Here is a 69,459-nt window from a genome sequence, read left to right as displayed (position 1 = left end):
GAGCACTTGTCTTGTGTCCTTTTCATTAAAACCTCTTTAGCTGTACTTTCACCTCGTGCTTAATAATCTCATTACATGCACATGTGTGCTTTGCAAAGTGAGTCCAACTTTTGATTCTGTGGATGAAATCCTATGGTGTGACCCTTCAGATGAAACCTCGTCAGCAGTTAACTTTCGTGTGCTACTATTGATTTAGTTTGTAGCTCTAATTTTTGATTATGCGGAGGAAATTCTGTAGTGTAACCAAGACACTTCATTGACCTCATTTGGGTCCATGACTGAAGTCTACAAGTTAAACGTTGGTTACTTAATAGGCTTAAATTACTCATTACAATTGTGTCTTTCTTATAGAACTGCAACTATACAGGAACGTGGAGTTGGATATGGCATTGCACTGCCCTGGCAAAAGTGATTATTCCTGTCCTCATTGGGATCATCTTGTACGTTTAACAGTGTGTTGTGATAAGGAAAATCCACTTTGTGGTGAGGAGTTGGGACGATGGATAACACCATACAGAAGGTCAGTAGACAGGACTTACAAGACAGACTAAAGGGGCCTTACCATCCGACAACGGCGACGTCCATTAAAAGGTCGCTGAAAAATAGACTCCGCATCCCATTCTTTGAAACCATTTCGTGATTATCCCAAGTCGCCCAGTTACTAAAAAGAAGGAAATTTATTTTGGAGCTGAAGAGAGGGGCCTGCGCCCGAGTTCAGACAGAGATGGTAGAATTTATCGCCTTGCGGTTTCCGTCCTCAAAAAAACTTACAATTTGGTCATTTCACGTCGTGGTCGTGCAGGAACGGCAAAGAAATATGCAAATCTGATAATAAACGACTGCGAGTTTTTTGAACGGCTTCAAAGTCTCTGATATAGATCAACTCATTTTTGCACTAATATTTAGATTTGGGGTAACTAGTATTTTGGTGTAAAACATTGGACAAAAAGTTTAGCCGTGTCTTTATCAGATATAAAGTCACTCATTAACATTTTAAAACTTCTTTTTGTTTTTTGTTTATGAATTATTAATAAGTTTTTGAATTTCGTCTTGAAGTCTAAGTTATATCAGCAGCGTTATGTCTGATTTCTTTTTCTTCATGTTATTTAACAGATCTGTAGGACGTTGGTTGACGAACATTACACCTCTGCTCCCTCTATTTACCTCTGAGAACTGTACTTTACAAATGAAGCATCCTTTTTGGGAGAGAGCCTGGAAGCCGTCTCTTAATATCAGACTGTCCGATCACATCAAATGTAAGTATGAATGATTAAGAGGGTCTACTAAGCCAGGCAGTTCCTTTGTATGGAACAGGGACAATCGTTGAGGAAGAGACAAGGGCCCGATATTCCATATAAAGGCCTATACGGGGAGGCTCCGCCCGAAAAGGATGACTGGTGCAGACGTCAGGAATTTATAAAGGGGGAGGGTTTTTTGTTGAAGTATATGAAAGGGTTGTGGTAAATCTGTCATTTAGGTATTTAAAAGGGCCTTTAATTAAAAAATTCGAACAGATGGACCTTGAATGATATATTAAGAGATAAGGGTTTGGACCTTGGGGACAAACCCACCCGTATGAAACTTTGCCCCGCCGCCGGTTAGCTCCGCTGGGAGAGCACCCGTCGGCTGAGCGGGAGGTCGCGGGTTCAAACCCCGGCCAGACCATCACAGACGGTTAGACTTCTGGTCTTCTCGGATAAGGACGAAAAACCGTAGGTCCCGTGTCACAGAACTTTCACCTTTCTGGTTCTTGTGGGACGTAAACGAACCCACACCACTGTTCGAAAAGACTAGGGGACATAGACCCTGGTGGTGTGGCCAACCTTCCCTGGGCTGGGTGGGTTATCTTTAAGGAGAGATCTTAACAGAGGGATAACCTCATGATCCTCCTTCAGGTGTCGTAATGACTACCTGTAAACAGTGTTTGTATGTATGTAAATGTAGATCAATTTAGTTCGACACGGTTGTTTCAACCATAGCTTTGGTTAAACCTTTTTTTCGAGACATTAAAGCAAGATGAAAGGTTCTTTCCAGCAATTGAACACACGTTATTAACTGGAAAAACTATCCTTTGGCCCTTTTTGTAGTTTCAAAACACCAATACAGTGGAAAGCGCGAAGATGAATACAGTGTTCCTTACAAGATCATCAAGCTCTTCAGGGGAGGAAAATTCGACAAAAACTACAACAACAACAGGAAATACTCCCGTATGCATACGTTCAGAATACCTGCAGAAACAGAACGCGTCAAACTTGTAGCGACAATCACCGGCCACGGCAGCGATAATAATGGCTGTGCAGAATTCTGCGTGACGTCGCATCACTTTATCGTCAATGGTCATTCAAATGACAGAGTGTTCAAAAACGCGGCCACGGCCATGGGGTGTGCTAACAGGGTCAGCGAAGGCGCCGTGCCGAACGAGCACGGTACGTGGCTTTACGGGCGGGACGGCTGGTGCTGCGGAATGGATGTAGTGCCATGGGTAGTAGATATCACCGATCAAGTTGAAATTGGAGAAAGAGAAAACAAAGTGAGATACGTCGGTTTGTTTAATGGTAAAGACCCTAATCCTACCAGAGATCCGGGAAGTATCGAGTTGAGGTCATATTTGGTATATTACAAATCCGTGGAAGACCAGTTCTCTGGTAATGGTCCTTGAGGACATAATTCTCATAATTCTTAACACTTGGTATGAGGAATGGTAGATATCACCGTGCCTGGGTATGGTGTATTATATATGTAGATCCACAAAGGATCGGATATATGATAGTCCTTAAGGAAACAAGTTTCGTTATTGTTCGGTTGAATAAGACCGATCGTAAAGTTTACATTTAACTTAGCCTGCGTAGCAAGCGTTTCCGTTTGGTTTCGGAGCAAAGAAAGACCGTGGAATGGGATTCTCGGTTTTGGCCGCGCGAGAAATGAAACAAGAGCCAAAAAAAATGAAAGGGGGGGGGGGGGCGGGAGAGGAAGGAAGAAAACGCTTGCAGACAAACCCCTCGATTTTGAAAAACCTGCGTTCGCCAGCGAACGCGGCGTCTGATTTTTCCCCACCCCCTCCCCGCTCTTTTACTTACGCCATTTTTTGCGCAATCTTTGACTCTCGTTCCTCGTTCTTTGCTCCTAAACCGCACGGAAACGCTTGCTACGTAGGCTAGATTTAACTACGAGATCGAGTATAGCCCTAGAAAATAGCCGACATTTGGCGAAGCTACAACTGGTTTCCCCGCCAAATAACGTCTGAGAAACGAGAGTAGAAATTCCATACTGATGACGCGTCACTACCCAGATCTGGGTAGTGCTTCTGATTGGTCGTGTCGCGTGGGAAATTTATTTCAACAAATCAGAAGCACTACCCAGATCTGGGTAGTGACGCTTCATCAGTATGGAATTTCTGCGCTCGTTTCTCAGACGTCATTTGGCGGAGAAACTAGCGGTAGCGTCGCCAAATGTCGGCTGTTTTCTCAGGCTAGATCGAGTGGGGGTACAAAATCATTGGCACAGGACCCAACCTGCAACCTCGTCTCCAGGGCTTTACATTTCAGATTTAGCTATATATTTATAGAAATCAAATCTTCGCATTACTTATATTTAAGAATGTGCTCTATTGATCGTATTCCGGAATAAGAATTCACAGAAATCTGAGACAAATCTCTTCAACCAAAAATTTTAAAATGCGACATTCATCTTTAATATTTATCTCCACCAAATAGCTAGATTTAACCACGTAATGAGAACAAAACGAGTGCTTTTAGAGTTTATTTTATGTTTTCTTATCCCGAAATACGCGTCAATCGAAAGCTCCCCGACAATTCAATTCATTTTCAAATGTTCCTAGGCGCATGAAAAAAGTGTAGAAAAACTATTTTTCCCCATGTACAGTATTCTTTGGGAAGTAAATTTACGACACTCTATTTGATGTCGTTACTACAATTTGGCTTTATATTTATTACCAGATTCCATGTAAAATAGTTTGTAACAGTTTTTTATAAACATCGTTTGGACAAAGTGTTAACAAAAACCAATTGTAACATATTTATTGGTTCGATCCTAAGATTCATATTATAAGTAGATCAATATAATCGTTACCCCGAGTGTAGACCTGATTAGGACTGTTGATGACGTTTAGGAAGCCTGTACTACGGAATTCATCCACATCAGAGTCACCAGGTAGTTTAAGGCTATGTTGACACTATACTGGATGGCTTTTACGCCGGTAAGAAAACCATACGGGATAGAGCTTCTTTTGACACATAATAACGGTGATTTAGGCGGGATTTCTCTAACGGTGCGAAGCTGCGTCGCACCGATAAGTGGAAAGTCACATATCGGATAGCTTTTCACGCTATATCGGAAAGCTTCTCGTGTCGGCACGAAACGCTATCCGTTAACTGTTATAGTATGAATATACCTTAATTTGTCACAAGGACGACGGCAACGAGAACGTCAAAAGAGGAGTTGATTGACTAGGCATAAAAAGAACGTGCGTCACCCTTTTTGGTACATTTCTTTGCCGTTACTGGACAATTACGTTGAAGCTGAAGTTTCCTAGTTTCACGTTTTCTGGAAGACATAAACGTAAACAAATGAAGACAAATTTTTATTTCTCTTTCTGAACTTTGCCGGATATGGTTCTTAGGAATTAGAGTCCATTAGAGGTCACCTACATTTGACAATTGATCGAGACTGAATAATCGCGATTAAGTATGATCGAACGTGAAATCTTTTTTAAGTTCATAATCAACTCTGATTGTGATGTTTCGTTGAAACGTCAATCCCCGTCACTAATACAAGTGCCGCATCTTAAAGCCGTTCGCGCTATAATTCTGATCACAAAACCACGGCCATTTCTTAGGACTGCCCAAATTTATTTCGTAAATACATCACCCATTCACATTGTACGAAGAACGATCCATCCTCATTTTAAATATCTTAGGCATGGTTGCCAACTTCGTTTCCCTCAAATATTTATCGCAAGGCTATTTATTTAATTACAAATCCTGTACAGTATTTTTGTATTATTGTACATTAATAAGTTGTATATCACCTGCACTGTCAATCTGCTGAAGAATGAATTCTTTACACATGACCGTAATACTTAAAGGGGAAACACCCATGCCATTCTTTTTTTTTCTGTTCAATTCAGTAACTATTCTCAGCACATCCTTCAGGGTAAATGTGAGAAGAGCATGGAGATCAAATGTATCCTAGGTCTGCTGCGACGTCTCTTAAAGCGGAAGATCTACTTTAGTAAGAATGAGGTCTTTCTTATTAATTGTGAGTAGAGGGAGAGAGATCTTTCAGTAGAGCCTTGCAGTCCGAGATTGATGTACAAGTGGGCCTTACAACACAAACATATATATTTAAATACATAATAACTACAACTTATAATAATCACAGATATAATAGAACCTCTATGAACACTAGAAGAAAAATAAACAATTAACTATTATTAAACAATTTTTAAAAATAGGATTATTAAGAAATGTAGGTATAATCGTTGTCTTTATACTGTCCATCAAGAGTATTAAAATGATTCTCTCTAAAAGTCTGTCTTGATTGTACTGTTCTTTACGGAGTTACGGTAACCGCTGTGATAGTGCAAGAGTGCAGTTTGTTTCCCAACTTTCAAAATCAGTTATTTAGTGAAGACATCTTGTAATATCAGTATGATGTTATTGTTCACGTCCCCGGGGTTCACGTATCCTTCTCGAAGACCTAACATATGGGTTGTCAGTAAAATGCAGGGTCGGGGCCTATCTTTTTTGTAAAAGAATGCTGTTTTAACCCTAACCCTAAAACTGCATTCTTTAAAAAAGATAGGTGCCAACGCCGCGTTTTACTGACAACGCAACATTTGCCCATTTCATTTGACCTACATCTCTATATACGGGAAAAGCAACTTTCTTTAACACGATTAGATAACATGTAACGAAGATATACTTTCAAAGCATTTGTAGATTTGAAGAATTGAGCCGACCATACGATTTTGTGGTTCAATTTCATCCTTGCTTTAAACTTTATTTCCCTTACTTAAAACTTCTTACCTGAAAACAAAGGAAAACAAAATTTAAAGCAAGAACAGAATTGAACCGCAACAGATAAAATCTCAAAAGTGCAATTATTTATCCATTCAAGTTCAAATCTCTTCTGACACACTTCACCTTACTAAGTTAATTTAGAATTCACACAGTGTTTTTATAAAATTCATCATAAGCGTTAAAACTCCTAAGATTATTTTGAAACACTAAAAATTCATTTACAGTGCTTGAAAATTATTGAACAATTAAATATCAGTCATCTCGAATGAGGTTAATTTCTTTGTCCGTCCTCGTCGAAAATTTGAGACCATTATACTCAAGTATTTTTTCCTTGACTATTTTTACTCTTTCCTTCAGATCCAATACGTCAATAACCGTGTAAGGAATGGCGTTGTCACGTAGGATCGTTTCCATCTTGTCAGTGTAGTCCAGTAACTCGTCCATCTTCGGAACGAGGCGAATATTGTCGGTCTGTACGCATTCTGGAAAGGGTCGCACCACGAAAACTAGCGAGTTCTTATATCTGTATGACGAAGAAACAATGTAGAAATAAGCTCTTCACAACAGCAAAAGCCAGTCTAAATACAATTAATATTTTAACCCATTAAAAAGCTGAAAGTCTTTTCGAATTTGACTGGCTGGTGAGAAAACAGAAGCGCAGCAAAACGTCGAAGTACAATGGAACCTGGTTGATACGGACACCAAGGGGACATGCAGTGGTGTCCGTATTAAGCAGACTGTCAGAAAAAACCTAGCCTGCGAAAACAGCCGTTTCTCCTGGCTCTTCGCTGCTGAAGACGTTTCGCGGACGTTTCTCCCCGCGAAACGTCCACAGCGGCGAAGAGCGAGGAGAAACGGCTGTTTTCGCAGGCTAAAAAAACCGTCACGGACGCATGTTTCATCAATTTTAAGACTAACGCAGGCGTGTTTACCAGAAAACGTTGTTTGATTTCTTAGCAGTAACTGTGAAGCCCCGCGCAAACGAATGCAACACAGCTGGGCAACAACTCCCAACACTGTTGGATGTTACATGTTGCGTCCCGTTGTGCACCCTGTTGTATGTTGTTGCGCAAAGTTTGAAACCGGTCAAACTTTTGAGCAAACAACTCCCAACATTTCTTTTGCTCGCTAATCGCCGAAGCGTAGCGCAACAATGTTGGATACGTTTACTCAGCTTGAGGTCACGCACGCGGCGCATTACACATGGTCTCCTTGGAGTTTACAAAGTTTTATGGGTTGTATCCTTTCCACGACCCACTGCAGGTCCCATTAATGTTGGGAGTTGTTGCATCTGTTTGCACGTAGCTTAACAAGTTCATCCTTAAGAACATATCATAGTCTCATATTAAAACTTCCTTTCAAGGATTTTTCTTGAAATCCAACAATGAAATCCGTGACTTTACTTTGTACTGACGGTTTTAGTTTGCAACTTTGCCGGGTGGAATGAACATTAGACAGAACGTTTGAAAGGTCATTCAATGTTTCAGTTAGGTTTTCAATGATAATACATTAAGTCATAGACAGTGCGCGGATCAGAACCAGCGTCCGTAGAGAGAGGTTGGCGAAATATGAGAATTTGTTACTCGGGACACAGAAAAAAGCCCGTATTAACCGGTGTCCGTATAAAGCGAGTTAATTTTAGAGAAAATATATGAGGTTTCCGTCGGGAAAAACGAAACTGTTCCAATGTAGTACTTTTCCTTGAAACGTAGCTCAAAGCTCTTCCACGGCAGCCGCGACTGATGAACAATTCTTTCCTAAATAGTCAACATTGTTCCAGACAGTCGCAATGGAACATACTTTTTTAGTTTGTCGGTGCTTTTTTAAGCAATCGATGTGGACTACAGCAGAGGGCCATTTCCTAAAAGCCCCAAGCCTCTGTTTCAGGGCGAGGCTAGGTGCGAAGTCCGAATGATGTGAAAATGATTTGTTATTCTCTCGCAAAGAAAACTCACGTTCTCAAGAAGGCTTTTACGCTTAGCCTCTTTTGAAAGTGAAAATTTTACGAACTCGGAATTGGCCTATTCACACGGAAGAATGTTCAGCCTGTTCATTAACAATGTCAATGTCAATGCTACATGAGAAAATAAAAAATGCAATCCGACTTTGACAAAATGCCGAATGACGTCCATGATTTCCGTCAGAACAACAGTAGCATAAGAAATGTTGACGAGACATACCTAACCTTGCTCTAATTTTTGATGTATTAGAATTCATACTTGGCTCCGAGGCTTGGGGGAATAAAACAAAAGAAATGTGTTATTCATTGTTGAGCCTCAAGATGATTTCTTTGGGTTTATTCCCGCAAGCCTCGCAGCCAAGAATGAATTTTAATATATCGAAATTGGTTTATTCAGCCAAACGCCACGCCACTCAACTTTAAACATGAAAAATTAGTAATGTAGACAACCAGTGCAAGACCATGGCAAGTCGGTTTACACTGCATAACTGATCTAGACGAAGCACATCTGAGAAGTAGTCTCAATATTTTGACTATTTTGGTTTAACCAAGGAGGCTGTCGCAAGACCAGAATTCGTTTAGATCTCATGGTCAGCACTATTAGTGTTACTAAATTTAAAATGTAAAATAAACATGCCTAGTTTTACATCTAGCCAGAATAAACTGAGGAAACACGAAACTGCAACAATTTCACTTCACAACAAGAGATCTTGGTCGCTTCTTGACAAACAGTAATCGGACATATATTTTTGGAGAGAAGGACAGGGAATATACAACCTCTCTCAATGTTGTTTTTGCTTTCTCTTAAAATCGTCGCTCACCCCGTCCGTCACTCAATTTGAGTGGCGCAAATTTTCACCGAGTTTCGCGAGCGTTTGTCAGGCATTTTTTTAAGTATACAGTACAAAAAAAGTTGTAGGTTCTAAACATGACAATTAACAGAAACTTGCGATCACTATTACGAATGTTTTGCCAGTAACAATAGAGAGAACAGTCAAGCAAGTTTTTGTTTTGGATTTTCCGGTTCGTTTGAGTTTCCGTTTCAAAAAATTGTTGTACAGATTGGAATATACAATCATACAGACACTAGCCTTGATTCACAGTGATATGTTACCGCAGGGCGCTCGTAGATGTTGCTGATAGTGGGGCAAGTTTTCTTCAACCTTAAATTCTTTTCTTAAATTTTGATCCTTGTCGCTAATTTTGACTCGGTTTTTAAGCACACTCTAAGACCGCGTTGGCACGCGTCCGGATAAATTTCGGATCCGTGCAAGTTTGGACGGGGTCTTTTAACAGGATTAAAAGACTGTGTTTTTTCTCTCTCGCTACATCTGTAAGTGGCGAATAGTTTTGGTTTGGGGGAAGTACAATTCATTTTAAGCATACTGTAGGCTATAATTAGTTTAGTTTCGCCTGAGAGAAATCAAGAAAAAAACTAAACCGACTCACCTGTTTATGCATTCTTGTGAAGACGGCAAATTTAAGAGTCTTTTCATGCTATCTTTGCCGAGGTAAACCAATGCATAAACCAAAGGATCTATTCCCCTGTCCGCTATGTACGATCTTCCAACCTTTGAATTTCGCTTTTCAGCTTCACACTGTGCTTCTAATATCTTTTTTTGTAGCTCTTCGAACTTAGCAGGGTTAATCCTCGGATCAAAGTCTTCTCGTCGTAGATTTAAATCCTTGATGACTTTTCTCGCTACTTCACCCTGCTTATGAATATTCGGCAATTCCTTTCCCACTTCATCTACCAACGTAGTTTTACCGACACTATGAGCTCCACAGATAAACACACGGAGCATTTTTGCACGGAACATATATATGTTTTTTTTTCAAATGGTCCGTCGAACGCGTCGCTATGGTCTTCTCGAACAATATCGATCCCTAAAACGAAACAACGTATTAAAAATCTCTCGTGTGTTGCTCAGCCGTTTCTTGGATATCCACCTGACAAAGTTCGACAAGAAAATAGTTTCCTATTCAAAACCCTTCAAAACTCCAAAGCGAAAACTCTTTTCACAAGCAAACTCCGTGAAGGATTACGTTGGGGTTTTAACTTGACGCTTGAGTAAGTCGATGAAATGACACAAAGCTCGTAAAATATGCAAAAACAAATTTGTTTGCCTTTAAACTTCACACCCACCTAGAGGGGACTTCTGGATAATCAACAATATGATTTTAGAATCTTCAAAGCGGAATACATTAACTTAGAGCAAAACATGTATTTACAGCCAAAGTTTTTTAAAAGAATTAACTCAAAGTATTGTAATAACACTTGCACTGAATGAGTGATGCAACATCCCCAGTCCACCCCTCCATCGGAGTTAAACCATCATGTGATTTCGGGGAAATTACCTGAGCCAAGAGACAAATTCTGAGAAGAAAAACAAGAAAAATCTCGTCCGAATCTTGTCAATCTTTTCTTGAAGTAAAAACAGCATTGCTGCACGAATAAATTTCTCTTCGGCGCCGTGCTAAAATTTTATGTGGCTTCCTCTCATCAGTTAACGAAGAACAAACAAGGATCCATTAACTTCCGCCTTGAGAATACGACAGCAGAACGGGAACTATTGATGTCAACATCCTTTTCAGGTAACAATGTATACCGAAATCGGTTTGAAGGATAGTTTGTTAGGTACTTATTGGAGAGGTTCCTTCCTCTGTTTGCTAAACCTAATTCCTACTATACGAATCATACCACAGGCAAAGCATACTCTACTTTAATTTGAAGCAAACGACTCCCATAGAATTTGAGCCGCCCGTGGTAATTCAGGAAAATTACTATAACCTGCTTTCACGTAAGACTTCGATCCAGCAACTTCATGTATGTGTTTTTTTTTTTCTTGCGGAGACACAGGCACTCATCAACAACTCTATGAAAGCATGCAGTCAAACTATTATGAATGTTAATTGCTTAAAAAACGAATAAATCATATTTGACTTTTTACTTTTTGTACGATCGAAACCTTTTCAGTTATCAAAAAAGTGTTAGAGAAAGTCAAGCTTTAAAGAGGCCTTGGCTTTCTTGGTATTTCTATCTGTTCTCTCGCTTACGAACTGTCTACACTGGGGTATTAAAGCTCTACGTTTACTTGGGTACAGAACACACTAAAACCAAGAACCACGACCGATCACTCAAAGCCGGTAACAACACAGAATCATAGAAGTGATGCTTAAAATTTTCCAGTACACATCAAATTTTCGAAAATTTGCTAAATATGCGATGTATGATAATATCAAACCAGACTGGAATTGCAGCATTGAAAACACACTTTGTATAGTGCAAATGCTCGAATTAGCGACTCGAGGGAGGAGGCACTAATGCCTCGCGAGCAGATCAGGTTTCTCTCTTGCATGGCTTTTAGCGTTTACGAAGTCGTTCGCGTACCTAGTCAGTCGCCTACGTAGTTGGTTCGTTTTTTCGCCACGGGAAGCAAACAAACCAACTATGAGACTGACAAGCGACGCGAACGACTTCGTAAACGCTAATGCAATGCAAGAAAAAACCTCAGCTCCCAGGGTAAGAAAGAGGTCTTCGTCTCCTGTCTCAGAGGGTACTCTCAATTAAACACAAACTCTCACGGTAAACCAGAACATATTTGTGAGACGAAAATTCTCTTAAAAATCCTGTTTCCTGTTAGTTCCTCTTGGTTGTAGTCCCTGTGAAGTGCCTTTCCAGGCCTCCTCGGACAAAGCATTTCGGTGACGTATCCACGAGGAACGAACGGAGGGACCAGTATTTAGTTCTTATACCTCCACAGTTTAATAAGTTTACAGAATTTGAAACGAATAATGTAGAAAATAAAGAAAAAGGGGGAAAATAGTAGAACTAATACTGAGCACTAATAGTTGAAAAAATATATATATATTCTTAATTTAGTGGACACAAAAGGAGAAATGTGAATGCTAGCAATAAAATTTAAGCTGGTTCCACGGCACTAAATATAAAAAAAAGCAGCCATCTTTGTTAGACATTGGCCAAACTTTGCCTAGCGAATAAGCAAGGTAAATTGAGCCACTTTTTTTAATGGGAGATGGTTTGGGCAGCATGGCTAATTGGATATTTTTAGCCTCAAGGGCGCTGTTTTGAAGGCGGTCTTCTTTCCACCATTATGGTATGACTTTTCTTACCACATGCCACTTAAACTTGCAATTGTTCTGTGTTAACATTTCTGATAACGATTTAAATAAAGGAAGATTTACTGTCTACAATTTTTTTAACCCCAACAGGCGCTTTGAAACCACAAATGGGATTCAAAGAGATCCAAGATGACGGAAAAGGTCGCCCCTTGATTTATTTTGGAAGAAAGGAAGCAGGTTTGCAGTCGGATAAAGTCAAGGTGAAAACTATAGCAGTTGACATAACAAGACGAGACGATAAAAACTATGAATGGAAGGACTTTAAGGTCGAAGTCAGGGACGGTTCTCTCAACAGCATGTGCCCTCTGTATCGCGATTACGATCCAGTAAATTTTCTTATGGTTCATTTTAGTCCTGCCGCCCCCTTTGATGCAATAATGATGTTTCTAAAGGATGGAGTCATCCTAAGATTCAAGAATTCTGCCCAAGAACGTTACGTATTCTTTGGCCATAGTGCGAGTCAGCTCAGAGAAAGAACTTGTGTTCTATATAATGAGAAACAAGGCAGCGTTGAAGAAATTTTAGCCCATTTCGGTGAATTTGACAAGATTCAAGATGTTGCCAAGAGAGCAGCTAGAATAGGATTGCTTTTCTCAACGGCGAAGGTTGCCTGTTGCGTTCCAGAAGAAAACATAAGTGTCGTGGCTGATGTTGAACGAGACAAGTACAACTTCACGGATGGGTGTGGCTTTATTTCCACAGAGTGCGCACAGCAGGTTACCCATAAATTAGATATTGAGAATGTGTATGAGGGCATTAAAAGACCTCAGATACCGTCTGTGTTCCAGATTCGCATTAAGGGCTGCAAAGGGGTGTTGTGTCACAATCCTACTTTGGAAGAAGGACTGCAAATCCGTCCTTCAATGGAGAAGTTCACATGGAAACGTAGGGGACCACATCCCCTTGGGATTGTAGACAAGGGATTTTCAAGGCCAAACGAATTTGGCTCGTTAAATAAACAGTATATATTGCTCTTGTCGGCTCTTGGTATTCCGGATAACGTTTTTCTGCAAAAACAAGAGCAGTACTTCAAGGAACTTAAATATATCACAACAAAGCCTGATGTGGCCGTTAAGTATTTATGCGTAAGTGGAGAATTTGAGCTGGCAGAGCAGCTCTTGAAGACTGGTCAAATAAATGAGAAGATAAAGAAATCGCTTGAGCATTTTCGCAATCGAGTGCGTGAGCCCCAGCAATCCAAATCAAATCCTTTGCATAAGGCTGGAAAGTCTGCTGCTCTAAAGCTGAAGATTTCCATTGAGCAGTCTAGAAATGTTTATGGTGTATGTGATCCGTCAGGCACACTGAAACCCAAGACGGTTTTCTTCCAGCCAACAATTCGAGGCAGCCCCATCATTCTTAATGACATGAAAGTGGTGGTTGCCAAAAATCCCTGTTACCATCCAGGAGACATCAGAGTTTTGCAATGTACTGACGTTCCTGAATGTCACCATCTGGTGGACTGTATTGTTTTTCCAACTCAGGGAAGGAGGCCTCATGCTGATGAAATTGCTGGAAGTGATCTCGACGGTGACAAGTTCTTCGTTTGTTGGGACAACGATCTTGTTCCGAAGAGGGACATGAGCCCTTGTCAATATCCAGCAGCGAAGCCGTTCAAACGAAGTAGTCCCTCAAGGGAGGACTTCCTAAAATACTTTGCGAGGTATAACAACGCCACCGTGGGCAAACTTGATAATCTGTTTGATAGGTGGGCTGATTCAAAAGGTATCAATTCAACAGAATGCAAGGCGGTTGCGGCTCTTTTTTCGCGTGCCATCGACGCGGCCAAGACAGGCGAGAGAGTTCGTATCCCCCTAAGTATTGGCGACGCACCACTCAAGAATGACAACATGGAAAAGTTCGTTTGGCAGAAGCTCTACCAACGTGCAAAGTTATTTGAGAATGAGCAAATCACGGAAAATACGATTCTTGGAAAAGTGGAAAATTTTGAGGAAGAGGACATGCTAAACGTTATTTGTAACCAAGAATCTCGCCTCGGTGAATACCGACTGTTTAGATTTTTGTACAAATGGTGCCATCAAGCCCACAAAGAAAAGGACATTTCTAATTACATCTCGCACATCGACTTTACCAAGTTCAGCGAGGAGCAGCGCAGATTGTTGCCAGCAGATATCCCGCGTGTTGAACTGAAGTCTCTTCTTCAACCTCTTTATCAGTCTAGAATTCTTTCAAGGGATGACATTGAGGTCTTTAAGCTTGAACACAGTTATGAGAGGCGCTGGAATCTGGTATACAGAGCAGAGGATGGCGACATATCCTGGAACGTCCTTAACAATGTCCTCAACTCTCCTTTGGAAAAATTACTCGTGTTTGACTTTCTACTGGGAGGAATACAGTGGGTAATTTCCTTAACCCTGTGTGTACCTTTAGCATCTTCTGAAGTACTAACCTTAAGCGACGAAGATGGAACCTCTCAGGCATTTGTCTCAGTAAACGTTCACTCAGGAGAAAGACATGTTTTAGAGCTAAAGGGAGGCTACAGTTTCGCTTTGGAAGGAAAACGACTTGACATTTACACCGGGAAGAAGCAAAATACATTCATCTGTCTCCGTGAAGATGAAAATGACCATGTGCCCATCATGAGTGTTGCCCTTGACCGATTCAAGTCAAACCTACCACGTAATTATGAAACACGTCTCCGAAGAGAGAAGTTTCTCCAGATGGAGATTTTCTGCGTGTATAACAATTTTGATCCCGGGCAAAAGATACGGAAGTTATTATCTCCGCATTCTGCTTGGGATTCCAATTCCGCTTCAGATGATTCGAGCCTGAAAGTCAACTCTGGAGGCGAAGAAAAACACAGCGAGTTTGTCGCCAGGAAAGGTGATTTCCCAGATCTCCACTGTGATCCTGACGAACTGGTTAGCGATTTGGAGAAAGTCTTTCTGGAACTACATAAATTGTTGGAGAAAAGCCAGCTAAAAAGTAGTGATCTGGATGAAGTTCACGACCAAATGATGTCCTTAGTTGATGAGAAGGTAAATCTGCAGTTGCTTTAAATAGTAAGAAAGTCATTGCTACCTAATTATTGATTTATAGAGTATGATGATATCACTGAGTACCAGACAGATCATCCACGGATCCTGTTAGACGAATATCTGGCCTTAGCGGAATCCGTTGCCAGGAGTATTCCTGGTTAGCCAGTTATCTTTGTGTGCACCTAATTCAATAATGATTGTTTTGGGCATCAAGCAATTGCACAATCGGAAGCTATTGTTCGGTGGTCGATCAAGCAAATCATTGTAATGAGTTCCTTATGCCCAAATGCCCAATTGCCACTGACCCATTGCCACAGCAATCTTTGTTGAATTAGGTAATCATGCAACTTTGATCACACAGGTGTTTAAAAACCAGTAAGTGCTAAGCGATGTTCTCAAAATCATTGTCAGTCGTTTCACTTGTCCCCTTTTCGTTTTGTTAGGAAAAGCACCAGATAGCATGCCATTTGGAGTCAGTTCTGTGGCGGTCTAGCGTAAGCATATCATTTAAGAAAACCGATCATTACAAGAATTTGCTGATATGCCTTTTAAACGGACTGCAGGAAATCAATGTCGATGTTGTCCTTGGGGAGACCGTACTCATAACACTTGTTGGGCGTGTAAGACGATACTTGGAGTCCCTGTGGAAGAGAGATGTTAGGTTTACTGTGGACCAAATGTACGAGATCTCAGATGCGATTATTCTTGGAAATGATTACAACACTGGATGTCGTATCACTCAAGTGATTCGTGAAGGTATATTGCTTTAAAAAGAGTGAGTGACTATTAAGGACGTGTCGGAAGTATCCCATATCCATACTTTCTCTTCTTTACTCGGCCTACCTCACTTGCGCTCTCAAAGCCCTCTATCTTCATTTCGGCTCACCTCATTATGGGCAAGGATTGACCCAAAATTGATCTGGCTTTGTTATGTTCTTTGATTACGTTCCCCTACCATGCCTCTACGAATAAAATACTACCTAAATAGTAGCAAAACAACTGGGTAAACAAGACTATGTAACTGGTCAACGTCTCTTTCAGGTGATTTTCCGCTGGATGGTTTCATATGTCATCCAAATGCTTTGCCGTACTTCCTTCACTGGATCTCTCTTACAACTCTTGAGTCTCTAGCAGAGATTAAGCAGGCGGTCCTATCGTCTCAGAAAATGCACCCACGAGACTTTGTCAAGGCCGAAGCTTTGCCATCCAGTGAGGAGGGACTGTCTTTCACAATGTTGATTACAGCTGGAGGCCCCTTCTTCCGCCCAACAGATGGGGTAGCTCTGAGTCGATCAGGTGTCTCCAATCGTGAATTCGTAGGCGAAATAACGGAAATCAATGGAAGTTTCTTGTCTGTTACTGTAGTATGGCCATTGAATGTAGACGAAGGGTCAACGAAGGACATTGGCATTGGTACTTGGTGCCTACATAAGTTTCCAAGTCTGGTAGGATACAAGCGCACTACCTCTGCTCTCAAAGCATTTCAGGATATGACCTCATGCGGACAAAGTGTCTATGAAGCAATTGTTGGCACCTTTTGTATAAGCGCCCCTGCAAGTCCAACAGCACATGACGAGAGTGAAAATGTTGAGGAAGGAGTGCAAGAAGGTAACTGTTATAAGAACTTTCTTCTGTTTATCTTGGTTTACATACTATATATACCATACCTTCTTTGATGCCAACACTCCAAACACCGAGCACGGCCGTCGGTTGAGTTTTATCTAGATCAGAGGGGCTCTGTCACGAGGATAGTGCTGTTTTAAGCCAATTCTGTGCTGAAGTCATTGCTGTCCTTAGTGCTTTTACCCACATATGCTCCTGGAGAGCTATGTAGTTGATATGAAGCAATTCTCATCAGGGAGCACTTAATAAACCATGATAATTCATTGTGGTGATTTTTACCGGAATGGCATTGAGACTTAAAAAAGTTGGCCCAACTTTTTCGAGTTTCAATCCATGTCCATCCTCCCCATGCATCCGTTCCAACAGACAACAGGAAACAGTTTCAGTACCTAAATATAGTCTTAAATAATTAATTGATTAATCGATTAATTAATTATATTTGGATTTCAACTGATGTATTTATAATAATTGATGCGAATGCACGTTTTAGCTTTTTTAAATGACAGAGCCCCTTTAACAGCATAAGAGCGATGAATATGCACAACATAATTCGAGACTATGTAATTTTACGTAACCTCTGTTCCCTGCCGATATAACATACGACGTTTTGTAGGTAAAACACGAGAACTATGTAGTGAATGTAACAGATTTTTGCAATGTACCCAATGTATATTTTGGATATTTTTCGGTAACCTAAAACGAGTTGTTTTAAGAGGAATACAGCAGAGCTCAGCATGTGGAGGCGGAGCCGATTTTGTGTAACTTATCTCCTAATCACCAGGTTTATTTAAGAGCGAGTCAACATTCAGCCGCTTTCCATTCTTCCTTTTAGCTTCAAATGGGATGCCTGGCTTACGAGCAGATAAGGTTGTATCATTGTTGTCCAGTACTTTTGAGAGGTGGGCCTCAGGCAATGAAAGCCAAAATATTGCAGTCCAAGAAGCAACTAGTGATGAGTCGGCAATAACTCTTATCCAGGGTCCCCCTGGCTCTGGCAAGACCGTCACATCTGCAGAGATCGTGCGCCGCTGGCTCTTAAGCAGCGACGATCAGGTCCTTCTCGTAGCTGAGACAAATGAGGGCGTCGACAATCTTTTGAAGAAGCTTTTAGACCATGGCATACAGAAAGAAAACATTCTTCGTTTTGGAAGCTCAGGATGGAAAGTGGCCAAAGAACTTGAGGAGCTGACCTTCGAATCCAGGTACCGGGAACAAGTTTCTGACAAGAAGGATCGAAAAAGAATCGACAAAAAGATTGCAAAAAAGATTATAGAGAATTCCAAGGTTCTTTGCACTACCTGTATCAGCGCAGGGTCGGCGCTGCTTGACGGGATTGTGTTTCGAAGAGTCTTGATCGATGAGGCGTCTCAGGCTACTGAGCCTGCCATCTTGGTGTCTCTCTCGCATGGCTGTCAAAAAGCTGTCTTAGTTGGTAGGTTCCACTCTATTTGATGAAATTGTCTGTTGCTAATCTTCGGCTTCTTTTTCGGTAATCATTTAATGACTGTTCCAAACCTGGACTGTTTAACCTTTTTTTTATCCAAACTGTCAGATATCAGTACACTTGAAGCTACTTGAAGCAACGTCGTGCAAGCGAAAATAATCAACCTAGAGCTACTGACTAAAGTATTTAACGCTCACTTGAAGTAGGAGACCACCTTACCAGTTATCTTCCTTACTGGAAGCTTTTTTTAGCGCCAAACGTGCAATCCGCCCTCTGGATTTGGTTTTCGGTTTTTCCAAGTCCAACTTGGAACTGTTTCTCCTCCTGCCCTTAAGGATTCCTAACGTTGTTATGCTTATTGAATCAATTGTTTCACGTATTTGCTTGGGCCCATTAGCCTTTGCGCTATAATGTAATATTTACTGTAACATGTATACTAGCTCTGATTTCCTTCTTTTTTTAGTCCCTATTCTTATTGAACTTATGTAGTATTTTTGAATAAGTGTGAATAAACTGAACTTGAACTTGAATAAACTAGAAATGCATTCCAAAGAAAACTGACGCACTCTACTGCATTTTCTTTCTAGGAGATGATCAGCAATTACCTCCCATGGTGCTAAGCGAGCTTGCCAAGGGTCCTGGTCTACTTTCAGAGCCCATGTTCTCTCGGTTACGAAAAGCAGGATTTCCAGTGCGCATGCTTGAGATACAGTACAGAATGCATCCATCCATAGCCTCTTTTCCTTCAACACAATTTTATGACGGAAGGCTTCGCAGTGGTGTGTCTGAAGAACAAAGAAAAGCTCCTGCAGGATTCGCTTGGCCAAATGTCAAGAAGCCTGTTGCTTTTCTTACCACGCCGAATTCTGCACAGGAGATCAGCAAGGCGTCGTCAAAATTGAATGATTTTGAAGCCGGGAAGGTCGGTCAAGTGATTCAGGATCTTCTGGCTGCAGGCGACGTGACTGATAATGAGATCGGAATTATCACACCATACAAAGCACAGCTGAAGCTTATCACAGATAAAATGAAAGGGCTTGCAAACGTTTCGGTTAGAACCGTAGACGGGTTCCAGGGACAAGAACGTGACCTAATTGTCTTCTCCGCGGTTCGGTGCAACGAACACGGATTTGTCGGTTTCCTTGACGACGCCAAGCGAATGAATGTTCTTCTGACGCGCGCGCGCAAAGGATTGATAGTCATTGGAAACAAACAGACTTTACAAAAGTGTGAGCTGTGGAATGATTGGATTCAGTGGGTAGAGAAGAATAAGCTTGAAAGTGAATGTACTCCAGATTGCGCCACAGGTAAATAAGCACTAGCTTGGTGGTTTTCAACTGTTCGTGGTATAATGAGAGCTGACCAGGGGAAAGCACTTTTAAGAAGGACTTATTTGAGAGGTTACATGTTAGTATCTCAGACAGAAACTGAATGGATTTAGAACCACCTTGAAAACAACATATGACTTACAAAATAAAGCAGTCCTCAGTGGTTTTCATTGATTGATCATACAAATGGACTTTATCTACAGACTTGTTAGTTGTAACAAAATAAAACCACATTACAGGCGAGTTAACGTTTTCCCGTGGGAGAAACACTTTCGGGAGATTTCTGCCTTGGTTCGAAGGTTGAAAAAGATCTTTTAATTTGATTTTTCCCCTTTTTCTTAATTCCAGAAAAAGAAATACCGGTGGGTAGCTCTGCAGAAAGAAGAGGCAGAGGTCGCGTTTTCTCACAAAGAGGACAGGAAAGAGGTCAACGCGGACGGAGAGGTGGCCGGGGGGGAGTAGCTCGCAACAGCCGGCGAACATGAGCTACAAAAGAAAATGAGACATGGTGTTTGTAACGAGATCTTGCTGTTAACTCAAACTTCACGTTCTATGTTCTAAACAGCATAGGCAAGGGCATCACAAAATGGCGTCTATTGTCCAACTTGAGGTTGATACTGGGTCGTTAAAGTGTTCTATAGCTTTGTAGGACAGGTGGCATATGCTACCGCTTCGTTTGTTGGCTATCAGAGAGTGGCACAAGAGATTGTAACATATTCAAATGGTTGCTGTCCACAGCCTAGGTGTGGACAGTGGCACATTCACATGCATTGAAGGCAGTGCACAGCTTCATGCCTGAGGGTTGGGAGGGTGGGTCGCTGACCGCTCTCAAAGATGTTTTTAGACAAACGGGCACAATAGGAAGAATTGCAGTAATATATACAACGCCAGTAATTGTGGGATATCTATTGTTATGAAAATATTCTTGTTTTATTTCCGGTACTGAAAATAGGGTCAAAATTCGTCCGCCAAAATAGTCTTACATGCAACTGGACAAAGAATCCGTTCAGTCCCAGGTTAAATCTTAAAATGCCAGCTAGCAAGAGGCATAATCGGGAATCGAGGTAGAGCCAGCTTACAATGTAAACTGGCAAAGATGTCTATGGAACTCATGGTACACTGAGAAAGTCATTTTACAAAAATCGCGCGCATATTGTACTGTAACAATGGCTCACGCAAAAAAAGACTGAAGATTTGGAATATAGGAATTGGATTTGGAATTTTTTTAATCTTCTGGTCGATGCAGCAGATGCAGTCGTAAAAGGAAAACTAAACGGTGTAAATACGTTGATGTTTACGCACAAACAAAGGCACTTTAGCGTAGATAGCTAAAATGAAACACGCTGCCCGTTTTGGATCTGAGAGTACAGGTAGATCAAGGTCGGTAAAGAAATTTAAGCGAACGCTGTTCATGAAAACCATAGCAAACAGTATAATGCCTTATAATGTCTGCACATTCACTTTTATCTATTGAGCAAAAACGCCCAGAAATCGCAAGCACGTGCACGACATAAAACATGGGGAAAAGGTAAGGTATTCTGCTATTTTAACTTCCAAATAACGATCGCTAAAAATCCCGATATTAAAATTATAAGTCAATCTTTAGATTGGGGTAAGTGTGTTGAGAATACAAGACTGCACTAACCACAATAGTTTCACTATTCTATAATCCATATCCAGTTTCCATAAAAATCAAGATACAAGCTCATATTAAGTTTAACTTAAGGCCCGGCCATGTTCACCAAAATTCCTTGGTGCATGCTCGGACGGGCTTCTCTTTCTGCAGACCATGTTGTTAAACAGGTTGCTTGAAATACAACCCTAAATGAATCACGTTTGTGATAAAGACATATCTTAAAATTTACGCTCGTTTTATTAGCATCGTTTACATAGTTAAATAAATTGCCTTGGAAACAAATATTGGTATCTCTGTTTCTCTGCTCGCCGACTCATTATCGCTATCCCGAGAAAAGTTGAGGGAACGTGGCCCTTTACTATAGCAAACAATTGTACAATATTTAATCTGACAAGATGAATTTCAGAACGGAGAATAACTTATTTCCCTAATCATAGCCTGCAGTGAAACTTGTTGAAAAAACTAGAAACTTGTTAAAATTCGTTGGCGTTGGCCCACCGTTTTGGAAGCAAGTAAAATGGATAGGAGAGGGGGGGGGGGGAAAGGTATTTTTCCCTCTCCTTAAACCCATTGCACCCCTCTCCCAGCTTCTTGGAATCATTTTTGCCTCGCCACAACCTTGGGTGAGTTTCATCTTCCAAAATGGCGATAGAGTAACTCGCCCATCAAAACTACGAAACTCTCTCCTTATGGTCACTACTACATTACATTGGTGTGGTAAGTAATTATACAAGCCAAATGAAGTTGGTTTGAAAACTTGTATTTGTATTCAAAGTCGTACTCGCAGTCCAATCTTAAGGTCCCTAATTATACACTAACGCAATAATAAATGTTGCCTCTATACAGGGCTGTCACATAAGGCTGGGGGTTGGGGATTCCCTCCAGCTACTAGATAACAAAGGGAAAATAAAACCAAAAGAACTCACTAGCGGTTCTATTCCCCGATTTCTAATTGCATTTATAAAATACCTAAAATAGTACGCGCATTCTGATTGGTTAAAAACCTTCGGTTATTTATTTATTTATTTATTTATTTTCATAGAAAACGTACAGTTATTTTATAAAAGTAATAGACCACACTTTCTATGGGTTTACCGGCGTGATAACCCACGCGGGATGTTGGGAGAACACTCAGAGAACACTTCGGCTCGTGATTTACAAGCTTTTCTCGCGTATGTGATGTGAAATCTTAGTGACAGCCTTGTCTTTATGAAATAATTCTCTTCCGCAGTGAATCCCAGTGGAATTTCAAACAAAGTAACCATGCAAGATATGATGGGAAGAGAGAAAATGCATTTCTAACCCTTCCCATTCTCCCTGGCCCCTTCTTTCCCCTCCACCCACCCTAACCTCCTAGTGGCACAAGAAGGTCCATGTAAAGGGAGAGAGATAAAATTGATTGAACTTTAAAGCCTGGGTTATTTGTTTACTATTTCAAAGACGGTAACACTAAAACCAGTGCTTGTGTTAAATCAAAACAATAAATATATATATTCTCATCTGAAATTTCCCTCTGTTTTCTATTCCACAAATATGCATTCATAAACATCTGAAAAGAGTTTTATATATATAGTTTTCTAGGGTAGCATCACACCGATCACACCGCTTGAAATGGATTAACACACAACCCAAGCCTGCGAACTAACTCTCTGTTTGAGAATATTGTGAGAGTTGAGAGGTCCTGCCAGGAGGGGGGGGTCCCATGTTGCCTGTCTGAATTTTAAAATGTCTCGTGTCAGTGTTTATAAATGCTTGTCGCTTATTGTCGGCTTTGCCATCACTGTCACAATTTGGCCGAGGGAGGTTGTCTCTTGTCGCGATTTCATTTTACCCCGTGTCACTTGTTGGAATTTACTCTGGCAGGGCCTCAGTTGAGTGTCTCCTTCCTCCTAGTGATTCTCATAATTTATGTAGACTCTGCTTGCAGGCTGAAAAAATCAATTCTCTAAACAATAAACAATGTTTCCCAAAAGGGAACAAACATTTAACATTCTCTCTTTTTTCTAGGATGTAGACAAGAATCTCCAGAACAAATATATTATTTATCATTAATCTAGTTCATTGATGATGTTGTTGCTTTTTTTTTTCAAGATTCTTTCACTTTGCAACAGACCAATGAAATTTAGAACAGAAGGTAGTGAAATTGAAAGCCCATTCAGTATTAGAATTTCCTTGGGTTGGGTATGGTCACAATATTGTGAGCCTGCAGGACTTCTGAAGAAAAGGGAGGTTGGGCATGTGGTGGGGAATTTTCTGGAGCAACAGATCAAATGCATTTACATTTTCTCAGAACTAATACTGTCGATAACAAATACATGTAAACTTCATTAGAGTGTTCTTTGTTTGATTCATGACTTTGCTGCTGGGGGTACTACACAGACAGGACACTGCGAGTGGTGGACCACATAATCACTAACACTACCAAGTATTGTACGTCGAGCTGCGCTTTGTCCACGGTTTCCAGTGACGATGAGGTCAACTTTTCCATTAGAAGCTTCTGTACATATTACATTGCCAGCAGGTTTGCCAACCACAAGAATAATTTCATAATGTAACTACATGTTAGAAAAGAAATGACAAAATAGATCAGATGAGAGCTGTGTTACAAAGACCCATCCACAATCAATTGCCACAAAATTTTCCCTCCAAATTGGTCTTACAAAAGGACAAATTTGTACTCCCTATCAAATGAACCTGGCAGTTTATTTAGTTAAATGAAAAATTTGAGAAATAGTTCACTACCACAAGCTTAGCAGTCTCTGCTGATCAGCGGTCAAACTCCCAAGTGAAGGCTCACATGGAACGATGTTGCTGTACACAGCTAGGATTGTTGAGTCTTTTTCTTGAGTGGTTTTTATAGCAGTTATGTTTGTGCAGAGCAGTTTGAAGCAGTTGTGTTTAGCATTTCCCCACTCTCCCTTAGTACCCTTTATGTCTCCTTGCACTGATTCATCAGTATGACAGGTTCCTGGAATGGGGGCCCATAGCTGGCTTGCAGGAATTTGCCAGTCACTGGGACAGAATCTATGTAGGGGCTGGCTGGCCTGGATACCCCAGGCAGCCAACTTCCATTTAGCAAGGCAACTGGTTAATTTAAACTAGCTCATTCCTCAGGTTGCTCTGTACAGTCAAAAATTTAATATTATTGAGAACTTGAAAATCCTTAACTGATGAAATATGAAATACTTATGATTGATCATATTTAAATCAAATTCTGGTTTACAACCTTAAGTGTTTTACATCTTTCCTCGTATGCCCTCATCATCTCTTTTGCTTGTTCTCTTAACTCACCCACCATCTGGCTCCACTCCTCATAGTAAGCAAAGACAACTATGATAAAAGGAAAATGGTACATTTTACACATTGTTTTATTCAATTTCAGCATTATCCTGAGATTAAAAATGATTTGAAATCAATCTTGCAGCTATATTTACTGGCCTTCTTCAGGAAAATTAAGAAAATAGCCACAGAAAAATCGCATGATGCTGTCTGTGACCATGGCTGGAGGCATTGACTGTTAGACCTCAGTTAGCCCCAACTCTCTAAGCCAAAATAAAAATAACAATTTGGCAATCTTAGCTGAGAAAGGTTCAAGTATTTATCATTAATTACATGTAACTTACAAGGTCCTGAGGAGTATGGAAGAGGTGGAATTTCAAAAGCATGAAGAACCAGTAATGAATCCTCCTTACAATATATGTTCTTCAAATAGACTGCAAATGATAAGAAAAGATTATTAATAGTTGAAGGCATCGGTGGAACAAGGGCACATCTGACAAATTAGGGCTTTTTATTTATTAATACATTCTTTCTCAGAAAAGAAAGGCAAACCAGTGGAAAAACTTGCTGAATTTTATTGACTCCAGGTCAGAACAAGTCTATATGCAAAAGTCCAGCAATGTTTTTGAACCATTTCAATTTTTGACCAAATATATTATTCACCAACAAAATGCAATGTGAGCAATAAAGACCACACTCCAGTTTTAAGTGAATTATTTTAAGATTAAGTGCACCTTTTTTTAACCATAACCTTTGTTCCAGAGGAATTTCGTGCACTGTTTCATGGATAAATCAGTTCAAAATGAAAGATCAGTGAGTATAGGAAACACAAACCGTACACAAAAAATTCTTTACGGAAAAAAATCAAACTATTGAAGAAAATTCTCAGTTAATCCAAGATATCTGCCAGAACTACATAAGCCATGTCTAACTCCCTCACTCATTTCTTACTAAAATGTTATTCTTTGAGCTCTTTATTCACATATATCATTAAATATTTAACACTTATTCACCTGAGTGACAGTGGCCAGTGGTGCAAAGTTACTGAGCCACAAAGTGGCCAGGTAAATAACCACCACTAGCCACTGACACTGAGGTGAATAATATTGTATTAGTACATACTAAAACAGAGAGATAATTCAGCAAAAAATGATGATTTTTAACTCATTTATTGCTGCCAACGATAACAAATTTGGCATGCAATTGACCAAACAGCTGTTACATTTTCTTGCCAATAAATAAAGCATTTGAGGGCATTTGTTTCGCTGTTGCAGGGTCATTTCTTCAAAAAGAATTGTCACTTCTCTCTTTATTTGAAACCATTGTGTAAAAAAACATTTAATTTGCTTTTGAAGTTATTAATGACCATACAGCTAAATAAAGTAACTCAACAATTAATTGGCATATTTTGTAAACAAAGAACTTTTTCATCGGTTTCATCGATGAATCCAGGTTAAACAGACAAAGCTTTACCTGTAAAAAATGCCAACCGAATTTCATTGCCTTCTTCATGTTTTTCCAGAACAGCTTCTTCATTTAGTTGTAAAATTTCTTTGTTTGTTACGGTAGCAAACCAGGTAGCCATTTTTCCCATAACTTACGCAAGTTTGGTGTTGTTTGAAAGTAATAGCACTGGATAGCCCGAGTTTGAGTAGCCAATCAGAGCACATGAAAAGCACTATCCACTGTTTTAGTTTATACTAAGGATAAAATAATAGCTTATTATTTATCTTTGATCTGAACATTAGCCCAAGCAGCAAGGGGCCCACATGCCTGATCAGGTCCACAAGACCAGAGTTTACCCCTATTTCCGCAACATGAAGCACCCATGTTCTTAGACAAGTTTTTTAGAATTCTGGACTTTCTTACCCCCTAGACACCCATCCCAAGGATTTAGTACTGCAATAACCCCTCCTCCCACCCCAGCCTGGTCATTCAGTCACGGGTAGAAATGATCCAGTGGACTTCAACATTGTTATTCAGGAGGAGTATTTGTAGTTCCCAGTGCTTTCAAGAGCTTTCTCCTTGAACTAAACATAGAAAATTATGTCCTATTATCTTAATGTTTTTGTCCAACATGGTAGGATTATTATTCACATCCCCTTGATGGGATATTCAGGGTTCCTAAATTTTTGGCCAAAAAATTTAAGGACTTTTCAACAACTTTCAAGGACATATTTCCCATTTTTCAACAACTCTCTTCAGTGCAAAAGAGAGGCTTGAATCTATGTCTTTTTTAGCTCTTCTGCAACATGACCAATTTTATCCTGAAGGTCTTTCTGTGTTTGCTCCTTTTCCTTTGGATTGAATAAAGTTAGCACTGAAATTCAAGGACTTTCCACCACCAACTGTTATTTTCAAGGACTTCCAAGGCCTTGAATGTTTATTTAAATTCAAGGACTTTCAAAGTGCATGCAAACCCTCCATATTAGTCCCAGGGGTTGATGGTTGCCCGCTTGCTAGGGGAAACTACAAATCTCCCAGTTGGGCAACTAAAATTTCAATGAACATTATATGTTAACAACTAATATTATTCAGTTCTTACTTTTTGTGTAGTCTGAATGAAATATAATTATCATGTCAATGTAAGAATAGAAAACTATTTATCTCAGTACAATCAAAGCTGTAATATGGAGGGCCATATAAGGCAGTCGCAGAATTTGTCTGTCGTACTTTATAAATTAAAAAACACCAAGTTTAGTATCTCAGGCCCTTTCTAATGGAATAACCCCCAACCCCCTCCCCAAGAAAAAAGGTTAAAATACTTTTTAGGCTAAATAAGCCTTGGACCCGGTTTAATATCGGCTAATGTGAAGAACGGCATCTGAACCGGGCCTAACTTTACTACTGGGATGAAAATGTAGGATATTTGCATTTTTGCAGAATCAAATTTCTAACGACATCGAGAGGTTTTGACTGAAATTCTTAAAATGTTAATTTATAAGCTTATAGGTTAATGTAATCACGAGATGGCGTGAAGTCTACTATAAAAATACTCAGACCAAATTTTACAACACCAACTAAATACAATTCTGATCGGTCATGGAACTTTTTGTCCAATTTCACATTCCAAGCGATCTAATTTAGGCGGCTCGCAACATCTTCCGTTATATAAGGCCGAGCTAAATAGTGTTTTATACTGAAAACATGTTTATGCTCTCTACAACGCAGGCATTACCACAGTCACGAACAATTTGTGACGTATGGCCCGTTGCCAGACCCAAAGTTTTTTAGATCAATAGAAAATATTTTCTCCCTATATATTTTCACCCTACTCACATTCGAATGCTCGATCACTATGCTCGCTGCCATCTACTGCAATGAGGACTTTCCTACCGTTTGTTGTCTTCTCCGCCATTGCACTCTTGTTTAACGTGGCAGAGCTGTGAACTGGTACCTGTCGGAGCCTGCTATCGGTCACGCACAGCGGGGAGTATGTAAGAACGTGCGATATTCCATGTATCGGTGCGTTTCTGGGTGCGTTTCGTGCATGCTGGATAGCCAACCTAGTCAACCTAGTCAACCTCGCTAGCGATTTTGTTGTGACGTGCACGCAATTGTCGCTGCCAAAGCGCGCACGAAGAGCGCGCATCTCTGAGCCACAAAAAAACTTCCATCCCTACATCACTATTGAAAAGAGCGGTGAGGCAACTCTTTACTTTGGAATAACTGAACTACAGTCGAAACTCCACTAACGGCCACGTCTCTAGACTACGAGTAGTCCCCCATTTTTCCTCAAGGATAGTAGAGCGGGCGAAACGCGAGCGTGCGTGAAAATCACCCCACGCGAGAAAAGGCTCTCCCCGCCGCGTGTCGCCTTTTCTCGCGTGGGGTGATTTTCACGCACGCTCGCGTTTCGCCCGCTCTACTATCCTTGAGGAAAAATGGGGGACTACTCGTAGTCTACCACGTCTCCATAACGGCCACTTCTTTCAGCTTCTTTTTGTCCCGGCGGACAGTCCAAACATTGACTCTTGTTTAAGCCTCTCAACAACGGCAGCGGCCACTAAATCGTGTCCACGTGGCTCGAGTTTATGAGAAAGAGGACCACCGTACGACCCCGGAACTGTTTCTCATCATCAAAGAATCTTGGCTTTTACAGGGACCTTGGAGAGGGAGGGCCAGAGGGTCTTTTGCCCCCCTCCCCCTCCCCCTCTTCCCACTCATGCACCACTTACCTGGTTTATTCTACAATGGTTCTATAGTCATTCACATGCTCACATCTTTGTAAACTTTGCAAACGTCTCTTAGTTTTTTCCTTTTATTTAAAACTTTTAGCTAACGCCTTGCGCCAATTGTTTTTAAGAGACGGTAAGATTATTGACTGTGATAAATTACTTGCACAGTTTCTATGTAGAAACAATTTGCTTTTGGATCAAAGTTTCTCCGAATTATTGGTTTCTTGAGGCCCTTTTTAAGCTGTTTTTCGCCATCAATGTTTCAGACAGTTATGATTCCTAAGAAGAAAAGAACGGAAACATGAATCGAAGGAGCCCCAAGACGACTTTTTTCCGCGAAAACGTCCATTGAAAAACTGTTGTGCGGTGTCCTCAGTTGCGGCTTAACCGCGACAACGAGGCGCAACTTGTCAATGGAGATGAAAGCTATTTTAGACCCCATGTTTTATTACATCCTAAATATTTTGAGATTGGAACAATTTTACCTTTTCACTTTTTTTCAAGTGGGTAGTTTAAATTTCTTGTGCAGGCTGTGGCCTGACTGTTAGGTAAAAATAATCGGTCAAAAATATCAAAACATTACTTTTAAAAAGCAGGCGGAAATCACGAAGTGTTTTACAACTAAAACTGAATGAATTGAGTGAAATTTCTATGGATAGCAAATGTATAAAAAGAACTTAAGTAATTATCACTGAATTGGAATAAGTCAAGAAATAGGAATAAAATTAAGAATAATGTACGTGCTAAAATTTGTGCTAAGTAGCAAATCGAAACTACGGCTTTTGGCCTTGTTGTACAAGCCACGCCACTTCAGTTTAAGCAATATGCATACATCTGCAGCTCAGAATAGAGTTGTCTAATGTCCCCGTTTTCAGAGCAAAAGATATACGAATATTATCATTAGACCAGTTACTATAATTATGAAATGAGATGACTGGACTTTGTTAAAATGTTACCAGTCAGCGAAAATAGTGATAGAGTCAGTTCTACTGAGCATCGCATTGCCGCTATTCACGTAGATGTCAAGAGTAAGTTGATTAGGTTCCATCCAGTCGCAAACGTTCAGCATAGATTCAATTTCAGAAATAAGTTTCTAGGAGAAATTAAAAGCAGTATCATCAAACTCGGGAACAATCGGCAATTCATTCACAAAATATTATAAACAGCAGTGTCACCAAAAAAGAGCCCTGGGGACCTCAGACGGATACTGCAGCTTGGTTAGTCTATGCATTGCCACAACAGGTATAAAAGTTGGCTAATTTGTTCTTTATTTACCCATGACTAATATACAAATCACGTTTACAGCAAGTAATATTTAATTGATTTAATTAATTATAACCAATTGAAAAATTAACTCCATCTACAAACGCCTGCTTGCAAAGCAGTGTTAACCCTGAGCCACTGGCTTTGGGGTTTCCTAACTCCCCTCAGTGACTTTTCTTATAATTGGTTGACATAAACGCCCTAAATGGGTGTGATAATAAAGCCTTTAACCTTTTTACGTATCTTCTTGTCACTTTTCTCTGCAGTGCGGTTGAACAGTGCTAATAGAGAACTTAAGAACCACGACGACGACTTTGTCGACGGCGACCGGAAGTGAGATACAGTGCACTGCGCAAGCGCGGTTAACAAATTTCGTCGTCGTGGTGTCGTCGACGACGCCAAACACAGTAGAATCACGTCGTCCTGCAATCCACAAGCTTCGGCAGGTATAACTCCCTGTTTTTAAGCGATTTTTCAAGGGCTTTGTATTTTTTCACCTCGTAAATCCAGGTATCCTTTCTTTTTTCTCCTAACAAGCGATGTTGATTGAAAATTTGACTGATGAATTTGTGTTTACTTCGAAGACAACACTGAGCTGTGCAGGCCGAGCGAGCGAACTCGTAAGTGACAAATTTATTTGAACGTATTTAGGTCAGGCAAATCATATATCTTTAATATAGAGGAAATGAACTTCATATGGAAAACAGCTATCGCATCGGAATGTCTCTTTTTCCAAATCTAAACTATGACAGACACTCGGACTCGGTCATGTCATTCAGGTTGAAAGTTGAATAACCTTCGTACGGAAAGCAGAGATTTTTCCATTCGAAAAGGTCTGACAACACTAAAAATTCTTCATCGTCAATGAAAGTGGACGTACGGCTTATAAAATAAGATCTTGCATCGTCTTAAATGACGCCTTTGCGAAAAAAACTTTGTTGCGAACGAACATCACAGTCTACATGTTTGTTTACATTCAGTGTCGTCGTCGTCGACCTACCGATCGACTGCATCTTAAGTTTCCTTTTTCCCGCCGAAACTGACGTTCTCGTTCCAGTCCTTTCCCAGTCAACAGACGTCGTCGTCGTGAACTTTGTCGTGGTTCTTAAGTTCCCTAATAGCGGAGCTCCACGCGCGCGCGAAGCCCCATTGCTAAGTAAATCTACCCATTCCAGAAAATTTGGTAATCACGTGACCGTACACCGACCGCCGACCGTCCGTCCGCACCACAGGAAAACCAATGTTTACTCTCACATTTTAGCTAGTTTGGGAGCCCAAGAGAAAACTAATTTCACATCAATGTTGTGATCAATTGACAGCTGTCAAAACAGGGCATCCGCTGACCAGTATCACCTGACCGTAGCGCGGGCTCAAGTGTCGACCCATCGAGGTCGAGTATTTTTTTGAACTTATCCGCTGACAAATTACCAGTTTGAAATGATCGCAGGTTCAAGTTTATTTTTTCCAAGGATTCATATCAAATATGCTGTGTTTATGTAAATATGGCCCCGCACTATTAGAATTTTGATTTCAAACTGACTTCGGAAGCGAAAATTCAGCCAGTTTTTTTAAAAGTACAGGCGGGGATGACCTTATCTTACCATGGTCACGCGTTGGTCACGCTCTACGTCCAATTTTTATACTCTGATTGGTCAAAATTTGACAGGTGAGTTCATGCGAAAAAATTATGCAGCATCTTGAAAATAGTTTACTTTGACAGCTGAAGCTGAAGAGTTTTGTGTCAACTTGTGATGTTTTTAAAAGTCTTTTTCTTCTGGATGTACAAAATGAAATACAGCTTCTATCAAGAGTCTTCTGTTATTCATGGCTGGTTTGTTTACTGGGTTTTTGGTTGAGGAACGCGTCGCTTGTCAAAATTTGGTAATTCGGTTTCGGATGGCATCGTTTTCGTTTTTCACCTTGCTTAATGTTTAAGAGGGTTTAAAAGTCTCAAGCAACTGTGGCCTTCCTTGATAGCTTTCAGGAACTGAATCTCGAATGGTAAGCCTGAGTAACTATTGTATTTGATGTTTGTTTTTGTTATATCTAATTTCATGAAGTCTTGCACATTCACGCTGACAGTTTATGCGGCAAGTTTATGCACGTTTGTAGCCGTAGTTTGAGTCAATGATCTGACCTAGTATCAGGTTTGAACGGTTTGATATAAGCTTACAGAACTTTAAAAAGCCTTCAGATATATTTGCTCACCACAGATAGAAAGAAAACGTTCCGAAGAATATTTAGTTATAAATTTTGGCTGTAGAAAGAAAACTTTGAGCGATTTTCTTGCTTCGAGGAGTTCACCTTGGAAAACAGTAAACACCCGCGCCGGGAAGCCGGCTTATAAAGCTTTACGCCGAGACTCAGGATTTTTAGAGACGCTTTAATACTTGTCTTCATGAATGAAAATTGTTATCTCTGTAAATGTTTCACCGAATTATATTTCTTTTTTTGATTGTTAGTAGTCTCTCTTGCAATTTTAATCGCTTGTCTGTGCCGTTTGTTTTCATCGTTCATGAACATCGCTTGCAGGAGTACTTAAAAATGTCGCGCGTATCAAACGCTTTATAAGATTACACATCGTTATAACTGAAACCATTAAATAACAAAAAATAATAATAATAAATTCGCTATTATGTTGAAGCGTAACTCTATTAAAGTTCATTCAAACACTCGACCACACTGACAGCTCGCACTATAGAAACGAGAACCGGCTAGCCATATGGGTGATTTTGGAAATTTTTGAACGGTTTCGCTTTACGATTGATCGTCCTGAATATTGACTGAGTGCAATTTGTCTTGAAAAATTGTGAAATACTGCATTCTGTCCGAGGTCTGTATGATAAATAGTACTGTTTCACCTCAAATGTGATGTATAAAAATTATAAAAGGTTGGTTTAAACACCCCCAGATTTGTTGGCAAGAATTTGTAAAGTAAACCTGTCGAACGCAAAAAAATTCGGGGTGATTTGTTTTCCAATAATTGTTTTCGAGGCCTAATCTACTGTGATCTTGAATGTGATCGAAGATGTTTGCTATTTTTTGGGTGTACATATAAGGTTATCAATTCGATGCAAGATGTTTCACTCTAAAATAACTTAGCCTTTCCCTCAAAAGTCACATGAATGTGCCCTTAAGTTAAATGATTTGTGGATTAAAAGTTTATTTTTTGATTTAAATTATAAATTTATTAATTGGAGCTTCGCTTTTAGCTCTGGCTAAATCTATATATTACATCTTCATCTTAATACAGCTAATTAGAAATCTTGATTTTTGGCACATTAATTCAGCAAACCGGTTTCTCGATCTTATGCTGATAAGCCAAAACCTGTATAAACCTTTACGCGAGACAAAAAGGTATTCATCAGCTTCGTAAAACTAATGATTTAATTTGTTTTGAGAACCAACAACCAGAATGTGTTTTCATCTGTTTTTAGAACAGTGCTCCCTGAATATTAAATGAGCAAAAGATGCAAAGATCGGCATATTTAGACTTTCCGCCATTTGGTAATCTTACGCAAAGATCCACATACTACTGGAAGTAACCAGCATATGCTATAAAGCCTTCACAGTAAACTGAAGCTCTAATCTGCGTTCTGCTTGTAACTGAATGAGTCAAGATCAGAAATAAAACGACGAGTCCACTTCATGTGAAGGTCCCATTTAGGATCAGGGAACTTCTCAATCGAAAGAAACCATAAATGGTCCTACATGGTCTCAATGAAGATGAGAAGGTAGAACGACCAAAACCGGGATATGGGCATGATGTACACAGTAATCACTGACACTGCCAAGAAAAGTACGACGCAGAGTTCCAATGCCACGTGACCCTATTACAATCAGGTCTGCACTTTCGTCTTCTGCCAGTTTACAAATCACTTCTCCAGGCCTTTTGCTCTCTTCCTTGTACATTTTGAACTTCAGCTACAAAAAGAGAAAGATCGATTATCAAACTCTTTGGTTATTCCTTATGTCCATACCTTTCATGTGAAACCCTGACTCGTCTCCACTCGCCTCTTACAGTTTCATAAGAGGTCAAGGACCAGTCGCAGGAGACCGGTTCACGCTTTCAGGGCGGAAAAACGTTCTGCGCAAGCTTCTGCGCATCCCTTACCGCAGGCTCAAGGCGGGCTTTTCTGTGTGCAGACTGTGTTTGTTTGTTCCTGGAGTTCTGAGTGAAATGCACGAGGTGCGATCGTTACCTCCTTGTAAAGCATTTTTATTTGACATGTTTGCTTTTTTTTCGTCGCTTGAAAATTACTTTGGATTCAGAACAACTAATGTTAAAGGAAAAACGGATCATTCCGTCGGTCTGAGGTGGAATAAAAGGTTTTGAACATTTCTTAAGGGGCGAGTATTTTTCTGATTATGCATCCGATTAATTTATGAGTTAATGACGCCGGGTTGAATTAAAACCCGCTTGTATTCTCAGTGTGTATTCTGTTGAGTTACGGTTACTGTTTTTTACATGCCCAGTTTATTACCTTTGCAGAACCAGCTTTATCTTTGTCTTCAGTCAAAGAACCATATTGCTGTTATAACGCATCAGAGTGAACAAACTTGTGTGCTTATTAAACTTTCTCGGAAATAGAAGGCCAGCAAGCTTACTCAAGATCATTTTTCTGTTGCTCAAAGCTTGCTCAAGTAATAATAGACAGAGTTTTTTTCATTTTTCATTACATAGTTTTGTTTTCCAGTGCACTGTCAAGGTTTCTGTTCTTTATAAGAATAACTTTCAATTTCTGTACGCAAATTGTCCTTTTCACTCGCTGTGAAGTAGAGAACTGCCGGCAGGGACTTCAAAACAATTGACTCTTTTTCTGTAAACAATTGCTGCAGCTTGATTTGACTAAGGCGAGCAAAACAAACCCTTATGTACAATTTTCTGTATTTTCTAATGATCGGCTGAGTTTAATTTATGTTATGCGTGTTCAACTTGACAACACAAAGCAAAATTTATATATCTGCGCGAAACGAGCAAGTTTAAAAAACTATAGTTGCTTTGAAACCGATTTTTGGGAAGATTTTACAAGATAAACATTGACCTTTTTTCTGCCCACATATCAACGCAATAACTTCTACATTGAGGATTTTGTTTATATTTTAGTGATCTGCGAAACTACGAGTGTCCGATCGAGCAAGGGTTTTAAAATATCAGCTCGAGTGCGACAAAGTTCAGTGACTTCAAACACATTGTGGGCAAGCGTTAATTTTTTTGGGCAAATCACTGTCCAAAGATATGTTGTTTTTGTGTCCACAGAGGAACTCTGGACCTTATATATCCAGGAACTTCCTTATATGAACACATTTTGTGAATGCATCTCGAAAAAAATCGGACCTACGCATGCACATTTTCAGTACAACGCAAGGAAATTAAAGTCGTTAAAGTCCGTTTTACTATGAGTTATTCTTCGAGAAAATTAAGTAACTACAAGGTTATGACCACAGCTTGCAACTTTTGAAGACAAATTGCCTGTTCTTTCCAGGTTATGAGTAGAAACATCTTATTTTTAGGCAATAAAATATTTGAAATCCCGCCATTTTTTCAAGCCCGGCCAGGGGATCTGGGCAAAAAAGTTCACGCATGCTCATTACGTTTTTCCGCCCTGAAGTTCACGCTATCCTCGTTATATTTAAGACAGACAAAAGAGAGGTCTGGGGACGAGTCAGTCTGAGTGTGAAACCAATTTGAAAAGAGCTTAGTGTGATGCAGTACGATATCAACCTTTGAGTGAATGCACCTTGTTCCAAATCCTTCCAGTAGCTCCTTGACTTGTTTATCACTTTCTTCCATCAAATGCTGACATTCTTCGGGCGATGCCGCAGAGCCAGCTACAAGAATGTAAAGAAATTCAGCTGTTGGTGACGTTTCTAGAATGAGGGAGGGGATACACCGTATTCACAAATGGCGGACACGCGGGAAAAAACTGGTGCCTAGTCATGAAAGCGAGGCGTTGGAGGATAAACAAAAATTGCAAATGAAGACTTTCAGTGAACTTGCAGAGTGTTTAGCACGGATTCCACCTAAAATAACTTTCTACGGACTTCTTTATAAATACAATTACGTGGGATGTCTTCTGCTTTTAATGTTTAGTAGCGATTTGCTGTTTGCAATCAAAAGGGACGCGTATATCTTCAAGGAAACAGAATGATTTTGTAGGCTTCCGAAGCATCAAAAGCTTGACAAGTGGACGATGGCTGGAGAAAAGCGGCAAACATGTTGACCCAAACTTCACTTTGAAACCGAGTACGAAAGCCAGCTCACTGCAATTCGGTGAAACAGAAATATAAACAAATCTTGGTGGCAAGAAAAAAGGAAATAAGCGACAGATGTATGGCCTACTTGCAACTGTTAACGCAAGACAGGAAAGAAGAGGTGACTGAGGTTTCGATGAAGTTATGTTTGGTTTTTGTTTGCCAGGACGTTATTCTCTGGTCTTTATCAATGAAGAACATCAATTAGACAGCGGGGTTGACCTTTTTTTTAAGCGGTTTTTCGGTAATTTATTTTTAATGTGCGGAAGCGATCGAGAGGAGTACGCTCAAAATTTCAACTTGTTACTCGGCAGACTCGGTAAGCCCGGCCACATATCATTTCAGCGAGTAATTTCGCATTTCTTACCTTTAGCTGTTAAGAGTTTTAACTTTATGTTTCATAATATTTTAAAGTTGAAGAATACATAAATAAATAAAATGATGGTCTTCTTAAACTGATCCAGACTCGAATTCAATTATTCGAAACAGAAGCTTGCCGTGTTCAGTCCTGACAAAAACATTGCCTTAAAATTTTAACCTAGTAAAATGTAAGCTTTATACCACTTTTTTACCAAGAGCTCTCTGAGATAATGCCCTAAAAGAAACCAGGCAAATAGCAAGCCATAAGATTCACACACTACAGCTTCTAATTTTGATAAAATTATTTTTAATTGTTTCGCAATGACAAAGAAATCATGAGATGTTTGCTAAGCTCTGCCAACGTACCTCTAACAATTTCCTCCAAAGCGACGGAATTAATCTAATCCAATACAGAATTGTAGTGATCCGGCTTTCGTATTCGGTTTCAGTGTGAAGTTTGGGCCAACATGTTTGCCGCTTTTCTCCAGCGATCGCCTACTCTTCGAGCTTCTGATCGATGCTTCGGAAACCTACAAAATCATCCTGTTTCCTGAAGATATACGCGTCCCTTTTGATTGCAAACAGCAAATAGCTACTAAACATTAAAAGCAGAAGACATCCCACGTAATTGTATTTAAAAAGAAGTCCGTAAAAAGTTATTTTAGGTGGAATCCGTGCTAAACACTCTGCAAGTTCACTGAAAGTCTTCATTTGCAATTTTTTGTTATCCTCCAACGCCTCGCTTTCATGACTAGGCACCAGTTTTTTCCCGCGTGTCCGCCATTTGTGAATACGGTGTATGGTCATGAAAATACAGTAGAACCCGGTAATGTATCGTTTAAATCGAAGCTTCAATCTGCCCCCCCCCCCCCGGCATATCCCGGGCATTTGACACCTTTGCCGTCCCGGGGAGGAGGGAATTTGATTATCGGAGCCTTCCAGGGGGTGGGGAATTTGATCCCCATGCTTTAGGGGTGGGGAATTTTAACTGCACCCTCGATTTCATGTAGAATCTTTGGCGTGGCGAGCTATGGGGGACGCGGTGTTAGAGGATTTTCGTGGAAAAGATTGTGCCTTTGTGGCCAATTGGTTACAAGGAAAGGGCTTAAACAAGCTAAGCTTAGTGACGTATTTGAAGTATTTAAATTTTACAATTTTTAATATTGGATTGAGACTTTGAATGTATGAATGTATTTTATTGTTGTATTTACAATGAAATACAATACCTATACCGGCGATTCAATTCAACAACATAAAATAAAATAAAAAGCCCAGATCAACTACTTCGACCTACTGCAAGTATGTTAATTAATAAGGTGAACGATGATGCATGTTAAAGCGAAACTTCTAGAACTTAGGGTTTTCTTTGTTTTTTTTTGTTAGCGTCTACTTGCAATTAGCTGTAATTGTTTACAGTTTTCTTTTGTTATATTCTTTACTTTCTTTTTGGTGTCACCATCGTTGCGTAATGTTACGTAATCTGTCAAGTTTTTTGGTATAAACTTAGTCTTGTCGGTCAGTGTTTTTTACAGTTTTTATCGGTCAAGAACAGCTCATTCCTTTTAACGTTAAGTCAAGAAACCGTTAAGGTAAGTTTTAGTCATACGCCATTTGTACGCTTTTCCGTTTTCTTTGATGTATTTGTTATTTTGTACTGATTTCTACATTTTTCGTAATTTCGTATTCTTTGTATTTTTGGTTGTACAGTACCGTAGGAGTGTGATTTATAAAATAAAGCGGTTGGACACTAATACGCGTGACTTCGGTTACAATGCATGTCAGTGGAATGGTGATGATGTGGTTATCTCAATAGGTGGGATCTTTTTTATAGAACGCTTTGTATGTTGCATGACGAAGAAAAGCTGAGCATTCAGTGACCTTGTAGCAGCGATTTCCGCCGCTTTGCACGAGACGTTTGTTCGTAGTAAATACGCTAACAGTGTTTCTCAGTTTTTATTATATTTATAAAGATTTTGTTCGACAACTGAAGGCGTTTCTCCCGCCCGGTATTTGAACGGCATTTTGGCCCGGGTAGGGGGAAATTTGAACAATAATTTTCAAAAAAGTCAAATGCCCGGGGTTTGCCCGGGGGGGGGGGGGGCATGTTGAAGCTTCGATTTGATCGATACATAACTCGAACTCTGAAGGAACACGAAAAACAGTTCGAGTTATCGGGGTCCATTTAATCTTCAATTTACCAAGTGAATATTTATAGTTTACTTATATTTCAGCACTTCAGCATACAGCAGAGTGCAAATTGAACTTATCTCATCAGAAATTATATTGTAACACGTTTACGCATTTTTATGATAATTCAGGAAAATGATTGTCAAATACGTGATCTGTTCGTTGCATCTATTTAACAAATTGTGTAGTGTTAGTTTTAGGTGTTAAAAGAAAAGTTATAGGGATAACAGTCGTGGTGAGTTGCAACAATCAGAATTCGATTTATCGGGGTAAATTTCAGTGAAATTTTGATCAAGGGAAACGAAATTTATTTCGAGTTAGCGGGGAATTCGAGTTATCCGAGTAAAAGTGACTGAAAAGTAAGGTGACTGAATCCAAGGGAAATTGTCCCCTTGGAGTAGAATTGAATTTTACCCTTATTTTGCTGATGCCTGCTGGAGCTCTGAAACCCAACTTCGAGTTTGTCCATTGCACCCCTTATAGTGGCAAAAAAATAACAATTTACAACTATAATGAGATTTTAATGATATTTGAAGCACTTACTGGGATAGAACCATCCAGAAATGATTGGGTATTTTTGAGCATGGATGATCATTACAAGGTCATTTTCTTTGGCAATATTTTTGACATACCCTGAAAACAAAACATAATATGAACTCAATTTCCTAGTACAAAATAAGCCACCATGCGAGTTCGTAATTTTGTCATTTGAATTAAGCTTATATACCTGTTAAGCATCCAAAAACAATGCAATATTGCGATCCATATTTCTTAGCACATAAGAAATTACTGTGATCGATGCACTATTTGAATAACATTTATTCTCAAATAAAAACAATGCTGACAGTCTCCTCCCCAGCTGGGAAATTGCCAAAACAATAATCTTTATATCTATTATTATCCATATTAGCCTCCCTGTCAAAGCATTTATTTTGACACGATACCATTGCAGTGATCTACATCAGTGCTATTTTCATCCCCGAAGATCCTTACCCGAAGTAAAGAATATAAAACCATTTATAGCTATCGGGAGAATATATTAAGCTTTTATAAAAAAAACAATTCATATTAACACTACTGCACGAAAATTCACAGTGAGAAAGTTATGGTTCTCCGAAAGAGGTGCCAGAATAATTATCAGTTCTCTAGCAATCGCCACCGATCAACAATTCAAGTGACGGGAAAAAATTTCAATATTTTGTTCACCTTATAATTTCTAACCAGATCATTTTTATCGATAAAAATTGAGGGTGGGGATCACTGACAAAATCTGCTACAACTTTCAACAACAGGGTCCATACACTTTTCGCTTACAGTCAAATGCTCTTTCGCTGTCTTCACTAGCATCCACTCCCAAAACGACTTTTCTACCAAATTCTTTGTTCTCACCCATTGCTTCTTTTAACAGCTGCGTGTTGCGTAAACTTTGTGGCCAGTTTATGGAATGATGGCTTTACGTAGACGAGTAAATGGCGTGAAGCCAGAAAAAAAAGAATGGCAATTTAGCAAACAATTTGCCATGCGACACGTATCATGACCAGTTAGACAAGAGAATTTTTGGCCAGGGTCTGTTGACTTATTTACGTTCACAAAATCACAGGTGGGCCTCTGTATCCAGTTTTTTAACTTCGAAAGTGTTGTTTTCTGTCTTTCTTTAAAGTTTCAGCCCAATTTAAGCGACTTGCAACAAGTAACACGTTTTTGAAATTGAATAAATCACTATTCTCATTATTTTTTATTCATTGAGGAAGTTCACCTGTTTTAGTCTATTCATTTGTTCTAACTTTATTTCTCATTTTCTATGTAAAAATATATCACGGTTGAGCAGCCTATGGTAAAATTCAAGTATTGTGCTTCCTAGGGTTACCCAGGAGGGAGGCCAAAGTATTATCATGCCGAAATTATGCTCGCTTTGGGGATATTTTGCTCCTAATTTAATATGACAACTGACTTAAGTGACACTTTTTCCTCCCCTACGTATGAAAGTAACAGTTGTAAGCAGTCTTTGATATTACCTGTTATTTTTATGATGCAAATCCACATTACCGACCTGCTAGCGCTTAATTTGGAGGCGTGCCATAACGAGGAAACCAGAACTTTCACTATACCAAAATACATCGGGCATGAGTCTCTGTAAGAGTTCGTATGAAGAATTTGACTGTTCGCATTCTTTCCCAGACCGTCCAACGTTTTGACTGTAAAGAGTTGAGCTCATGAAATTCCATTAAGACTGATTTTATGAGGGCAGAGGGTGAAAGTCACTGTTGCGTTTTAAGAATCATGCCCTCTGACAAACTTTTGCAATCTTGATCCTCTTAGACTCTATTTTTTAGGGGATTTTCTACCCTTCTGAAACGAAAATGTCTGTAAAAATGTTCAGGAAATTGATCCGAATTTTTCGTTTTCTTTACACTGTTAATTATTATCCGTCATGGTCAAAAATTAGTCTTATTCTAGATGGTTTTTTATTGTCTTATTTAAGTAATATTAGTGTTGGGGTTTTTATTTTTTATTAGACTTAATCATATCAGTTTTTATGTTTGGACAAACATGCCCTCCATGGAAACCAACCTAGTGTTGTTGGGGCTAGTGTTTTTCTTTCAGTGTGACTCAGATCAATTAATACCTTGACGTACCTACCTATTGCAATGGGCTGGTTGTCTCATTAGAGACCTTTTGGATTCGGGGACGAGGACGACTTTGAGGACAAGATTTGCCTTTGTTTACATATTCTCAAAAAACGGACATCCCGGAAAGCTTCATTTTAAACTTTTGAACAGAAAAGTTAACACGCTTTTTTCATTGAAGAAGGTTAATGCTTCTCCCGATTACTAACTGATGAAACTTCTTAGTAACATTCGATAACTTGTGTCTCTGTTATATAGTTTGACACACTGTAAAAGTAGGACGTTTGATCCGGCAGGGTACCTCCTACAATATACTTCGACGGGGGCTAAGAGAGGACGAGAGGACTGGAACACTGAGCCGTCCGATGGAAAACGTCATCGTCCGGACTTTTCTGTTGCCTTTGCTAGAGTGACGACTACCGGAAACGTACCCCGAATCTTGCCTAGTCCCTGTACGGCGTTATCCCAGTCTCTCTCGATCAATTCACTTCGGTGACGTATCTGAGGCGCGTGGGTGCTTAGACCACATGACCCGAAACGCTTTGGCCACGCGGAATAATGAGGCCTACGGACTAGGCAACCTCGAACCTAAGCTTTGTCAATAATTGGGTGTCTCGTCATCGTTCAATTTTGCTAATATTTCTACAGGTCCACGTGAAACTGCAACACAATCAGACACTGCATTTGCACACACCTGCAGACCTGCTAGACCGCATACGAACAGTCGGGGTCGGCCAGGGTTTGGGGGTATACAGTATATTTGGGTACTTAATTTCAGGTATACAGTATTTTTATGCTTAAAACTGGGTATAAAGTATTCCGTCACGACCACTTGTGGGTATAAAGTATACCGTGTTTTTCTTAATTTTAGTATTTTACACGAGTTTTAGTATAATTTTCCCGTATTTTGGAAGGTTTATTTCGGGTATTTTGGTATTCCACTACCCCCTGGCTGACTCTAAACAGTCTCTCCTTTGCTCGAAGAGCAACCCCGGGGGGTAGTCCTGGGAATTTTTGGTGGGGGTGTGCCGCCCGGTTCTCCAAATCCTGACCCTATTTCAGAAAATAAAATGTAATTTTCCACACCCGTTTTCAGACCTGACCTCTAAAATCCATACCAGTTTTCAGACCTGTCCTTTAGACAGAAATTATGTTATCATTGACTTAGATTAGAGCACAAACAAAAAAATACTTCAGATCTATTTCGAATTCTCATATTTCTCTTTCTTTCTTACTCATTTGGAATCGAAACGATAAATACGTTCATACATTCCCGTAATTCTCTCGAAAACCAAACCCGATTCCAGACCAAAATGGTGCAAAAACCCTACCCGATAGGGCGGTACATACCTATATAGGTTATATAAGGGAGTACCCCCCGGGCATATTCCAGGGGTTGGACTAGGCGTTTCTCTCTCTGCCCCAATATTATCTCTTGGTTACTGACATCCAGACAAAGATTATTACGACAAAGCAGGGGGGGATTTTGATGGTTCGTGCTTCATGAAAGACTTTACCGTTAATGCCCTATTAAGCCCCACTGGGGGCTTATTAATTCAAGTCCATTTGGAGGGGGGGGGGGGTTATTTACTTTAGAAAAAACGATGGCATCAGTTCTCCATAAAGAACTAGAATACAAAGCGGAAAAGCTCAAGTACAAGAAGTTTTAGGTCATGCAGCTGAGGATCAGAATCAAATCCGATCTTCCAGTTGGTAAGTGAACCATTCCAGATCAGTCTACATGAAGTTTTACAGTTGTGGTTGATTATTACAGTCTATCTTTTATTAGTGAAGAAGAAATAGGGGAGGGGGGAGGGGGGGCTTAATAGAGAAGGGTGGCTTGTTAACTTTCATGCCCTGAAAATGGGGGGGGGCTTATTTGAGAGGGAGGGCTTAATAGAGAATTTACGGTATAATGCTCAAAGCCACACCGATGGTATAATTTGAGTTTTAATTTGGAAAGGGGGGATGGTGGTGCAAAACAGAGCCTTTCATTAGGTCTCCAAAGGATGGTTTCTCTGATATATTTTCAGAATAGCAAGTACCATTCTAACTTGTTGAAATGAGCTTTCTTGTAGAGCAATCTATCAGTGTAAAACGTAGACTGTAGACCATTGTTTTCACCATGTAAATGAGTATGTGACAACAATAATCCCACTGTTTTCTAACCCTAAAAACAATAGTCCACAGTCACTCCACAGTCTGCATTTTACACTGCACCGTAGGGTAATATGTATAGCAATCACTGCATGTATCTGACATTTAATGATGAACCAATAACAACAGTGGAACAAAAAAAAAACATTAAACAATCACTAACAATGTACCTGATTCTTTAATAATTGCCTGGACTTACAACAGGTTATAGGAATAAGAACAGGAACATGAAGAAGGAAACAAAAATTCTTCAAGTGTTAAACACGACACTTGTTAGAATTCACAACACATAGTTTACAAGCCCATACCCTATTCATAGATCCCACTGAATTCATCCGTAGCTGCTGCTTCCAGAATCAAAATAAAATCTGCATTCATATAGGCATATATTGAGCAGCACAGTTTAGGCTAAAAGTATTTAGTCAGATTTTAAAAACTTCCAGACTTTTGAAAAGATAAATTGCTAACAATACTGAGCCTGAAAAAAACCTTTTAACCACCTCCCCAATGAATAGCTCAGAGGCAGGAATCTTTACTAATCAGGAGGTTCTGCCTGTCAATCCTGTCTTTCCTTCCACCCTTTAACACACACTTTTAGTTTGTACCATGTAACCTCTTGTTTTCACACCTGAACTGTACAAGGTCATTGCACACTTTGGACAGTAAAAGCATGGAGACTAGTTATGCACCTTTCATAAAAAAAAGCCATTCAAATGCTGACACTTGCAAAAATTTGTATGGACATGTGTTAACAATCTTTGCACGGTTCCCTGTATATGGCTTGCACAGATAAAATCTGTCCTAGCCTGCATAGCTGGCAGGATTAGCATGGGAGTGCGGCAGAGCCATTAGTTTGGCGGCGGAGCCACAAGAAGAGTGGGTAAAAGTCAATTTGGATTTTCCTTCCGGCTTTGCCGCTCGTAAAAATCCTTCACTTCCCACAGTGCATCTGCCACCCAGAAAGTACCCTGGGTACAAGAATCCCGCCAGCTACGCAAGCTGAATCTGTCCGGATCTTAGAGATAAAATAAGCAGAGTCCCATACCATTATCAGGCTCTCTCTGGATCTGTCATAGTAATTCACTACTCATAATGATGCAGGTAGGAAGGCACAAATGAATCTGACGGCAGCAACGACTAATGGCCTCAATTTTTAACTAATCAGTTCATTAACCCTTTAAGCACCAATGTCCACAGACAAATTCTGTACAGAAATAGTCAAGAGAAGTTGGTAAAAGATCAAAGCATTTTCCCTGTGACAGCTTTATTAATTCTCATAATCTCTTCTCTCTATTATGTATTAATAGTGTTGGGAGAAAGTTGATGTTGGTCACTCTGGGACTTGAAGGGTTAATAGAATCTAAAGATGTTTACTGGTTTGACAATAAAAACAACACATTTTTTGTTATATTTGTTTGAATTCTCTCACCATCAGTGTGATACCTGCAATCACCTTTTCACAACTCAACCTAGCTTGGTGTAATCACAATTTTCCATCAGTTCAAAAAGCAAATACCTAACAAGGTGGTAAGGTTATGTACAATTTCTTTGAAAGAAATCGTAAATAGTCATTAACTTGATTTGGTATGGTCTTCATGACGATTTGGAGGTGGAACAACCACAACCGGGATATGAGCGTGATGCACACAGTAATCGCTAACACTGCCAAGAAAAGTACGGCGCAAGGTTCCCATACCACGAGAACCCATTACAATCAGGTTCGCCTTTTCGTCTTCTGCCAGTTTACAAATCACTTCCCCAGGCCTGTTGCTTTCTTCCTTGTACAATTTGAACTCTTGCTAAAAAAAATAGAAAAAAAGTCAATTAAATCTCACTGTCAATGTACATGTGCTAACCGTTCATAAGAAACCACTTTCAAATACCTTTTCCAGTTCCTTTAAGCGTTTGCACTTTGTTCCAAAACACTCCAACAGTTCCTTGACTTGTTTATCACTTTTTTCCACCAAATTCTGCCATTCTTCATAATATGCATAGCCATCTGAAAGCATGTAAAACATTTTCAAATATTGGTTATACTTCCAGGGTAGGGGAAGTTGGACAGAAACACCAAAAACAGCATTATCAAGACAACAAATGAGACCTTGCATTTTGATATTAGGGCTTAAAGGCTCAACAAATGACAGTTAAATGGTTTGGTTACTTCTTCTACACAAAACATGGAATTTTCTGCCATTTTCTGTATCCCTATACAAAACCAACTGGGCTAATGCAACCTTCTCCCCATGTCTTCTTTGATGCCATCCCTTTTTCTTATGAAAGTGTGTTCTATTGAAAACATTTCACCAGTTATTGCAACCGTCTTACAAAATTTAGTAACTGCTAGCTGATTATGAAACAGAAAAATATTTTGAAGGAATAAATAAATATATTGGCATTCGTCACAATGCATCCTTATCTGGTGTTCCTGTGGCATAAAGGCAGAAATTTTCGAGCTATCAGAGGTGACTGCCGATTAGCCGCCCCTATTGATTTTATAAGGGGCATCTCTGCCGGGAAACTGGACCCCTCTCGACTCAATTTCGTTTCTGTAAGTGACAAACACGAATCCATAACCAACGATAGCCTCTAGTTTTAAGTATGCCGTACCTCATTGTAATACATGCAACATTAAGTTTCGCTAAATCGGGCAGGGATGTTCAAACCATGTAGAAATATGTGTTGTGTTATTTGTCAAAAAAAAAAAAAACATGTTCCAGATCGCCACTGGCTACCTGACAAAGACTTCAAGAGTTAGAAGGTTGAGCAAGTGAGGTTGGGTTGACATGGTGGGATTGGGGAAAACTATTGGGTCCATTTTTTCAGTTTTCTCAGCTAGGTGAGCACCTGGTCATCTGCTGTAGATGCCACTATTTTTAGCTTTTTCTTCTTAGGTTCTTTTCCGTTTTATGAAATACTTACAGGGGTAAGGTGCAGCAGGAATAGTTGGGTATTCTTGAGCATGGATAACCAATATTTTGTCAGTTTCTTTGTATATATTCTTGACATACCCTGAAAACAAAATATGCACGTTTGCAATTCAATGTAAGCATATATAAGCCAATCCTATTCATCATTATGTCACATGATTAAGCCACATCTACAAGAATTTTCGTCATAAATATTTTTAATTGAGTTTATTTGCATGTTAAACATCAACGAACACTACCATTCTAATCGATGATTCAGAATTAAAACTAAAAACCTCCTATGGTAGATACACCACTTCAACAACATTTGGGCTTAAAAATATCTCAAATCTATGGTTTATCCATTCGTAACCCCCTGCTGCACAAGCCTTAATCAAGTTGTTCCCTGGACCCGTGAAAGCGTGTTCGTTGACACGACTTATGCAATGGTCTACATTAGCGGTGTTTTTATCTCCCAAGTTCTGGACCCAAATGGAAACATAAAACAATACCCACGAGGAAAAGAATTGGGCTTACTTTCATTTGAAGTTTGTCACAAACGCCATTGCACGAAAATTCACAAAAAGCCGCTGAAGTAGGAGCAGCCATAATTTCATCTCATTGACAATCGCCATTAAATGATTGAATTTACAAGGAAAATAAATTTCGACATTTTCTGTTTAAAGTATTGCTAAATCGTGCCATCTTAAACTGGATTTTACGTTTACAGGATCGAGGAACCGAGGGTGGGTGGTCACCTTGTACAACATACAATGAATGCAGCTATTTTAACACTTTTCACTTACAATCAAATGCTCTTTCGCTGTGTTCACTAGCATCCACTCCCAAAACGACCGTTCTACCGGCTTGTTCGCTCTCAGCCATTGCTTGTTTTAAAAGGTCTGTGCTTCGTAAAAATTCGTGCCCGATGGATTTCTGCGACTGCGACTAAACGAAGGCGCGATAAAAGCCAGGGTGAAGCGACACCTCAGCAAACAACTGGCCAATGAACGCACAGTTTTTCTTTAGTAGCTATGTGACATGTCACGCGACCAGCTGGACAAGAAGCCCCAGCAGGGATGGGAGTGGGGGTACTATAGACAGGTTGCAGCGACTGCGACAGATCACTCCTTGTTTGAGTCCATGTACAGATCCGGCGACAATTGCAAGTTGCTGCAAAATGTTGCGGCGACACATCGCAGCAACAAATCGCTTCGAGCGTAAATTTTGTGAAAATCTTTGTCTTTGCAGCAGAATTTTGTCGCCCCGACAAGTCGCACAAAATTCTGTCTGATTTGATTTTTTGCAACATGTTGCTGCGACAAAATTCTGTTGCAGAGACAATGATTTTCAACAAATTCTCTAGTACACACGAACCGATTTGTCGCTGCGACGTGTCGTGTTGCAGCAACTTGTCGCCTAGTATGTATCGACCTTAAAGTTACAGCAAGAGCCATATAAATGGCTCTTGGTTACACGGATGACGAGGGATATTTTGTGGATTTGAAATTTTCCATGGGAACTGGTTTTGGGTAGAAAAAATTTGTAAGTATTTTTTAGGGTACGTCTACATTTGACAAAGTAAATGAGTTGGAATAATTTGAGAAAACCGGAAATCATTTTCAAAGCGACATTTTTGCTTCCGTTTCCGTCTAAAGGTCCCTAACAAGGCCTCGCCCGCACGTATAAAAAATACGTGTCCAAACGTAGCGTGTTCGAATCGTTTTTGCCCGTCCACGCGAAAACGCAACTGAAACAATGAAAGCTAATGAAATTTTACAGGGCAATGAGGGTGTACAGTGTGTGATGACTGTGATGCTTACGATGATGTATGACATCATCGTAATCGTAATAGCCTGTGAACAGGCCTTTGGTCGAGCGGGGAACGGTAGGGAGAGGGACAAGCGAACTCTTCCCCCTTTCCCTTCCCTTTCCTTGCTTTTTTTTTCCCAGGAACAGAGAGCCTGTTCACAGGCTATAATCGTATCTTTTCGTTACTCTAAGCCAAACGATACCCCCTGCAATTCATGCGTTTGCCACTCAGATCGGATTCATCGTAACTTGCAATTATATCCATTATCATTGAAAATATTGCGTAATACTCTCCCTTTTTAGGACTGAAAAATTGTGAAATAAAGTCTGAAACATTTCTTTTCTGATCCCTACTCGTCGACTAGAAGCTGCGTCACAATTTACTAGACAAAGCTACATTCATTTTAAGGATGTCTAGAACTTCTGTTAAATGCAGCGAAGGGGTAAGGTACCTAACTGCTAAAATCATTTGCATTGATAGCTTATTTTATTAAATTCGAATCTCTGATTGATCTGATTTTTCGTTCTTTACAATTATTCTTTTTGTATACTGGCAAATCTTTTCACTCTCTTCCCTTACTTAAAAAGGAGTATATGAAACTTAAGTCGGTTTTGCAAAACAACCTAAGAAATCGAAGCCTGCATTTAGCAGAAAGATATCAACATAAACTTTAGCACCATCGTTTTCCTCTTTGATTTCTGCCAGGTTTTGTAAGCAGTCTCCTCAACTACTACTCTGTAATGTTGTAAACGGTTTGATCAGCAAATGGATTCATGCAAAACGTTAAAAAGAGACTGAACTCCACAATAGCTAATCAACGTTGATTTCCACAACACCAAGAAAAAGCCAGTTCCCTTTGTTCTTTGTAAAACTACAATTTACTTGCAAAATGGTACCAGATTGTCCACGTTAGCAACAGAATAGTATCGTACAATCACCTTCACGAAACAGCGAAATAGTATTAGCTTGAACGAGCATGGCCACCATGGCGATTTGGAGGCGGGACTATTGCCACCGGAATATGGGCATGGTGTACGCAGTAATCACTAACACTTCCTAGGAGTGTGCGACGTAACGTTCCCATACCACGTGACCCCATTACAATAAGGTTTGCGTTGACATCTTTGGCCAATTTACAGATCACTTCTCCAGGCTTAGTGTTTTCTTCACTGTATGTCTCGAACTTCACCTGCAAAAGAGTTACAATCGTTTTTCATTTTAGCTTTATCACCATCCTTATTAAACATAATTTAGCAAAATAGCAGAAGCGTTTTTCTAGCCTGTGAGCGGAGATGCTTTTTTTGTTACTTGTTGTTTTTGACAACAGTTTATCTGTCAGGCATACTTCGCACAATGGGGACTGAAAGGCGCTGTAAACGTTTTGATTTTTCTTGTTACAATGCTTTTCTTGATTTCCAGCGCAACCTCGTTCCCAGATCTTTTCTCTTACAGATTGCCCCTCAATATCTGAGTGAAACAACCAAATTATGCACTGAAGCTCACTTAAAGGAGTGCTTTGCACTCGCCTCGGCAGTAAAGGGTCTTTGATACTCGGGTTGGATGTGCGCATGCGTAAGGTACCGGCCATACCGAGGAGTTGGTACGTGTGCTTCAGTTCATAATTTGATTGTTTCTGAATAAAACACCCTGGGTACGAATATAAGATGTTTCTTGAGTTATATGTTTTTGTCGGAAAGTTGCACCAACCAAAGAGACCCGTTAACATAATTTGGCTCAAGCAAATTCAAAATTTGACACATACTCCATGAAGTTCGCATTTTGTTCCAAAAGCATCTAAAAGCTTCTTCGTCTGTCTGTCTTTTTTGCCCACCTCTTTCAAGTAGACATCATAGAATGTAGAACCATCATCATCTAAAGGAACAGAATAAAAGAATTAAATTCCCTCAAGGACAGAAATCCCTTTAAACCAGTCGTGCTGAACTGGGTGCACAAACATTCTCCTCAAGGCATGAAACATGCCCCACTTACTCTATCAAACTAATTATCAGACAGCTGACAGTTTTGGTTTTTGATAGCGCCAGAAATCTATGCTATTTTTCTTTGTTCACATTTCTTTGCTTGAAGATTTTAGTCGTTTACTGTTCGTGTGTCTTTGCTCCTTTGCGTTAAGTGTTTTAGCATATCGTATACAGCTTGGATTGCAATTTTTTCTTTAACGCTACCATTGTTCAGTTTAATATGTATGTTTTTGCCAGGTGTTTCGTTCCTGAATAGCTGCAATGCACACCTTTTTTTTATTACTCTGGGTCTTCTTGGAGAAATAGAGCTGTTTAGTTTCCGGTTTCACGCGTGGACGGTCATTTCTCCACACACGCGTATGACTTTTTTCGCAGGGAGGCGAAGTGATCGGTGGACTAAGTATTGACGCTTGTGTTGGAAGAAAGATAGGAATATGGCGGTGAAATAGTTCAAAACCCTTCTATTTATATCAAAGAAGAAATGAGCAGTCACAGCGATTAGAATGAAACAACTCTTCAACGATCTCTGCGAAAACGATCATGGGATGAAACAACGCTGATAGATCGTTGAGTAAAAAAAAAAGACCACCGAGAGCCATTTATTACCATTTTATAAACAATCAGCCTCGTTAAACTGAAAAAAAAAAGAAAAAGCAAAAGGTCTCTCATCCACCCTAGGGTTTTCGAATTATATTCTTCATTAACTTTTATTTATCCATTTTCCTCTTCGTTTGATTAACTTGACTCGGATTAGAATTACTTACAAGGGCCTGCTGAAGCTGGAATGGTGGGCTCTTCTTGAGAATGGACTAAAATCACGTCATCTCTATCCTTGTCGCATAAATTTTTGATATACCCTGTAAAAAATGAAGTCGGAATCAAAGTGGAAGACAAGCTACTACAGGCCTGTCGAAAAGGGGACGAATCGACCTAGGATAGTTACCATTCTTGTAGCCTGCGAGCAAGATCTCCACTTTAGGGATATCGTAAAAATACACGCGCGAGAGGCACGCGAGAGGAGACGCGAAAGCACGTTCTCGCGCGGCTCGCTTCACTCGCCCAAATAAGAGAGCCTGCTCGCAGGCTACCATTCTTGTCTCAAGAGCCCTTGGCTTTTTTAAGGAACCTAGGGGATCTCGTAAAGGAAGTAACGAAAACATTAGACTTATTTATATTAATTAACTACATACTGTATACATCCATGCCCTTGGTAAATGAGATCCCACAAAAAAAAAAAAAGAAGTATCGCCTAAGACTTTGAGATGCTGGTTAAATATCCCGGATTACTTCAAATGGCTTTTTCTCAAGTACCCAACTTAAGTTTACGGTCTATTACGCTTTCATAGGAAGACACCTTAATTCTAATTACTTTTGTAGTTAAATGCATGAATAAAAAAACTGAAAACAAAATACTCGATAGCAGGAGCCCAACAGTGAAAATTCATAAAATCGGTGCGCAATTCTTTGAAGTAAACTGTTTAATCCCTAATGAAAGATATGTTTCAAGAACACGGTTGCCATATTTTGTTTTCGTGAGGTTGGGATCAAAAATTAAAATCCGTGCCCACATATTAATCATAAAAGCTTTCTAAAGAGCTTTAAAAATAATATCAAGAACTGAATATTGACGTTGCCAAGCCACAACTTTCAATAATTGCAATCAGATTAACTATACTAATTCGCAGGTGCTATAGCAACTGATTTAAATCCATTTTTTATACCTAAAATTCCCTTGAAGCAATTATTAAAACACCATCAGATTTTACCTGGTTTGGTTGACTCTGTGGCAATAATTGCCAAAGTGATTCTTAAACTAAGGGGAGATTTTTCTATGTTATTGATCTCATTGTTAATATCTTGGACACATTTCTTGGACCTTACCGCAAAATTTATGTCTTTTTCAGGATTTCAGATTCAAAATCAAGCTAATTATTTGCCCAACAATTCCTCCTTTTTTTCATTTTCTTACTGACCACAATAGAAGATTTACTCAAGTTGGGTACTTCATCGCTCTTCTGTGTACTGATAACGCAGTAAAGCGCGGTTTTCCGTCAGTTTACTTGTGCAATGGTTGATAGGTTCTTAACCAATCAGAACGCGCGTAGTATTCCGCATAATTCATAATTAAGTATTCAACCGTTTTGACCAGTTGTCGCCAAAAGGTTTAAGACCCCATATAAGGAAAACCACCCGTAAGATGAAAGGAGTGATGAAAATTTATAATATAAACAGCATAGGAGGTATTAAATATTAAAGAACGCAAAGAGTGATTCCAAAAACAGAAGAAATTGAAATATTACAACTAGCATACAGAGCCGTATAAAAGATGAGAGTTAACAAATGTCTTTTTAATAAAGCGGTCGTTGCTTATGACATTTTTTAAAAACTTCTTTACATTTTCAAGATCAACAAACGGTCTTATCTCTTGTAGTACCAAATCAAAGCTAAAACTCCCAAAGTTTGTATACATCACTCAGGTAGTGCTGCCGGTTTGCCTCAAAATAAGATCTTGAATACATGTACAGTTATTCCTTGCTTATTCTGTAATCAGCGTCTCGACGCCATAAAAAAAGTAATCTTCTCGGAAATCATCAAAATTGTAAACTTAAAGCCTATTTTGAAAATAGAATGGTTATTTATTGAGAAGAAGCTAATTAAAATAACTCGTTAGTTAGATCTGTTTACTTACAGTTTAAGGCTCTCTCGCTGTGTTCACTAGCATCTACGCCTAAAAGTATCGTCCTACGGGATTTTTTATGCTGAGCCATTTCAGTTTTTTTTTTCAGAAATGAGCTTTGTCAACGTGATCACTATTGTAAAATAGGAATAGAATTAAGTCACGAACTGCACCAGACGTTGAATTAAAAACCCAATATTTTGATAAGACAGGCCAATCACAAGCCTTCTAGATCTTTTTGTGGTTTACCAATGTGACGGGTCACGCGATTTAATTCTTTTTGCAGAAAATGTCACCAACATTAGAATTCCATGACATTTCCTTTCGATTAAACGTTCAAGAAAGAGAGGAAGAGGGAATTTGACTTTACGTTTTTCCGCGTATATTGAAAATATACACACCCCGGAAAGCTTCATTTTACCATTTTTTACCCGAAAAGTTAGCACTGTTAACTTTAGTGGAGGAAGCTACACCCTCTCCCGATCGCAAAATGATAAAACTTCCAACATTTGATAAGTTGTTTCCCAACCTCGTCTCCAGGGAAAAGCGCTCTGGGGACGAGGTTGCTTGTTTCCGTGACTTCGACATTCTTGCTAAAATTCGTAGTAGAGTGACGACGGCTATCACGTTTTCCCGCCAAAATGACGCTGGTTCACACGCGAGCACCACTTAGTACTGATGAAGAAAATCTCGTACTCGTTGTCGTACTCGTCTAAGAATCTAAGGGTCTCTATTATCAAAGTGTGGGCGCTTAATTGAGAAACTGGGTGGCAACAATGGGCTGCATTTGGCTAGCCACAATAGAGAGATTTAGAATCACGTTTACGACAAACAGCGAACGTTAATCTGTTTTTCCCTTTATTTGTCGTTTACTGTTCGTTACTTCTACGCAAATATTAATAGTTTCACGCAATTTTCATCCATAAGAATAGTTTTGAGCTGTTTTTATCTGATCATTTCCTATTTTGGTAAATTCCCAACGTGAATCTGACTTAAGCCGTTTGCCTTAAACTTGATTCTAAATATCTCTTATGTGACAGTGTATTTCATGCCCTTATACCTTGCGCTTCCATTGTTTGTTTTTCCTCGAGAAGAGACTCTTCCGCTTACGCCTTTCTGTGGTAAAATAAGCCTTATATAATTAGCAAGAGCGTACCCAGGGCTGACGACAATAGACCTTGTCACGGTTTTCGACGCCATCTTGACGAGTAGGCAAACGTGTGACAAATTGCAGTGTTGGTATGAGAATCTAATGTCGAATGTCCGTAAAACGGCTGTTCTGAAAAAATATCAAATGTAAACTGAAGCTACAAAGCAAAGGATTGTCCTAAAAAATTTGGGGGGCGTACCTGTGCTTAGATTTCTCCAGAGGCTTGCTTTAGATTTTCCATATATTTGTCTGTAATTTTCCCGGGACTTTCTTACAGACAAATTTATTGAAAATTTTAAAAAGTGGTTTTAGGTCTTCTAGTGCATGTAACGCCCTCAATTTTTTTTTTTTTTTTCAGTAGAATTCTTAGGAGTGAAGCTTTAGTTTTCAAATCATATTTTTGTAAGAACAGCCGTTCTACGGAAATTATTCGATATTAGATTCTCATACAAAGACTGTCATTTTTCACGCGTTTGTCTACTCGTCAAGGTGGCGTCGAAAACCGTGACAAGGTTTATCAGGTCTTTGCTTATAACTATCGTGATGATTCAAGAGCTCAGTGGGATGACAGTAGCCTCAAAAATAATCTTCCTCTCTCGACTCCTCAGCCCTGCGCGTTTCTCGCATCAGTTTTCAAGATCTTGAAGCCTGGAAATTGCAAAGGTGACCGCTACTGAGATTCATGGATGGGGAGCGTGAAGCTTAGGAACTAAAGAGACCGTGTGAAGCTGGCGTTTTTTGTATATTCAATGAGATGTGTCACTGATGGGTAGGGACTGGAATGTGCCAACCTCTTCCACACGCGCTTTGGGGGTGTGAAATTCTATCGTTTTGGAACATTTTAGTGTGGACAGTCGAAAACGCATAGAAACAGTACATTTAGTGTGGATGCGAATCGATCGAAGTATTTTCGATCTTTTATCGATGCGTTTTCGATGAGATCGAAAACGAATACTTTTGAAAACGACAGGGCCTAGGGGCCGAAGAGGAGCATGAGATTCCGTACATTGATCTTCAAGTCCAAGCGCACTTTGTAAATGCCACCTACAAAAACTACCAAACACTAGCGTTCATCCAAACGCAAGAAAATACATATTTAATGAGGCTAATAAATACATCATTTTCATTTTTGCAACCCGTCACCTTATCTCACATTCTGTTCCAAGTCCCTTTACAAGAACATGTAGTTAACTAAACCTACAAGGACGTCAAGTTCTCTTTTACAGATTTTTACAGTCTCTTCCTAAATCGACGTTGCTGTTATGATGCTGGCTTTCAGTGTCACGACATAAAAAGTGAAAATCAAAACCGCTCAATAGTCAAGAATCTGGGAAATAAAAGGAGGTGAGTATGCAAAGACCCTGTTCAAGATTCAGGTAAGTGCGATTTTTCATATGCGAGATATTCGAAGAATTGATTTGCCCAAATTTAAAGAGCTTTATATGGAGACGCTATGTTGGTGCCGGAAACCAACAGCGAGTTCAGCGAGTTTTTCTACGAAAGCGCGTATTCATCTCTCGAGGAACTAATAAACATTTCAAAAAAGTAATACTATTTCTTATACTAGATAACCTACACGACAGCTCTCTCGGTTGCCGTGTAAACAAGGCGTCACACAACAGCTTAGAAATTCAGACGCACTCCATCACACAAACAATAGCTAAAGGAAGACAACTTTTGAAGTGAAATTTGTGTAGATATTAGTTTTTACTGGCACATCATCAAAGTAAAAACTCAGGACGATCGTTAATTCTTTGGTTTGATTTTGATGACATTATCTGCAAACCAGCTATATGAGTTTTTAGTACTTTGTGTAAACCTCATTGACCACAGCCTTCGACTGGAGGTGGAACGACCGCCACAGGAACGAGGGAATGGTGCACGCAATAATCGCTAACGCTGCCGAGAAACGTGCGACGTATTGTTCCCATACCACGACTACCCGTCACAATAAGCTGAGCTTTGCTATCCGCAGCTAACTGACATATTACTTCTCCAGGTGTACTGTGTTCTTTCTTGTACAACTCGAACTTAATCTGAAAAATAAAGAAAACTGTTTCACAGTAATTCTGGTCAAGCATTTGGATAAATTGGTCGGTCATTTTGCTTCAGCAGGAGCCTATCACCCTCCAGGCTTGAGACTGTGTCAGTGTCGTCTGCATTATACTATGGGACTGTTTTGGAAGACGAATGCTGACTCAGTCAACTGCGACGGCAAACGGCAAACGTGTATTTGTACCACGTGACCAAGTTTCCCTTTACTTGTCGTTTACTGTTCATTAAAATTACACGAAATTCGGTAGATTCACGCCAAACGATAATACTAATCACTTCATTTTTTTGTTTTGTAACATGAAACAGTTAAATCTTAGGTATTTTAACCGTAACAGTAAAAAACTATTTGAAACGGTAAATAAATTTTCAGAAAGAAGCAAAAACGGCTCCAAAAAGGCCAATATTATTTTGTTTAATAGTATATCAATGAGGTTTCGGGCATTTTACGACAATTCCGCGTTATTTCAGAAAATTTTCGAAGGCTACCGACGATTCCCGAAGACTGTCGAAGATTTCCGAGGACTAACGACGAGGTCCGACTATTACTGAACCGAAGATGTCCAAGGGGCACGCGTGCAAAACGTCTGCGCATGCGCAAGGTCTCTATTTTCAATAATTAAAATTTGCAAAATCTTCTCCATTTAAATTGAAAAACATTTAGGAATGTTTGATATGTTTAATGGTTTGCAGCCGGTTCTAGTATTAAGCACAACAAAAAATTACTTAAACTAACTTAACTAACTAACTGTTAAAGTCGTCCAGTACAAGGTTTTTCCGTCCTTGTTTTTCCACTTAGCATGCATTGGTCGTTTTCGTTGTTCGCATTGACCGAGCTCAGCGACATGATGACCAAAACAGCAACAATGGCTACGGCGAAGTGCTGCCAGAGCGAGCGTGGACTTTCAAACATGATTTTCGCCTTTGGTGCAAGGAGGAAAGTGTGTGGTGCAAAAGAGAGAAACTAAAGCAATTAATAAACTTTGTGTTCGTGAAATTCTAAGCTTATCTTTTGTGTGTGGAGCTTACTTTTTTGAATTTCGCGGCCGGAATCTAGTTTGTTTTGGTATCGCGTATAATTTTGAACGCATGCGCACTGCGTTTTTCACGCGTGTCTGTCCAAGGAACCCTCCAAACAATTAACAGTATTTTCTCCGGAAACAGTAAACATTAAAAAATTGGCCAATTTAATAGCAAACACTAAAAATTACGAGCAAATAACACCCAACACTAGACCCCATTCAGACCTTCATCCTGGGGTTTTGTTAAAGGCGGTGCCCATATCACTGTCTCACCGCCAGACAATTGACGATTAGCATCTCCAAACTAGTCCAAGAGTGCAATTCGTCCCAACATCGACCCAATCGTAAACTGAACTTCAAAGTGGCTGAATCAGAATCACAAACCTTTTGTTGTTTACATTTCTTTCCGTAGGATTCCAAAAGTTCCTTCACCTCTCTGTCACTTTTGTCCTTAATACTTTGCCAATTCTCAAAAGTCAAATAAGACCCATCTAAAAAGAGAGAAAAAAATTAACAGCAAGTGCTTGTCAAGTTTTCGTCTTGAATTATTCCCTTGTTTTCAGTGTTGCTGCATGGTAGTGGCCAAAAAAAAAAGCCTCATCCAAGCACAGATTGGTTTTCGTGTGGAGGTCTATTTCCAGTCTTCCAAAGGGCATTCTCTTCCCTTCCATACGGGAGTCTCCACTCGGAATTTTGAATGCAGATGTTGCGTGTTGTCTTAGCCTGGATAATTCATGGCAATCGTGTTCGTTCAGAATTTAAAGAACTTCGGGTCAGTAATTATTTTATAAAGTCGCCGGACTCGTTCCCAGTCGTCTCCGTGACGCGCATGGCAGGGAATTATGGGTGTTAAGATTTACAAACAGTTTCCCAATCCGATTGGAAAGTAAATGAAACACGACTTTTTGGGTCGTTTCAGTTGAAAATTTCCGCGAGAAACGGAACGTCTGAATAGGTAGGGAATTCGTGTTCCAGTTCTTCAAAGCCATCTCTCATACCAATTTCAGGCCTTCGCGACCATTTTTCGGTAAATGGATATAATTTGTGCAAATGGTAAAAGCGATTCCAGGACGAAATTTACCAGTCCTGAATTTTACTTACCATTTGCCCAAACCGTGAACCGACTGGTTTGCCCATGTAAATGGTAAACAACCAGGAGCCATAATCGGTGTACCCCGACTATGGCTCCTGAAACAACTAATGTTTCCTCCTTTAGGCTCATGAGGCCCAACCTCGTCCCCAGGGCTTCCCCCCTCCCATTTTTTCTAGGGAAAAGCCCTGGGAGGAGGTTGCATCAGGCCCTGCACGCCATTGCGAGAGGTTCATCGGAGACGCCTGGGTACGAGTTAGACTATTTTCAATGTACTTACGAGGATACGTGTCATTTGGATTGATTGGATATTCTTGAGCATGTACAAACATGACATGGTCTCTTTCCTTGTCACATAGGTGATTGATATACCCTGAAATTAGATCAAACTTGAAGAAAAAAGTGTACTATCGTGCTGTTAAATTTAAATTTCCCCTATTACACATCATTTCTTCCTTCCGTCTCCTTTTGTTTACATGAAAGGGGTACCCTTTCCCCACTGATCTGGTAGAATTTCATCAGGCCGATCGTGTCCTTGTTTGAAGTCTTCCGCCCCAATAGTTTACTGCCTCCAAGGCAATAATCATGTAACGAATAGTCTTCTGCCAGCATTTGAGGAAAACGAAATAAAGCAGCAAGTGTACTGTATAATGTTGCTGAAGAAAATTAAAATTAGATTTCCATATTTGCCCAATATTAGTACTGCTCAGAAACTTACGATGCACGAAGTATCCTAAAAGTTTATAGTGGTTTTAATACAATACTTATAATATACAGAATTGCTTGCATGGTAATGGTTTCGCTTTTACGTTTTTCTATCGTAGCTCATTCTCTCGTTGCTTCTCTCAATTGATTCCTGTAAGATTTTTTTGAAAACCATGAAAGGTGTGAATGATCTTTGCCCACTAATCATCATCATCATCATCATAGCCATGTCACTTTGAGTCTTTGCAAAATTATTTCAAGGAAGCAAAAAGACCAGTGTCCCTTTCGAGGGCGTCAAAGTAAGTTAACATCTGTCCCCCACGTGAAGCCCGCCTTCACCTTAGTCACATGGGATCCCAAATAGAATTTACACCTTGACCAAACAGAACAATCACACATACCCAAAGTCACACGTAGTATCACTTAAATACCCATGTGGCACGAAATTTTTGAGGGTTCTGATTTTTGTGATTTTCTCAGTGATCCGCAAAAATTTTCCCCTCAAAAGTTTACCCCAGAGTATAAAATATTCTCTAACTTAAATTCGCTGCAGTACTAAAACATTGTGTCTGTTCAATTACAAGTGTCTCTTTCGTTCAGAAACAAAGCGGTATACAATGAAATACTCCAGAATACTCGTTTTACGTAGTATAGGGTGCGTACATTGTAGTATTGTTTAAAAATATGTATTTCTATTGCAAGTACAAAAAAAATCAAAAATTAATTCCCAACAAGAAAAACGTATCTGTCGAAATCCCAAAAATTAGTTCCGCAAAACACAAAAAATCGCCAATCCGCAAAACGAAACTCTTGCAAAAATTTCGTGCCACACTGTACCGTACAATTCTTTGAGGTGAGGGAATACTTTTGTAAGTTTTAAAATGTTTGAGAGACCATATAAAGGGCTAGGCTGTAAAATGAACTATTCTTCTGTGAGTATTTAAAGAGAATTATTACAGATTAGGTGTAGATAAACTTTAAAAACAGAACGTTTTCTTCAGTCTACTTACAGTCAAAAGCTCTCTCACTGTGTTCACTTGCATCCACCCCAAACACAATTTTTCTGTCGGTTGTTTCACTTTCTGTCATTGTTTAATTTCTTGCTTCAACAACGACACCACAAACAAGAAAGTTAGGTAACGGATGGCGAGGAGAATGGAAGATTGATCAATAAACAATTACATATCATTAAGTAACGCTATCGCGAGAATGTCACGAGGGGTCACGGGTATTTCGCGAATTGGCAAGTCTTTTTCACGACGTCAGTTTTCTCTGGCACGATTTTTTTTTTTCGACACGACTTTTTTTCGCAACAACTTTTTTTTTGGCACGATTGGTTTTTTTTTTTTTCGGCATGACTTTTTTTTGGCACGATTTTTTTTTTCGATAGACGTCACAAGTTTTTACAAAAATATACCACAGAACGAGGGCATTGATTTGTCTGTAAAGCATACGAGAACTTCTGCAGAGACAACCCTCCTATTCCTACACATTACCTGCGGGAAATGCTTAGAATAATCCTCGAAGAAAATTCTTTCCAGTTCAATGGAAAGCACTACCTATAAACCCATGGTACTACAATGGGCACAAACACAGCAGTTTCTTTTGCCAATATTTTTATGGCACATATTGAAACAATTCTAAGCAAAATCGTTTTTACACCTACAGTTTGGAAACGCTACATTAACGATATCTTTTCCCTAAGGGACATAAGTAAACCAGACATCGAAGCCTTCATAGAACAAGCAAACTTACGTCACCCAACTATCAAATTCACGGCCCGGGACTCACGGCCGAGATATCTGACACTGAGACTGTGTTTTCTAGACACGGTTGTATACAAAGGCACAAGATTCAAGGAAAAAACTATCCTTGATGTAAAGACGCATTTTAAAAAAACGGAAACCTTCCAGCAAACACATTTTACCTCTTGTCACCCGCCGAGTGTTCAGGATTTGTCAAAGGGGAAGCCTTGAGAATCCTACGAACAAACTCCTCAAAAACTACGTTTGAGTCGATTTGAGGATAATATTTCAAATTTAAAAAAACGCTTGATTGACAGAGGCTACCCACAAACTATGATAGAAAACCTTCTATCAGATATAAAGTTCACGGAGAGGGAGTCTGCACTCCTGAAACACAGCAGCAAAGAGGAAAAAGAAATATTGCCTTTCGTGACACAGTACCAGCACTCAGTGTCTACCTTAACAGAAGTTTTAATGAAAAAATGGAATCTAATACAAAACCAACCGTTACTTCGCCAAATTTTTAAAGAACCACCTATCATTTCCTACAAAAAAAGGAAAATCCCTAAAGTACATGCTCGTTAGAGCTAAAATATAAAAGGTTAACAACACAAGGTTTCACGGCGGTATAGATGTGTGGCAGCCTAGTCCCTAGTCACGTGTTTTCGTTTTGGAGAAATCTCGTCACCCACGAACTTTTCGGTTGCTCGAAGATTCTTAATGTTTTCTGATATAGTCTCTGATTGTTATTCTGAGAGTTGGTTGACCAGTGCGCACTTGATTATGGCAAACATATTCGAGAAGACTCTATTAAACAAATAGACGGGAAATTACGATGCCAAGCAACAGCCTGAAGCAATTACACTATGCTCACACACAAAACCGGATAGATGCTGCGCGGACACTTAAACCATACCAGATAAGACTTCTGTTCACACCTTCGAACGGTGATTTTGGCGCCATTTTTGTAGCGAAGCGAAGCCGCGTCGCACCTAACTCGAAAGCGGTGCGTCATATATAGGATAGGTACTGGCCTCACTTTGGTGTAGTGTGATCAGGTATTCGGACCGTAACGGAAATGAATACTTAGAAAAGAGGACTGAAGCCCACTGAATCGAAAGTAATTATTCAGGAATGAGGACTGGCATCTAGCTCACCAAACCCTTTCAGACAACATAGTGTGCCATGCCTATAGAGAGCTTAAGATTTCTTGCATTAGTTTCAAGTTTAAACATGGCTGAACGGCTGAACCGGCAAAGCAAATCCTGTTAGTCCAATTGACTACCCAAACAGGCAAGCGGATCCATCTTGCCCATAAGGGATTTCCTGCATAGTTCCTTTAACGCAAAGTTATCCTTTTCCTTTATCGACCAAGCTTGTCAAGTCAAGCCTCGTTCTTTTTTTAACGTAAAAAGGAACGAGGCCAATGTCCAGTCATCCTGGTCATCTTGGGTCAGCAGCGTAAAATAAAGAACCCACCTGTAAAACGAGTCAGCGGTGACCTCTAAATCTGCCTTCGCAGAGGATAGGCCATGTTTTCTGAGATTTGGGGCTAAGCAACAGTTTAAGAAGATCAAAACAGGAATATGTCTTCAATAACAAAACTATGATGTGGTTTCAAATACGTGCTATATTTTTCTTAGCCTAAGTCGCAGATGTAATTTAACCTCGGTTAGCCTGTTCCAGGCTCCGGGATAGTCGGGTCCGCTGAATTGAGAAAGAGCGAACACCGAACACGAAAATAAAACAGGAGGAAACTTTTCTCGTGCCTTTCACTTTCGCGTCTTCCCCACTATCTGAGAGCTTGGAACAGGCTAAACCTTGGTTACTTTAGAGTTTAAGCTTCTAATACGAAAAACGGCAAACATCAGATTCAAGTTGAGAATGTCTCAAAACTACAAAATTATCAGATAAAAACAGTTCAAAACAATTCTTATGGATAAAAAAATTGCATGAAACTTTGAATTAAACTAGTGTAGAAATAATGATCAGTAAACGACAAGTTAAAAGGAAACTTGGTTACGTGCTACAATTTGACGTAAACCCAGCCTGCGTAGCAAACGTTTTCGTGCGGTTTCGGAGCAAAGAACGAGGAACGAGATTCAAAGACCGCGCGAAAAATGGCGCAAGTACAAGAGCGGGGAAAAAACCGAGAATCCCGCGCGGCCAAAACCGAAAATTCCCTTCCTCGGTCTTTCTTTGCTATGAAACCGAAAGGAAACGCTTGCTACGCAGGCTAACGTAAACCAGACTAGCGCCACATGTGTCCCAAGCTTACTCTACAAATGTGGAATGTAAATGAGAGTCGGTGTTGCGGTACAAGCCACCGTGTAGACGTTGTAAGAGAAATAAAATGCTGAGGTCTGCAAACGCTAAATATCATTATATGTTACTTATGTCTATGAAATAAATAAAGGGGTCATACCTTTGATGTATTCTCTTTTCTTTGGTGTGAATTCATCGATTTAGTCGTTTTTTTGCTGTTAATGTCCGGGGGGGGGGGGGGGGTACTGCCATATATGAGCTCATTCGATGGGCTCCTGAATCCTGATGGGCTATATAGGTATGTGCCTCTTTCAAGGGTATGGTTTTCAAACAGTTTCCTCTGGGATAGGGTATATAAATCAGAGAGTTTGGGTCTAGAATCGGGTATCATTTTCCAGGAAACTGATCAATTGGTTGAAGATATTAGTCTAGACTTGGGAAAACAGGAAATTGCTACTCAAAAATATAAAAAATCAAATCGGCAAGTTTACAGTTAGTCAAGTTACGCAATTCCGCCTAAAAGCTACCAAAGGATAGGCGGGACTTTGGGAGTTTAGTCTAGTATAGGGAAGCAAAATTCACTTGACAGGGGCACCCAATGAACCTGTTCCTCAAAATATTTGTTCTTCGGGCCAATTTTTGCTGGCTGGGAGATTTGGAAAAAATTATTTATCCTTGAAAGAAATGTTGCTGGGAAAGAGACGATTAAGGGTGTCTGTGGGGATTCGATGTCTCGAATAGCTACTATGTGCTATTTGGTGCCATTTGTCAGAAAGCTTGCCCCCCTCCCACTCAAGGGGTTAATGTGCGCCCTATGACCCCACACCCAATTTGGCCACTAATGTCAGTCTGGACGTCTGCTGGGAAACTTCCCAGTAAGTCAGATTGCAGGTTGTAGGTGCATCTTGGTGGTTGGGAACTCTTCCACCAGTCTTGCTAGGAGGGTGGAACAGATAAATTTATCTCCCAATATGCTTAAAATGGCTTCAGAAAGCTTTATTCATGCTTTGTTGTTGTTTTTAGGTCTTTTCCTCAAAATTTCCCGTTGGGTGCCCTTGACTTGAATTAGCTTTGGTGTAGGCTAGGGGTTCCAGGGTCCCAGCGGCTCATCCCCACCCCGAAATTCCTTTAGTATCCCCCCGGTGTTCCCCGGTGTTATTGTGTGACCATCGTCACTCCCTTCCTGTGATATGGAAATGACTTTTCATTCTCATGCCTTTTTCCTCCGCAGAGGTTTCTTTAGGGACCTTAAGATCCGGGGAAGGTGAAGACAGTGAAAACGTCGCTGATAAAGTGAATTCGCGTTCTTTCAATCTTCATCGCGATTACTCTAAGTCACTAACTTTGTCAAATGTAGGCAACCCCTCCTAAAGTTGAATTCCTAAGAACCATATCCAAGTTCAGAAAGAGAGAGGAAATCTCGTCGTCGTTGCTTGGGTACTTCCTTTGTACATCGTGAAATTAAGTATTTTCACGTCGTAGTCGTGCAGTGACGGCAAAGAAATGTACAAAAAAGCGTGATGCACGTGCAAAATTGTTGTTTTGCTAATTGAATCTTTTGCTTTTGTGGCGTTCCCGTAGCCGTCGCCGTCGTCGGATCTTAAAGGTCCCTTTGGTGTTGTTAGGAGGCTGGGGAGAAAGAAAAAGAGAGCGCGCGGGGAACGATGGGAAGGGGGAAGAGCGAAGAGATGCCTTTTCCCGCCTTTTCCCTCTTCCCATCGTCCCCCGCGCGCTTTCTATTTCTTAGATTATTGCTATTTTTATAGGAATATCTAGCGGGAGCCTCTGCGGAGGAGAGAGTTGAAACGCTGACAGAGCTCTCATGCAAATAAAACTCGTGTTGTGCACTTAATCAGCCTCATTTTGAAAGCGAGGGTTTTTGGAACCCGGAAGTGGCAGGAAGTTGCCTGATGGGTCTCGTGAGCCCACGTTTCTTGCCGCTAACCAGTGACGTAGCTTTGGTGTCTCGTTAATTAGCGTCTGCGACTGATGGCGGAAGGTGGGTCTGTGTTGTTGCCCTTCTTTGTTTTCTTCTTCTTCTTCATTTGCCCTGATACTTTCGTTCTTGTCACTTAAAAAGCTTTGTCACTGTGTGATTCAATTAGAAAACGTGTTTTGGTATTGCTTCTTTAGCATTTTGTGTGTTCTTAACGGACGCCAAACGCGGACAACCTCGCGCGGTCGAAGCTCCTCTGTCGACGGGAGTAGAATAGGCTTATAAATCTTTAGCTTACGTCTGTCTCACATTTTGCAGCATTTCATGTGCTACTGTACTGTATATTAACTGATACTGAGAAAGTTTTATCCGTATAACCTACGTGTTGGCCTAGCTTTTCCGTTGAATCAAAGTTTATCGAGTTAACTCGAATTTCAAAACCCGTGTGATCAATTTCTTTTTTTAGCTCAATTAGATTTCCGACCATTATTTGAAAATCATTCAAAGCTACTGCTGCTGTTTCTCTTAATCGTCTATGAATAGTCAACGAGAATGTTTTGCTATGTTTTCTTTCTTTCAGAGGTCAATGCCTAAACGCGGAGCGGTGATACCCTTCAAGCATGCTCGAGCAGTGCTGTGCATGCAGATATCTACAAGAGCACGTCCGGTTAGTCACATTTGGAGAATTTTAGAAGCTACACAAGCGACTTTTCCGTAAAATCATCTCCTTCTTAAATGAACTTCTATGTGGTTGTGACGGTAGTGCTTAAGCGTCGGTAAAACTATCCATTGAGCTTTTTCATGAGTATTTAAGAACTCTTACAGTTCTTCTTCATTAATTTATATTAATTGCCTTTTAATTGGGTAAATGTTGTTCTTTTTAGTTTGTGGGATTGAATGCAGAATGAAGTTTTCCCCTAAGAAAAGAAAAAACTGGTAGAAGTACACAACAGCATCCAACATCACAAAGGTAAGCAACCCTTATTTTTTATCAATTATTGTATGAAAGACTTCTCTTTTTAATGGCGGGAGGCCTCCCAACGATTTCTAGTTGTTGTCCTAGGTCACACTTTAACATGTAAGTGTACCGCTTGTTATCGTCCCTTGTAGAATTAGAGACTATGTAGCCTGTACCAGGCTTTCAGATGGTATATTAGGGAAGTGAATAAAACGGAATTCGAATAAAAGAAGCAACACCTTTTACTAAACGACTGCACCACTTTGTTGGAGCCTTGAAGAGGCAAGACACTATGTAGAGTCTGTGCAAATGCTATGTCACAAAGCTGTGTAAAACCTATATGAATGAGTTATACATTGCTTTTACCAGATCCTATGCTTTTTCCATGCCAGGACTATTCTTTTGCATCAGAAATGCTATGTTTTTGGTAGTTAAATGGAACTTACTTTATAAAAGCTGTGCAGATTTTAAATGTGGAGTAAATGGAGAAATGACATAGTTACCACATAGCCCATGCAAATAATTTACTTAGCTTTTTGAAAGAGATTTCAGACCTCATAGTAAACTCTTATACACTCTTTTTTTTTTTTATAAGAATCCTCTTCAAAATCTCAGCCTCGGCTTTATTCTTAAAATATTCTTAAAATTTCGCAAATTTCAGCCCCGATATTCTTATAAAATATATTCTTATAAAAAAAAAAAGAGTGTAGTCATAAAATAACATTCAAATAGGAAAATCATAGGAAATAAATAGCCTTTACATACGACTGAAATAGAGTTTACATGTATGTAGTTCATTTGCAAAATGGAATGGGGAACAGTTGACTAATATAAGGGTGCATTTCTTTACTACATCCAAATTAGGATTTTTAGTCTGAAAATGGATATTTTGTTTCTTTATTAAAATCAAAAAATGGATTGTTGGATCATCTCTGAAACTGGGTACTTTGGATACATGATCTGAAGCGTTTCTTTACTAATCATCTGAAAGAGTGTATACAGCCAGGGGTAACTCGAAACAATTTAAATACATACAGCAGCTGTTTGAGAACACTGCTCATCTTTTAAGGAAATGTTTGAACTCAAGGCATGGATTAAATGATCGATTTTATCTGTTTCATCAGGTTAGTAACATCGCAATACAAACAGGACCTGTATTGTTCTTGTTCACAAGGACTAAACAGGGCTCGAAATTGCGACTGATACAGTCGCCAATTTCTACAGAATTTCACGGCTCTGTGACGGCGCAAAATATCAGAAGCCCTGACTATGAGCTGTGTCATTTACATTATACAAACTGGCGACTGAAAATTTGCATCTGGCGACTATATTTCTCCAGTTGGTCGCTAAAAGGTGACTTGGGGATTTTTTTAATTTTGAGCCCTGACTAAAGGTTTCTGTATCCTTGAATCACTTTCTAGGAGATAAATAAACCGTCTGGTTTGTCCATAAGATAGCACCATCCTTGAGCCCTATTTACACTACAGAAAAAAAAATGGGTCCCGACACTTAAAAAAGTTGGTATGGACTGGATATTTTTACCGTGTAAACCTTCTGGACTTGCTTTTTTCTGTTTTTTTTTGTCAACTATCCTCGTTAAAACCTTTTTTTGGTTTAGGCTGGTTAAGCTGACGTTGATTTTGTCACTTATTGTAAAAACTTGTCCTGAACTAGTCTTTGAAAGACAAACAGTCCTGTCCATTTTTCTTTTTACAGAAACAACCAAACATTGGCCACTCTGTCATATCATCATCCTTGTCTTACCACAGCCATCTTGATGATGAAGGAGGCTGAAAACAAATAGGTAAGTGGTGATGCTTGTCAAGGTCGGTTCTGGCAGATTGTGCAGAAGGTGCGAATGAGGGGGTGACAGATGACTTGTTACTCATAATAATAATAATATATTTTTTTGTTTCCTTACTTTTAAATGGCAAATATTCAACATTAACACATTGTGAATGCTATTTAATTTTCCTCTTTTGTAGTGATTTTTTTAGTGTTTATCTTTTTTTTCTTGTATTAATAATAATAATAATAATAATGATAATAAGTAGTAGTAGAATAAGAATAAGAATTATAATAGACATTATTTATACAGAGCTGTTTCCACTATTTCAGCTGACAATTTTAGAATTTTCTATCGTTTACAATCTTCGGTAAGCGACCGCTTGACGGATGGTCTTACAAATCATTGAAGTTCATCAAAAAACTGGACAAAAAGGAATTTATTCTATCTATTACTGTGTTTATTAGTTCGATCTATAACTACAATATTAACCATTACCCTTGAGAAAAAGACTCAGATTTCTAGGTTTCAGTTAAGTTAGGTTTTTGTCATGAGATGTTTTAGGGACATTTCAGTACCAGAAGTCACGTACACAAGCAACATTTTTTAACCAATAGTTTAGAACATGCATTATTTAATTAAGTGCACTTCCGTTAAAGGAACAGTATCCCGTTACTGCACATGTACCAAACTTTGATTTTTGGGCAGGATGTCGCGAAATCAAAAGATGTGAGGAGAGTAAGAGAACCTTGAAAAATCTTTTTGCATCATGCTTGGCCAAGTTCAATACCACACTAAACCTTCTCAGTATTACAGATCAATGATATATTGTTCCTGTTAAGTTTGGATTTCGGCGAAATAGGGATTTTTTGGCGTTACTTTTATTGCCGTTGGCCGGAAGACCAAAAGATGGGAACTGCTTTGATGCTGATTAAAGGCTTATTTCTTCTGCTAGCTTCCATACAAGCTCAGATAATTGTGAAAGGAATACACAGAAATGAAACAGCAACAATAAAGACTGTAAGAAAGAAACCATTGAGACATTGATGTGGTTGAGGAGATCTTGCTGAATTAAACTTTGTGAAGTAAAATGTTTTGCAACAACGCGTTGGTAAACTTTTAAATTAACCTCCCTACGACCGACAAAATTAAACGATGAGGCACTACATGTTTAGAAAAACTAGTGCCAGGAAATCATACTCTAATTTTTGACTAACCTTTGCGATGATCCATAGCGTTGAGGTTGCATTTTTATTTATGTCTTTCAAGCATTTGAGGCTAGAACATGAGCAAATCAGGCAAATGTTACTGGACTTGGAACAATTGACCTCTGACATGAGTTTAACATTAGAAAAGCTGTGCCTAAAGCAAGCGGAACGAAATTTTCGGGTCGTGAGGCAGCCCTGCTAGCGATAAAATCGTGATGAGTTGCCGTGCGGCGAGCCAAATTTTAAATAAGACAAAAGACTTCTTGGAAAGTCTAAAAAATTACTTGAGAATGTAAACAACAAATCATGGTGGGCAGTGTGGTCCGGAAGGAAATCTTGTTGAGTCAATATGACAGTTCTATTGTTTTTTGAAGAAAAAACAGATGACGCTGGCCCGTGCGCATAATCGGGACAGTGTCCTTTTAAATGAGCTGTCACATAGAATAGTTAATGATTTTGTCAATAAAACTTCTGGTAATTTGCAGGGAAAGCAAACTTTCATTATTTTTTTAGAATAAATATACCATTACCATTCTAGGTTACCTAAAAAATTTTGCCCTTGTGGTCCAACTCTTGTAAGCAACCACCAAGCCTTTGCATTTTGGATGGTTGCTTACAAGAGGTTCGACTGTAGTGCTTTACAGAGTTCATAAGAAAGAAAAATAACAAATTAAAAACTTACATTGA

The 69,459-nt window shown here is 39.6% G+C and overlaps 8 protein-coding genes across 9 annotated transcripts in view; 2 read left to right on the top strand and 6 right to left on the bottom strand.

Moving 5' to 3' along the window:
* LOC140929695 (uncharacterized) overlaps positions 1–2,733 on the top strand; it is an 8,498-nt gene extending 5,765 nt beyond the window's left edge. Inside the window, exons 6-8 of the mRNA XM_073379422.1 lie at positions 352–520; positions 1,114–1,256; positions 2,088–2,733. Of these exons, the coding sequence (XP_073235523.1) occupies positions 352–520; positions 1,114–1,256; positions 2,088–2,659 (884 nt within the window). The 3' untranslated portion in view covers positions 2,660–2,733. The remainder of the gene's footprint in view (positions 1–351; positions 521–1,113; positions 1,257–2,087) is intronic.
* A 2,244-nt stretch (positions 2,734–4,977) lies between these two features.
* On the bottom strand, positions 4,978–9,984 carry LOC140931062 (uncharacterized). Its single transcript, XM_073380801.1, has 2 exons — positions 9,451–9,984; positions 4,978–6,564 (listed from the first exon to the last, which is right to left on the bottom strand). Exons 1-2 carry the CDS (start codon positions 9,819–9,821, stop codon positions 6,294–6,296), a joined length of 642 nt encoding a protein of 213 aa, XP_073236902.1. The 5' UTR covers positions 9,822–9,984; the 3' UTR covers positions 4,978–6,293.
* A 387-nt stretch (positions 9,985–10,371) lies between these two features.
* Positions 10,372–20,278, top strand: LOC140931061 (uncharacterized). Its single transcript, XM_073380800.1, has 7 exons — positions 10,372–10,596; positions 12,235–15,143; positions 15,587–15,899; positions 16,185–16,751; positions 17,599–18,198; positions 18,798–19,517; positions 19,887–20,278. Exons 1-7 carry the CDS (start codon positions 10,578–10,580, stop codon positions 20,021–20,023), a joined length of 5,265 nt encoding a protein of 1,754 aa, XP_073236901.1. The 5' UTR covers positions 10,372–10,577; the 3' UTR covers positions 20,024–20,278.
* A 1,640-nt stretch (positions 20,279–21,918) lies between these two features.
* LOC140931060 (universal stress protein Slr1101-like) lies at positions 21,919–27,875 on the bottom strand. Its single transcript, XM_073380798.1, has 4 exons — positions 27,733–27,875; positions 24,798–24,887; positions 24,401–24,504; positions 21,919–23,729 (listed from the first exon to the last, which is right to left on the bottom strand). The coding sequence occupies exons 1-4, from the start codon at positions 27,809–27,811 to the stop codon at positions 23,523–23,525; spliced, it is 480 nt and encodes a 159-aa protein (XP_073236899.1). The 5' UTR covers positions 27,812–27,875; the 3' UTR covers positions 21,919–23,522.
* Positions 27,876–33,129: 5,254 nt separating this feature from the next.
* Positions 33,130–40,167, bottom strand: LOC140929694 (uncharacterized). The gene is made up of 4 exons (XM_073379421.1): positions 40,011–40,167; positions 39,240–39,329; positions 35,620–35,726; positions 33,130–33,818 (listed from the first exon to the last, which is right to left on the bottom strand). Exons 1-4 carry the CDS (start codon positions 40,087–40,089, stop codon positions 33,612–33,614), a joined length of 483 nt encoding a protein of 160 aa, XP_073235522.1. The 5' UTR covers positions 40,090–40,167; the 3' UTR covers positions 33,130–33,611.
* A 3,474-nt stretch (positions 40,168–43,641) lies between these two features.
* LOC140931059 (universal stress protein in QAH/OAS sulfhydrylase 3'region-like) lies at positions 43,642–47,352 on the bottom strand. 2 transcript variants are annotated; one of them, XM_073380796.1, is made up of 4 exons: positions 47,193–47,352; positions 46,400–46,489; positions 45,364–45,479; positions 43,642–45,279 (listed from the first exon to the last, which is right to left on the bottom strand). In XM_073380796.1, the coding sequence occupies exons 1-4, from the start codon at positions 47,269–47,271 to the stop codon at positions 45,052–45,054; spliced, it is 513 nt and encodes a 170-aa protein (XP_073236897.1). In that variant the 5' UTR covers positions 47,272–47,352; the 3' UTR covers positions 43,642–45,051. The 2 variants fall into 2 exon arrangements, with proteins under 2 accessions (XP_073236897.1, XP_073236898.1); XM_073380797.1 differs by lacking the exon at positions 46,400–46,489.
* A 1,776-nt stretch (positions 47,353–49,128) lies between these two features.
* Positions 49,129–53,116, bottom strand: LOC140931058 (uncharacterized). The gene is made up of 3 exons (XM_073380795.1): positions 52,868–53,116; positions 49,962–50,071; positions 49,129–49,388 (listed from the first exon to the last, which is right to left on the bottom strand). The coding sequence occupies exons 1-3, from the start codon at positions 52,944–52,946 to the stop codon at positions 49,161–49,163; spliced, it is 417 nt and encodes a 138-aa protein (XP_073236896.1). The 5' UTR covers positions 52,947–53,116; the 3' UTR covers positions 49,129–49,160.
* Positions 53,117–55,074: 1,958 nt separating this feature from the next.
* Positions 55,075–60,044, bottom strand: LOC140931057 (universal stress protein Slr1101-like). Its single transcript, XM_073380794.1, has 4 exons — positions 59,885–60,044; positions 58,450–58,542; positions 57,464–57,570; positions 55,075–56,041 (listed from the first exon to the last, which is right to left on the bottom strand). The coding sequence occupies exons 1-4, from the start codon at positions 59,961–59,963 to the stop codon at positions 55,826–55,828; spliced, it is 495 nt and encodes a 164-aa protein (XP_073236895.1). The 5' UTR covers positions 59,964–60,044; the 3' UTR covers positions 55,075–55,825.
* Positions 60,045–69,459: the final 9,415 nt, after the last annotated feature.

The sequence above is a fragment of the Porites lutea genome, chromosome 3, assembly GCF_958299795.1.
Source record: "Porites lutea chromosome 3, jaPorLute2.1, whole genome shotgun sequence".
NCBI lineage: Eukaryota > Metazoa > Cnidaria > Anthozoa > Scleractinia > Poritidae > Porites > Porites lutea.
The sequence above is the reverse complement of the archived record's forward strand: the minus strand, read 5'-3'. Positions and strand labels throughout refer to the sequence as shown.

Excerpts from the sequence above, each read along its gene's own strand:
- LOC140931062 (XM_073380801.1), bottom strand. The coding sequence starts at position 9,821 with ATGTTCCGTGCAAAAATGCTCCGTGTGTTTATCTGTGGAGCTCATAGT. Across the intron at positions 6,565-9,450 it reads TCACAAGAATGCATAAACAG|ATATAAGAACTCGCTAGTTT; the intron begins GTGAGTCGGTTT and ends TTCGTCATACAG.
- LOC140931061 (XM_073380800.1), top strand. Across the intron at positions 15,144-15,586 it reads TGTCCTTAGTTGATGAGAAG|GAAAAGCACCAGATAGCATG; the intron begins GTAAATCTGCAG and ends TCGTTTTGTTAG. Across the intron at positions 15,900-16,184 it reads CACTCAAGTGATTCGTGAAG|GTGATTTTCCGCTGGATGGT; the intron begins GTATATTGCTTT and ends CGTCTCTTTCAG.
- LOC140931060 (XM_073380798.1), bottom strand. The coding sequence starts at position 27,811 with ATGGCGGAGAAGACAACAAACGGTAGGAAAGTCCTCATTGCAGTAGAT. Across the intron at positions 24,888-27,732 it reads TAGTGATCGAGCATTCGAAT|TCTATTTGAAGAACATATAT; the intron begins GTGAGTAGGGTG and ends TATCATTTGCAG. Across the intron at positions 24,505-24,797 it reads TCCATACTCCTCAGGACCTT|TTGTCTTTGCTTACTATGAG; the intron begins GTAAGTTACATG and ends CTTTTATCATAG.
- LOC140929694 (XM_073379421.1), bottom strand. The coding sequence starts at position 40,089 with ATGGGTGAGAACAAAGAATTTGGTAGAAAAGTCGTTTTGGGAGTGGAT. Across the intron at positions 39,330-40,010 it reads CAGCGAAAGAGCATTTGACT|GGTATGTCAAAAATATTGCC; the intron begins GTAAGCGAAAAG and ends TTTTGTTTTCAG. Across the intron at positions 33,819-35,619 it reads CAAGGTGCATTCACTCAAAG|CTGAAGTTCAAAATGTACAA; the intron begins GTTGATATCGTA and ends CTCTTTTTGTAG.
- LOC140931059 (XM_073380796.1), bottom strand. The coding sequence starts at position 47,271 with ATGGCTGAGAGCGAACAAGCCGGTAGAACGGTCGTTTTGGGAGTGGAT. Across the intron at positions 46,490-47,192 it reads CAGCGAAAGAGCATTTGATT|GGTATGTCAAGAATATATAC; the intron begins GTAAGTGAAAAG and ends TTTTGTTTTCAG. Across the intron at positions 45,480-46,399 it reads TCCTGCTGCACCTTACCCCT|ATGGCTATGCATATTATGAA; the intron begins GTAAGTATTTCA and ends ACATGCTTTCAG.
- LOC140931058 (XM_073380795.1), bottom strand. The coding sequence starts at position 52,946 with ATGGCTCAGCATAAAAAATCCCGTAGGACGATACTTTTAGGCGTAGAT. Across the intron at positions 50,072-52,867 it reads CAGCGAGAGAGCCTTAAACT|ATGATGATGGTTCTACATTC; the intron begins GTAAGTAAACAG and ends CTGTTCCTTTAG. Across the intron at positions 49,389-49,961 it reads CAAAATGCGAACTTCATGGA|GTGAAGTTCGAGACATACAG; the intron begins GTATGTGTCAAA and ends ACTCTTTTGCAG.
- LOC140931057 (XM_073380794.1), bottom strand. The coding sequence starts at position 59,963 with ATGACAGAAAGTGAAACAACCGACAGAAAAATTGTGTTTGGGGTGGAT. Across the intron at positions 57,571-58,449 it reads TCCAAATGACACGTATCCTC|ATGGGTCTTATTTGACTTTT; the intron begins GTAAGTACATTG and ends CTCTCTTTTTAG. Across the intron at positions 56,042-57,463 it reads AGAAATGTAAACAACAAAAG|ATTAAGTTCGAGTTGTACAA; the intron begins GTTTGTGATTCT and ends TTTATTTTTCAG.